This window comes from Dermacentor andersoni, chromosome 10 (genome assembly GCF_023375885.2).
Source record: "Dermacentor andersoni chromosome 10, qqDerAnde1_hic_scaffold, whole genome shotgun sequence".
NCBI classification, from domain to species: Eukaryota; Metazoa; Arthropoda; class Arachnida; order Ixodida; family Ixodidae; genus Dermacentor; species Dermacentor andersoni.
Genome location: NC_092823.1, coordinates 97,912,167 through 97,984,255, shown reverse-complemented (window position 1 = coordinate 97,984,255; position 72,089 = coordinate 97,912,167). Strand labels below are relative to the sequence as shown.

The window sequence follows — 72,089 nt, the reverse complement described above, 5'->3', positions numbered from 1 at the left end:
GAGCGGCATCTCTTCTTGTGGCAACGCACACCCTTCGTAAAAGTTCGCTGACTGAAATCTCACACTTTTGCTGTGATTGGAAGGAGCGCAGGAGAGAAAGAAAGACCACAGGACATTTACTTGCATAAAACGGAGCTCGCGTCAAGAGCGATTCTGGGGAATGCAGAAAAGAAAAGGTTGCCCGACAGATTTGTCCTTCTCAAATCACGATATTCATAAGCATTCAGAAAGAACTTTAAGAAATACTCGCTGAGCTCAGTAATTCCAGTGCCTTTGACGCCTTTCTTTCTTTCTGCGTATTAACATGCCGTGGGCGGGGATAGCAATCTTGCACTTCATGTCGATATATGTGAGCGCACAGAATCCCAAAAGGACACATAGTGTAAGAGCAGAATTGCTGTACGACGAATTATCACCGCAATGAGACTTCCGTTGGTTGCCATCGCCCTTTTTCTGACCGAATCCCATGCAGGCAAGGTTTATGATATTTTTTCTGCGAAATCAAAGCATTACGTGTTTCCGTGAAGAAATGCGCAAACTACGGAATTCAGACGTAATTGCTAGTTCTAAGAAGACGTCCGACTACAACGCGCAGCTAGAACGAACGTCCTTTTTAGCTATCTCTTAATTCTTGAATACGCACCAACTAGCCCAGATTTCTACCCTAATTGTATTAACTCGTTCGTGATTAGAGAAAATTCCCACAGAATTTAACCTTATTGGTCGCATAAAAAGTTACGGCACCCTCATTCTTGTCTTTCGAGCATTTAGACCATTGCACTGAAGACATCTATTATAATGTGTCTATTGGATTCGTGACTTGGAAGGACAATCTTTCAGGACGCGGGCATAAGAGCTAAAAGGACATCTTGTATCCATGTCTTCGGCACACCGAAGCCTTCAAGTCATCAGTCCTTGCCAGCCTGCTCAGCGTCCTCATTTTTAACAACCGAACTGCATTTCCATTATGCGTCCTGCTATATGCCATAAGCTTTGTTTTGTCAATTATGCTGCCCTATTCTTTAGACTCGAGGGATGTAATACCTGGCATAGGGTTGTGATCATCTGAAGTGATTGTGCCAATTTGCATTGTGAGAGAGATTGCTGTTTACGTAGTATTTTTCTCACCAGCGGCTAAGTACGGCACCTGTTTGAACGTCAAGCTTTTACTCCGAGAGGCCGTTGGCATCGTGCTTCCCTGAGGAAAAGCTTCGGACCGGGGCTTCCGCGATCAAGCCGATTTTAAACGAATGCCTTTCGTTGCCGCTTTCGACCGTTTTTGTGGTTGGCGGCAGTCGGTGGTGGTCGATGGTAGGACATGGGTGCAAAGGCACCGAGAAACAGCGCATGTTTTCGCACACGCAATTTGCGGTGAGGGGGAGGGGAGAGAGGGGAAGGCGGGATTATTGCTCATTGGCAACTTGGTTTGTTTGTTATTTCTGTGTGTTCACTTGCATTGACAGTCATCGTCGATGGTTTCTACAATTTCTTTTCTTTGCCTACGAATGTAAGTCTAAAGTTTGGACTGCAGTCCGGATTGAGAAATTAGTACGAACTTAGTATTACACTCGCCGACTTTAGTTTGTGTGCCTGAATTAGGAAGAAACTGAGTCTCTCTTTTTCTGTTTCGGCGAGCCTTTGGCTCGCATACTTTTGCTCACAGGTATACACTAAGTCTCTTTAGGATATGACAAAACGTGTGAAGGCGAAGGCCTGCGCGCTCAAGATACATTCGTTAAATTACTGACATTCTCATTCGAATGCGTTATTAATTCTTACTACTTGTTTTATCCCACCAAAAGTCGTTAGTTCGAGTACCTTGGTTGACACTACCTTAATTACTTGCGTTTTAATTGACTTTGCGCTGATTAACAACAAAAATTTTGGGTTCGAGTGCCTTAATGAACTCTATATTAAATGCATGTGCCCTAATTAACTTAACTTTAACGCCAAAACTCGCGGGTTCGACTTCCACATATGATCGAGGGTTGGACTCCCACCTGAGGTAGTGGGTTCCAGTGCTTGAATTTACTCTATCTTAATTTGCCTGTTCTGGCACAGCGAGCGACATGGGAGCCAGCTGTGGAAGAAGACGACGATGAATGCGCGAACAGGGCCTCGAGCGCGTCCCCGCGGGAGGCGAGCTCACATGACTTTCTGTACCGCACGCCACGTTTTCTAGGCCACCGTCTGATGAGACATTTAAGGCCTTCGAGAGAAAAAACTTTGATTGAAGTACTCAAATTTATAGACGGGTATCAAATTATTTGCACAAGTCGGATTGGGTTACCGAGTGATAAGTTTTAACGCTATTTTGGCGTAATAGGGGAGATAATCGTTAAATATGACATTTAGAGCTATATTCAAATACGTTAGGTTATTAATAGTACAAGACAGTCTTGCTTATCACAGAGAAATAGCTATAATAAACGAACAACAATATCGGTGTGACTAGCGCCTACCAATTGGAAGTGAAAATTGCGGTTGGAATCTGAGATCGAAATTTCAGAAAGAGAAAATGGACAGAACGACCATGTGGACGGCGTGACTTTTCATTTTCTTTCCATTTTTGTTTGCAACGTGAGCATTTACACATGGCAGTGCAAATGCACAGTGCGGCTAGAACTCAAAGCCATGACCGAGCCGACCACCGTCGTATGTAGAAGCTATAGGAGAAGCCCGAGCTTTCGGAAATGGAGCATTCAGAAACCCATTCCCCTGGATAGACAATCGACAGAAAAAAACAAGAGATCTTTCAGTAAATTCAAGTTCTGATTGGTAAGGTGATGTAAGGGGCACAATGTCACTCCAGAAGCACGCAAGTAACGTTGGATCGACAAGACGCGGTGTTGGCGATCTTACAAGCTTATATTCGTACTGTGGTTTCGGGAAGTTGGGGATGCCGGAAGTCAGATGATGATGACACAGCTTGTTTGGCACAGTTGTTAGTCTGTGTTCTCGGTCTAGCTGTGAAACTATTGGGCCAAATCGACGAAATGGAAACCACACAGCCGTTAAAAGACGCTGAGATAGAGAGAGTCGTTCATCTATTTTACATAAATTCCGCTGGCACAGCAGCCAAAATTAGCGGCCTCATCGTAATTTGCAACGGGGTTCTACGACTTCGCAGGATGATCAAATTAAGGACCTAGGAAATGGCGTATGCGTTGGTGAAAAAACGCGTTTAAGCAACGGCTCCCGAGGCAGTCAGTGAAACAATGCATAGTGTTAAAGTTTCCACTTTTCCAGTCCCTCACTACCACAACAACTCATAGAAAATTTTTAGTAACTTCAATAGGCTTGAAATAGAGGCCAGAAACAACTCTTCAAACGAAAATCTGAGCAGTTTCTTCTTGCGTTGACTTTCGCGAGTGTGTTCGGCGAGTGGCTTGAAGTGTTCTTTTTTTTCAGTCAGGTGGTGCAGCGCTCGGTCACTAACAGCCAATCGCCGCAAGAATGTCGGCGGGTTGCTAATACAACGACGGACATAACGGTATACTCGTTTCGTGTTCTACTTTTTTAGAACCCTGGCAACCCGTCACATGAAACATTTATCTTCTTCACGCTGCACGCATAGCGCTTACCAAATTTCTATATGTGATACCGATGCAGAAAGATTCTGGCCTACGAACGTCATACTTCCATTGAACTGTTAATAGTAGGTCATAGTTTGTGTGTGGTGCAAGAGTTTTCATCAGATTCGATGTACTTGTAGGAATCACGTGTGTGATTGCCTCATCTACGTGCGTATATCGTTTTGTTGAATTCATTCTTTATTTGATGACATTGAATTGGCAACTTTCGTGGCCGGCTTTAGACGACATCACGCGATTGCTCTCCATGCTCTACTGAACAACAAAAAAAGAAAAACCTTTCATCCTCGAGAACAGGGCTTCTACTACGGGGTCCGTATATAGATCGTTGGTTCGACACTAGATTTGAGAAATCAGGTCGATTTTCTTTTTATTTCCAGTCAACTGCGTGATCATTAGCGGCGATTGGTTGATGCCGAAATTGAATGAGGACAGTAACACTGAGTTTGCCTCCCTCACCCTTATTTCTGACTTCATGGTCTGTGAGTTCTAATGAAAGTCTGCGAACGAAGCCGATCAGCTGGTCGTCCGGGGGGGGGGGGGGGGCAACGCAGTTCTTGAGTGACGGCTCGCCGAAGTGCTCGGATTTTGCAATTTCAAAGTTTGTGAGAGGAGTATATGTGACGAGTGGTCACCGACAATTTAACGAAGAGGAAGTTATGACATCCGCGTGCTCCGCACACTCAAAACAGAGCGCCACGCGGGAGAAATGCCGGACATCTCGGGGGCAGAGTAATGGCTCGTGGTGGCCGGCGTTCGTCCGAGCAATAATCTTAACAAGCATGTGGAACTCAGTGAGCCTCACTCCTCACAAGTAGAATATACTGTGCACGCCTGATCACAAAGGGAATGACCCCGCGTCGCCCGCGTCTAAGGAGATTTAGTTCACGCATTGTAAAACTTCCGTTTGAGTCCACGACTCATTGCCGAAACAAGAGACAGTGGCGAACCGGGGAAGGAAGTAAACCAAAATGACCAGTGGGAAACGACAAACCGCTCCGAGTAAACCGTAGTCGTTTTTTGCATAATGCCAACAACCATCTGCGACATTTGGATTCCGCCACCATCATGACGGACAAACATGTGAGCGAGTGCAGGGCGCACGTGGAAAGTTCTGCAGGTCGCGCGCGTTCTCTGCTCCAGGTCTTATTGAGTTTGCTGTAGTGTTCTAGCTTACACATAGCGTGTTCGCCACTTAATATGGCTGTGTGATTACGAGCGCGGTTCCTCGCAACGATAAACATGAAACGTCTTTGAATGCTACCGCGCTTGCACCACGAAGGTGTGGTTGCCTACTACAAAGCAAAAGAGGAGACGGGGACATGCCTTGGCTGCCGAAGCTATCAGGTTTGTCGAGTCCTGGATAATTTCAGATACCGTCAGAGCAAACTATACACTAAAAAGAGGCAAGCAAATGGTGGGGCAGGCGCTCGGCTACTAAACTCGCCCGAGTACGTCTATACCTCAAGATGGCCACCGAAAACCAGCGTTGGCTGATTGCGGCACAGGGTTGTCGATTTTGTGCATTGCAAGTCTCCTATTGGAAACGAATTCCCCCGCTGTGGCTTCTTCCTAATAAGATGGCACAAATATTATATGCGTCTTGTACTCTGCAATCGCAATATGCGACTGGACCAAGTAAACGAAAAAATTGGTTTTTCAATATAGGAGTTTCTTGATAATTTATGTAAATTACGTGAAGTCCACCAGCACTCAAAAGATGTGTTGGCGAAACAATAGCATCTACAATCTATTGCACTGTCTTCGAACATTTCTTTATGGCTTCGCTGAAGGAACCGATTCTGTAGATGGCGTAATCTTCATATTTGTCACGCTCCGAGTCTAATGTCGATGCAGAAATACAGAAGTTTTCTTTTGATCACTCGAGCAGCTGACATAGCAGGTAGTTTAATCTATGTATTTGCTCTTTGAGCTATTGCAGGTACTAATTCTGAACACTTTAACAGCAGATATAGTGAATGTCATTGTCATTTTTCTCATTGCCCTTTCAGATATCCTCGTGTACCCAAGACTGCTCGAAAGTAGGGCTGCAAATGCCGATTTACTGCTGCACGTTCGGGCTGGCCTGACGCTGAATCTTCGCAAAAGTTCAATACTCGCAAGAGACTTCACCATTGCATCGGCCAGAGCCCCGGTTTCAGAAAATATGGTCGTAAGTTTCGCAGCTCTGAATGGCTAGGACATTCCACCATCATTACTTATGCATTGTCGTTATGGTCTCCCCAACCTGAGCAAAGGTTGAAACAATTTTCGCACTAATCCGTAGTGTGAATCAACTCTTATAAAAGCAAAACTTGTAATACACCCTAAAGTAGCTCGAATCTCCAGAGGAAATCTGTAAGAGTTCTTTTTCTGAAGGAAAGCTGCGTCCCTTAAGGACAATCCATCCACGACAGCGAGTACCACATTGATACTACTAATGTCTGGGGCCGTAGCGTCGGTTCTGCTGTCGTGGGAACGTTTTATTCCGATGAGAAGCTTTCCCTCGTAAAAGCCAGAATGCGAGAGATAGATAGAAGGCAGGGGTGCTAACCAGAAAAGTCTCTGGTTGCCTATTACACTTTAGAAGAGCAAAACAAAACACGCTAATACAACGTAATTTCGTAATGTAAATGACGCGAAGCTTGTTTGAATTCACGAGGTATCAGCAGTAGCTATTGACAAGAGCGCAGCGTCGCTGTCTGTACCCGTTAGCTGTCTGCGTCGCAGGGACGAATATGTTATGAAGAGAGGTACATAGCGCAGGAAAGAACAACATATATTTAAAAGAAAAAATCGGCAGAAACCATCTCACGATGACTGTCGACGGTAACCCGTTTGCCATTGGATCAATATGGCGACGAAACGGGTTACCGCCGCCGAAACGAGTTATGTATGAATCGTGTACTACAGCGGGACTCCTCTTTCGCGCATCCCTAAGGACACTCGGCGCCATCTACCGTGGCCGCCGCGTAGCCTGCAGGTGGCCGCCGAAATGTATGGCGCGCCGGTGCGTGAGAACGCTTAGAAACGCGTTCTCGCCACCTACTGGCATTGCCATGAAGTCCGCCCGTATCCTCCGACACGAGAAGCGTGGCGCACCGATGGCTGCGAACACTCCGAATTGTTCCCTCACTTGCCACACTCTCAGTGGCATATGCTCCGGGACCCAAGTGGGCGAGAGGTTCTCTGGAAGGCGGCCCGTACCCAGAGCATTTGCGCTGAATAGGGTGGTCTCTGTCCTTGAGGAAACCTTGTGACGGGGATTCGATTCCGCTCAGCGTCGAAGAAAATTTATGGAGCTTTTCCGTCATTGCAGAGTGGCACATTCCCATTGCCATGGACCTGCTTAACCAAGCTGGTGTCAAAGACTTTCAGTGAAGAGCGCCACACACTTAGTGACACATTCCCAACAAATAGACTTGGCATCAAAGAGGTTCATTGAAGACCAGCGCAGCCCGAGAGGCACATGCGCAGTGCTCCCGTTTGGCGTGAAAATGTTTCAATGAACCGCGGTAGCTACCCAGTCCCGCATCTGCAGTGACCCTTGTAGGCGTGAAAGAGGTTGTTTGAAAAGCGGCACATATATACGCGAGGTCACATACCCATTGACCCAAGTTGGTCCAACGGTTGGTTTCGAACCCTGTTCCCGCTGCAAGGCCTTCCGACGCACTACCTATTCGATAATGGACTACCCAGTGACCCAGGTATAGGCGGGAAAGCGGTTACATACACAGATACATACATACAAACACACAACACCCTCGGAATGTGCATGAAGTACCCTAAAACGGCTAATGCCTTGAAACTCCTCGCAAAGTTTGAAGGGCCCTTCGTCATAACCGATCCCATCGGTGGCAACACTTCGCATGTAGGCCTCCCTGATGACGAGGAGGACCACGAGAGACCGCAAAATAGCGATTTCGAAGTTCACGCATCGTGATTTAACAAAGGAATTCGTCGTGCGTAAGAAGAAGTAGAGGCCCATTGAGAGAGGGCAGCAGGCATCGCGAGAGCCTCCTCCTTTTCACTTCTGGATATGAGCACAGCCTTTACGAGTGGACGAGCAACTATCATTTCGCGGTGGTTTATGCAGCCTCGTTAAGTGTACGCCCATAGGGAACTTGTCAATTTTCCCTTCCCTAAAACCGCTTTTGTTAGCAGTGTAGCTCATTCCGTACTTATCCCTTAGCTCTACATCTTCACCATATCACGTTACATCTAGAACAACGTGGAAAAATGATTACGCAGATGAAACGCGTATCCTGGCGTAAGTATGAAGCGAAGCTCTTATCATGTAGTTAATAAACTGCTATAATTTGTCCATTTTATGCCGGCGCTTTTGGCGCGAAAGAAACTAACCCGTTCGATTGTGCCTTCGCCGACCCGTGATCGCAATGTTAAACATGTGGCGATCATCTCAAAAATGCTGGGGGCTGTTGGCACAGTACAAGTATACGTGTGATTGTGGCGTAATGGTTACAGCATCGGGCCCCTGTGTTGGGCGACCGAGGTTCAGATCCAATGATCGCGCACGTAATTTAGTTTTTGTTCATGCGCCGACTATTTGACAAGGCCGCAACAGCAGGCCACGGTCATGGAAATCACAAAGAAAGCGCGTGGCATGAACAACGTGGTGTTCGCAGTGCAGAGGTGACAACAAAGTGCTCGTTCACTGGAGAACGACGTGGGGGCAAACGTGCCTGTGGTTCTCTGGACCCGACGTCAAGCGAGAACCGGCTGGCCTTGAACACCGACCAGCACAGATTACCTGCACGTTACACGAGTGCTTCAATGCTTCGGCAAAACCCCTGCCCGGCGAACATCGCGTTGTTTGGGCGTGATTCTAGATATATTGTGACAAACCTATTGTTTTCATCTCGTCTCGAATTGCTCTTCAGCTCAACGGATCCGAACTCGAGGAGCACTTGTACCACGACAGCGAGCGCCGTTCTTCCCTTCTAGTCATGCGACGGAAAAACGGCGTAGAGGTGGTGAGTGGTGACTCTTCGTAATAGGTGTTGAATATTGTTAACTTGCTCAAAAGAACGTTGTGGAACGTGGTCAAGTGACCTTTTCTGTTGTGCAAACGATGACACTTATCAGGCGATTTTAACGGCGAATACCATCTGGCGACCCTACCCACTTATCAAGAACGAGTTCATTCCAGTTGATTATGGTATGGGCTCAACTTAATTTTCACCCTCGAAATATCATGGGCGCTTCGCTCATTCGCTTTATATGGCACTGCAGACAATTGGATTGTTCTTTCAGAAATTCGTTATCAAGACTCGAGTGCACAGTGGTGATCCAAGCACTCGCATGGATAGTTTCTGCTGGTCACACTGTGCGTGGTTACGGCTCGAGACGTCACGATAAAGTGAGCTGCACTGCTGCAAAACACCCGCAAAGCTGTTCTCGATCAATATTCGAATGCTTTACTCGGGAAAATTATCGGTGACGTCGTTCATTTTATTATAGGCGATCGTTTTGTTCACGGTTAAGAGGAAGGTTTAGGGTCAGGGGCTACTATCTAAATACATGCGATACGAACAATCGTTTTCTCGGCATCCACTGCACCAAATTTTATGAAGTTTATCCAATTTAAAAAGGAAAGCTCAAGTCTAGTGACTGTCGGTAGCGAATTTCCGCTTTAGGCCGTCAATGTTCAATCAAAATTGTTGACAATCGCAAAATTTCAGTAGACGAAAATATCACGTTTGAATCTCTGTAACTCAGCGATGAAAAAAAACGATACAAGAAATCTGTGAATTGCATCTAATAGCACATCTAAAGCGGACAAAATTGCAATATTACACATGATTCTCAAATTTCCTACTACAACGTGAGTCAAGCTTTTGCAAAACCCTTGTTAATTAATTATTGGGTTTTACGTGCCAAAACCACTTTCTGATTATGAGGCACGCCGTAGTGGAGGACTCCGGAAATTTCGACCACCTGGGGTTCTTTAACGTGCACCTAAATCTAAGTACACGGGTGTTTTCGCACTTCGCCCCCATCGAAATGCGGCCGCCGTGGCCGGGATTCGATCCCGCGACCTCGTGCTCAGCAGCCCAACACCATAGCCACTGAGCAACCACGGCGGGTGCCAAAACCCTTGTAAACAATGTAAATATTCACATAAGATGTAAAGTGATATATCTAATGTGTAGGCTTTGAGTGCTGCAACGGATGCAGTTTACAAAACTACGATTTCTGTTCTTGGCGTAGAGGTACAAATTTGGAAAATTCCTGCATCTATTTTTTGAGACTTACAAACTTTTGAAAAATTATTTTAAGGAAGTAAAATTTTATATATTCTGTATATAGAATTCTCTATTATAGAATATAAATTTTATTTATGTTTTTGGTTCGAGAATTTCTGCATCTTTCTGCGAAGTAAACTATTTTGCTCTTGGAAGGTGGCCACGGCAAAATCTAAAACTGCTTTTCTTGTGTGTTGCGAAAATACCCGAAGTCGTGCTTAAATGATTTGCAACAGCATCTGGTGAAAGCAGGGATTACATAGACTTGGAATTTTGCTTTTGCCAATTCGTCTTTGTTCTGTGCTTCAAAATTATTAACTTCGTCTAACGACAGAGGCTATGAATTCTATCGCATTATTTAAGAGTTGTAGCAGTGCGGCTTTTTGAACGCCTGACAAATAAGAAAAGAAGTGAGTGACTTGTAAAGGTCTGATGCGTCTGTTTGTGTTTGTAACGGAGTTGTAGTCACAATTGTTCCTTGTATTACAGCGAGGAATCTTGAACGGTCAACTAAGGATTCGCCCAGCTGTCTTTTCCCAACGTTCGGATGAAGGTCTCATTCCGCACGAAGTATTTATGATCGAAGAAAGACCACAGATGCCCTCGGAAACAGGTAAGCACGAAATATCACTGACAGCTATGCGATATTTTTTCGCACAAAAGAGCGCAGACTGTAGACTCTGCCGGAGGCCTTTACAACTTTTCAGCGCTTCCACGAAAGCTGGCAAATTTGAGGCTATACTACATTTTCCTACAAGCTTCAAGTAAAAAAGAAGCACGAAAAGAAGGTTAGCGCGAAATTACAATACGAGTGCACACTTCAATTCCTAACCGGCTGTTCGGCTCCCTTTGTAGATAGCTCTGTTGTTTCATATTACCATTCGATTCTTAAGTAATCCTGCAGAGGGTCATGTGCAGCGCCTAAGTACTAATCGACTCAGGTCCATTTCACTGACTTCAGTCAAGGGGCGACTCACTTAAGGAAAATTTTAAAAGGGTGTTGCACCCTCGTAGAACTGACAGTTCTATTATAGCGAATAGCATTCTGTCCCTACTTCAGACGTTTGGGCCTATCTATCTATCTATCTATCTATCTATCTATCTATCTATCTATCTATCTATCTATCTATCTATCTATCTATCTATCTATCTATCTATCTATCTATCTATCTATCTATCTATCTATCTATCTATCTTGTTCGCCATTGTATCGCAATTATATTGCCCCCCATTCGTGATTATGCCACCGTTGTCATTCCATCATCATCATTGCGCCGTCTTCACACGGCGTCCGTTGTCATCCCTGTATCATGCATCATACGTATCATGCATCCGTTGTTATACCATCGTCATGCCGTCTTGGTCGTGCCATTCACGTGAGTTGCGCTTCTTCATTTCGTTGAATTCATACTATTAAAGGGATACAGAATAAAAATCGAAGAATATAGAGAAAGCCCCACAATTGCATTCCTAAGACACGATTGCTATAGTATATAGTCATTATTCGGGTTACTTTTGAGCGGATGGCTTTATTTTTGACTCTCCATGAGCGGCCACCGCGTCACTCGCAAAGCGCTCCCGACAAGCCGGCGGATCTGACGTCACACCTACCCTCAGCAGCCGCGGAGCGAGCTGGCCGGCTGCGCAGTTTTGTTTTCTTCGCGCTGCGCAGTGCAAAATGCAAAGTTCTAGTGAGAGCGATAGCATGAGCGGAACTTATGGCTCCGACTTGGATGAGCGGCCTACTGAAAGACCACGAACGATAAAGGCGTATGCCTACGATCCGTCCCCGTCGTCAAGCGAAATTGACGACGACCCGCCGCAGCAGTCCCCCTCCGCGGTGCCGAGAGAGTCTGGACCAGCAAAGTAGTGTTTACACTGTGCATTCCATGTACACGCGTTCGCCTCGAGAGATCAGGGGCGGCATCATAGGTGGAAACCAGATATAAACGCGGTTCCTGCGGCTCGGATCGCAAGCTCGCACCTGTCACGAATGAATTAGCGAGACGAGAGGCACACGCCTCATTGACAGTGTTGCATCCGTGGCGGTGCGCCCAGCGTGATTCACTCACGCAAACTCTTTGCCATGTTTGGCTTCAACAGAGCGAGGATGCTTATGCCTCAGGCTATGCAATGTCAGGCGACGTAAGGAACTTACTCTGCGTTCTGCGCAAAGCGGCTTGCTCCGCCCGCTTGGATGGGTAGCTGCTAGCGCGTAAAACATGAAAGCCACCAATGCACAATACAGGTGCCGTGAGTACACATTGTACAAAAAAAAAATAATAACGTAGAAATCGTTGAAGATATTGACGCGTGTAGACCTCCCTGTACCTACGCCATCGGAGCAGGTGTGGCCGGCGGCGTGAGCATACAGTCGGCTGCCGACTCTCGCGCGGCAGATGCTTGATGCGCGCAAGTAGCCGTTTTGAGAATAGATGCGATGAAGCAACGGTTGAGGATTGAAGCCAGGCATGTGCAGTGACTGAAATGCGCCTCTAAGCAGGGAACGTCTTGTTATTCACGGAGTGAACGAGTACATGCGCAGCGGTTCCAGCGTCCCGTTGTTTCAACCCAGCCGAGCACTCCTTCCCTCGGTGCACACGAGATGGCGCCACCAGTCTAATGTCGGCGAATTTTTTTTCGTCAGCCGTCGCTTCAGACGATGCGGATTTCGATTCATGCTGGCAGAAGTGGCCAAACATCTGGCTCCGAACGTCGTACAAACGACAAATTATGGTCAAACGGCACCTGTGCGCAAAACTACAGCGTGAGCAAGTACGAGAGAAAAAGACTACCGCTGCCTGCCGTGTTCACATGCGCACAGCAGACCCTCGGCATTTTGCGGCGTTGACACGACTGCTCCACACATCAAACCACAAATCCACGAGATGAAAGACGAGGTTTTCGAACAGCTCACACGAGGAAGCGGTACGAATAGGACGGTCGAACAAAGAAAGCGCGTTGCTGCAAACGTCAACTCGCCCCTTCGCGCGCTCAGTGTGGACGATCCCTCGCAATGGGCCTCGAGGTGGGTAAGCGTGACGTGATATCCGGTTTTGCCAGAGCTTTCGGAGGAGGCCGGTAGGTGCTGTGATTTGAGAAATATTCACTAAAATAATTACTTTTCGCTCACTTCTCCTCAGAAAGAGTGTTGTTTTGGCCGCTCTCGGTGCGACAGCTATCACTCGAGACAGAAATCTCGGCGACAATTTTTTTATTCACTATCCCTTTAACACGTGTACTTGTTTATCCTTCTCGGGTGACCGCTTTTCACCGGCTAACAAATGTTCAACGTTATCGTTCAGCGCAGGACGCATCTTCATGTGTCGGAAGTTTCTCGAATGTTATCCATGGTTCTAGCCGTTGCCTGCTGTCACCGAACCTTGCGTAATCTGATTCTGAAAGGTTCTAGCGAGTACGCTAGAACCTTCGACGACTCCTGTAGAAAAGCCGACGAGCTTGACCCGTTGATATGATTTTCGACGGTCGCCAACAATGGTGGTCGCTATGGTTGTGCTTGAGTGTCACTAGTTTTGAAAGGCACAAGTTAATCCAATAAGGCTCTGCATTTGTAACTGACAGTTTTGACAATGTGTCGCTCTTCACTGTCACTACCACGTGACATCATCGTCGTCGTGCCATCATCGTCATTCAGTCGTCGTCATCTCATCGCCCTGATGTCGTCGTCGCCACGCTGTCGTCCTTATACCACAACTATATTTTACGAATCGACATCGCATGTCGTCATGCCGTCATCGTTATACGCCTTTGTCGTTCTATCGATATTATTCCTTCTTGGACATTTTATCATCATTGCGAAAGCCTCACACACTCGATCTCATGCCTCCATGCTTATGGGCGACCTTGGTAAGTGAGTGCTGTGGCAAAGTGGGACATATCGAAGCATGTGGCACATATCCGAAGCTACGAAAGTCTCAGAATTGTCAGTACGAGTGTCAAATAAACGTGGCTGCAGGAATATGGTCTGTCGCTACATCTCTCGGCTGCTATTCGCATTACCATCGACAGTCATCGTGAGACGAATTTGCTGTAATTGTTTATTTCACGCAATACTTGCAAATTTTTACATCGTTGTGATGGAGTTATGAAGACACTTCACAGTAACACCTATAGTTATTGGCCTCGGCGACTGTAACCAGCCGATTATAAAATAGGCGTACGCTCTGTTCAAAGCCGGTTTCATACCTTCAGTTCCATCTAGCACGGAGACTACAGGCTGTCCAAGAAGCTAATCAATTGGTGTGCCGACGGCAGTCCTTGGTGAAGTTTCTGATAGGAGCCTCAAGGAAAGACGGTCGCGCCTGTGGCACCTAACTTGTGTTAGCGCTGTTTCAAGCACATAATTCCATCCTCAACGCTATTTGGTTATTGGTGTTAACCTTTTGCCGAAGCGCGGTAGCTGAAGCCATCGGCAGCAACGCCTGTATAACGACAACTTATGAACAAACATTTTTCTGGAACCGGTCTGGAACAACATTACGAGGCCGATTTCCCAAAGTCTTTCGTTCGTAAGGGTTGTTTACCCTTACGTGACCGCCTTCGCTAATAAGTTCAGCGTCAGGATTGGCTAAAATTTTCTCTTGAAGCGAACTCCAGTGCAAATGACTTTGTGTATATACGAGTCGTGTTTCACGACGGAAAAGTGGAGCAATAGGAAGAATACGTGCCCCGAGAAATGCTACACTAGAGGGTGACCCCCCCCCCCCCCCCCCCACGAAAAAAGACCCGTTGTTTTCACGCCTCTCATAGGCGCATTTCCGTGTTCCGCCACTAGGCGTAGTTAGCTATAGCCCTCTGGTATCAGTGCCTTGAGCGAAGCCATCACGGAAGCAAGCGATTATGTGCGTCACTTTGTTTTTAATAAGTTAAACACCACACGCCTGCGAAGCCATCGTGTGTGATCAATATTTTTCATTAAAAATAATTTTCGCGGAATCTCATGGAATGCTTCAAGAAGCCTTCCAGAAAGAGCCATTGAACCATACACAAGTCGACGACTGGTATTGCCAATTTAGTGATGGCTGAATGAGCGTTGAAGATGAACCCCGTTGGGGTCACCCTCCAACCACTGGTATAGACGAAAATTACGATTTGATTCATGAAACAGTCAACGAATATCACCGAATCATAATCGACATGTTATTAGAGGACGCTGGCGTTCGTTGTAGTGCACGTCAAGGAAATTTTGCTGAGGATTTGCAGATGAGGAGAAAAAATATTTTGAAGGGGCCGCGTTTCGTTGATGCATTGGCCGTAGAAGTAGCTTCGCAGGTGGCCATCGACAGCGTCGCTAGTAAAAAATTCCTTGATGCATCGAACAGTGCAAAAAAAAAAAAACGAATCGACAAGTGCATTGCAGCTCAAGGAGATTACAATGAAGTCGACTAAATTGTGTTTCCCTTGAAAGTGAATAGAAAAGCTTATTTCGGAAAGGCTCGGTTATTTTTTGTTCCCGCAACCCGCCTTGATACGCTTCGTTTGCATCACGCACCGTAATATAATTGACAAAATTAGAAATAACACCTTTACACCCAAAAAGGGGTGTAATGGAATGCATCATGTAACCGCACTGAAAAACAAGGGACAAGGAAGGAACACAGAAGACAGGCGCGGTGTAAGGACGTGAGTTATAGATTGCTTTACTCCCTAATTCACTTTTAAGGATGTAAGCCATTTAACAAAACAGCCACAGTACGTGGCCAGGGACCAGCACGATTCTGTCGAACAACACATAGTCCAACAACAGTGACATTGAAGAGCTAAACATTGGCAAAACGGCGAGTTACGAATCTACACGCGTATTCATGCAACCTTTTACACTAAGATTTCTCGTAAAAAAATATTCCGGCCAATACTCATACAGGACACATAATTATGGAAGTGGAATGGCAAATAGCACTTACATACAAAACAATTCTCGTATTCGGCCTCTAGCTGGGGCTGAATTGAGAAAACTCGCACCCAGAAAGCCAAGCAGCACTAAAGTCGCAATGGTTGCACCAAGCGCAGTGGTCGGTCATCGAATCTAATCTCCCGTTTTCAGTTTGTCCGCTATCTGCACTTGTATCACCGTACATTACGGAGTAATCTCCTGGGCTTGCGTGTGTTTCGATAATCTGCAACTCCGTTCACGATATACACGCAACCTATGAATGAACGAGTCCCTTGTTCGTCCCAGTCAGTCATATCGAATCTGTTTGGTCAATTAGGTGAACTAGGTAAATTCGTCAAACCTGTTTTCAGGCGCCTCTATTGCTATAGAATTGTTGACAAGAGTCAGGAAATTTCGAGCTCTGTAGGCACGTCATGCACCGAGAAACAACTTTCTAACAACGGTAGCCTAGTGAAAATGAACACCGGCAAAAAAGGTAAAGCAACCACGCGGGGAAACATTACCTCCACGACTGCGGATGGTGGCATTTTACGATACCGGGACCTTACGCTCAACTTAAATTTGAAGCATACGGCATTTCAATTTCTGAACACAGCTTGCGTCCTCGTCAAACACCAGTGCTTGCTGTACTGATGACATCATTTGGAAAAGAGAAACAAAAGCGATATGCGACATACTAGAAGCAGGATTTTTGCTACATTCAGTTTGCCCTACACATAGTGGTCGACCTCCAGTTTGCAGATGTGTTGAGCCGAGTTAGGCTTGGAAGCAGCGAGGGTGTAGGCAGGAATAGATTAAAAAAAAGGTTGAACTATGGGGTGTTACGGCCAAAACCACGATCTCATTATCAGGAATGCCGTAGTGGAGAACTCTGGATTAACCTTGAGCACCTGAAAGTCTGTAACGTATACCTGAATCTAAGTACATGAGCGTTCTTGCATTTTGCCCCCATCAAAATGCCACCGCAACTCTACGAATCGAACCGGAGATCTCAAGCTCCGCACAGTAATGACAATGCCATCGGGTTACCCTGGCAGGTACAGGAAAATAATGAGGCTACGAAATCCGAGACCAAATCGCAGGCATCTGCTTTCTGCCCATTCTTAGGGTGACCTCTGCCCTCTCCTGTTGGCCAAGCGACATCTGTGGTTAAACGCACTCGCAATATTTTGCATATTGCCTGTTGTGTCATCGAAACTCTGATGTCTGAAGTCAAGGCTTGGCAGCGGTATAGATACCGAAATATTATGCAGCAAGAAATTGCCAGAAAAAGAGGGAAATGTGTGCTGGGGCGTTTAGCTGGATGAGCTGATTCGGCGTGGCGAAAAAACTTCAATGCCCAAATGGTCTAAACACGAGAGGAAAAACAAAAGCACAACGACTGAGTGGGAACAGAGCTTCTGAAAGTCGTCTTTGTTTGCGATTATTTTTTTTATTTCCACGATGAAGCTTTACAAGAGATAAGCTCATTTACCGCATTTTCCCCAGAATGCGGGACTGCGTTTAAACTTGTTTAATACCCCAGTACTGTTTGAGGCAACAACCCAGTTACATTTATTTTCTCATAAAGGCCGTATTACGTTTTTTTTTCCGATGGCTGCGTGCACTTTCCTACTGTGACTTCATTATGTCGTGTGCTGTGAGTGTCAGCACCCTGAAAGAACTTGCCAGAAATTTTAATTCATCAGCCATGCGTTACGTATTTCTAGATTATTGCACAGTGACAAGGCACATATAACAGTTTCTTATGTTTTGCTTCGTCTTTTTTTTTCTTATGCAGCTGGCAACACCGAAAAGGAAAACTACTTAGTGAATAACGCAATAACTGTCGGCAAGTATATTATCGTTGTCGTTTCCAAATGTCACTTAGAATGTGTTGAGCTGCCAGTTGTTTCTTAATGCTCTTCCTAGTACGAACTACTTGCAGCTGCCTCGCTTCAATTTTACGTATCGTACGGATGCGCGTGTTTTTCGCTGCACGTATTTAAAAATGCATTTAGAGCTTATCACTGTTTTTTCATGCAAAAATCTTCCCAGACACTTTGCAATTTATGGTCGGGATCACCCACTCTTGAAAAACGGCCGTGGCTTAGCTTGGTTAAGCCTGGTGATTGCGAAGCAATAGTGTGTTATTCTCGGATCAGCTGGTAGTATGGCTGGTGGTAGTCTTGGGTTGTGGTAGTGTTACGGCTTACAGTGAATCATCTAAGCACCAGCACGTCCAGGTGCATCTCGGACTTGAGCACGCCGTTGGTGAACGCCCGTATCGAGCTGAAGGACGAGAGGTCCAAGTAGCGCATGACGACGTTCTCGATGCTCGACACCCGCCGAACGTCGGCGGCTGCGAGGAGGCCGTTGCTGATGTCGCGACACGCGAGGATGACTCGGGCGCCGCGCCGCGCCCCTGGTGAGAGGAGCGGGAGATAGGCCGCCCTTGGTGGTTACCGCCTCGCCTCGCGACGGCGTGAGATGGGGCCCCGTTTTTACACAGCTGGTGTGACGTCACTCTAGGTCACGTGGTGTGACGTCACGCAGGAGGTCCCGCTAAAGGTCAATGGTGCCTACCACCGCCTCGCCACGGAACGGGCTGAAGTGCGACATAAAGTAGTATTGCTTCGCAATAAAAACATGTAAGCGCACTCAACCCAAGTTGACATCTACATAAGGCGAAACATTCATGGTTTGGTATGAAATGGCTTTTGTGAATTGTATAGTTGTTCTACAGCCGTATGGTTACCACTCTTGCGACGTGTTGCGCACTGATTAAACCAAGAGAGCGTAGACCAAGACAAATTCATATTACTTATGTGTTACGTTACCTAAAAATATTGTCGTGCCATGAATTTTACATATCGTATTAAACTTACGTCTTCACAGACAAGTAACGCCACACATTAATTCGAATGTTTATCCACATAAAATATGGAAGTAAAGGAGGCGCCATAATTGAAGCACTAAGAAATGGCTGGTCCGATGGATCACATAGATGACATCTGCTGCTGAAGTGCCAGCAAGTGCCGGTATTAGAACATACTGTCTCTCTACTGCGACAGCAACTGAGAGCTCGTAGAAGGGTTGCTGTGTCCGTTAGTACGATCGTTTCTTTTCATTGAGCAATGAACATAGGCGTCTCGTGAAAAAGAAACGTATTGAAATCGAGAGAACGACGGAATCGCCAGTGATAGTAATCACCAAGTGTGTACTGCAACAAGACCACCATGCCGTCGGCATATTTTTTTCACTGAACGCAGCTATTCATTTCTCGTGGTCGTTTATATTTACAGGATGTTCATCGCCTTTGAGGCTTCTTCCCGATTTTCTTCATTTTTTTATTTCTGAAAGCCACTTCTACTCTCGCAAGAATTTACATTTAGAGCTTATCACTGTTTTTTCATGTAAAAATCTTCCCAGACACTTTGCAATTTATGGCCTGGATCACTCACTCTTAAAAAACTTGTAAGCACACTCAACCCAAGTTGACATCTACGTAATGCGAAACATTCATGGTTTGGTATGAAATGGCTTTTGTGGATAGTATAGGTGTTGTGCAGCCGTATGGTTACTACTTTTGCGACGTGTTGCACACTGATAAAAAGAAGACAGCGTAGAGCGAGACAAATTCATATTACTTATGTGCTACGTTACCTTAAATCTTGTCTTACCATGAATTTTACATATCTTATTAAATTTACGTCCTCACAGACATGCAACGCCAACACATTAATAGCGGAATTCGCCCTACACCTATTACTTTCCCATGTTTATTTACATGAAATATGAAAGTAAAAGAGGCACCACATTTGAAGCAGTAAGAAATAGCTTGTCCGGTGGATCACCTAAGTGACATCTGCAGCTGAAGTGCCAGCAAGTGCAGGTTTTACAACACACTGTCTCTCTACTGCGACAGCAGCTGAGAGCTCGTGAAAGCGTTGCTGTGTCCGTCAGCAGGATCGTTTCTTTCCTTTGAACGGTGAACATAAGCGTCACGTGAATTAAGAAAGGTATTCAAATCGAGAGAACGACGAAATCGCTAGTGATTATAATCACCAAGTGTGTACTGGAACAAGAGCACCATGCCGCCGGCATATTTTTCTCTGAACGCAGTTACGCATTTCTCGCGGTCGTTTAAATTTACGGGATGTCAACGGCATTTGAGTTTCTTTCCTGATTTTCTTGATTTTTTTATTTCTGAAAGCCACTTTTACTCTCGCAAGCTTCCTCGAGACATTTATTTATTCTTTTCTTTTTCGGGTAACCCCCCGAGGAGGAGGGCTTTCTTGTGTCTTGAGCAACAACTCTGGCTGATAACCCATAATTCACTAGCTTCACTGCTTCGGTCTGGCAGGAGATGTCTCAAGAGCATTCAAGAATTATTTTCGCGGAATGCTCGATCAGAAAGCGACGTGCTATCTGCGAACAGTTGCTGAAAAGTTTAATGTCTCCTAGTTAATACGCACATGAAGTGACGTATGAAAACGAGGACAGAGCCCACTTAGTCATCGTAATGTTTCTTGAAACTGACATTCTAAATGCAAATTCCGCGAAGACATGGAAATGCCACCGGTAGTTGTACGTATGGCCTTACTCCGTTACATGTGTCCGATTATATGCGCGACGTGCTTGCTTCGTATTTTTTCGTCTTTCTTGAAAGTGCCGCAACGTCATTCACTTCTGCCTGACACGACACATTCTTGCACACGTGTCCAAAAGTGAGCCTTACTTCGTGCTTCTCTACTTGCTATACTTTGTGCCGCACTCTGATGAGCGAAAGTGACCAGAAACTGTGCCGCGTAAGGAAAGAGGTTGGAGCGCGCAACAACGATTTCAAAAAACGGTTTTACCTGTTTCATAAGCCCTGCATTGACAACACATCGCTGTGGCTTAGTTCTACTGGAGAATGCATCTGTTGGTCTGACCTTGAAATAGCAAATCCACGATACGGGCTGGTTCCGGACGCTGCAAATAGTTGAGTACGTGGCTTGTATGTTTGACGTGCGCAGCAGATAATCAGTCCAGAAAAGGGTTGAGCTGCACCTGCGCACTGCAGCTAGAAATACCGCGAGCTGTACTGACCCTTATAGCAAAGAAAGTTTCTTTATCACGCGCACTCGAAAGCTTGAGCACTCGGCTATAACATTGCACGTGTGTACATTTCCTCGAGGTGGTGCATGCTACCACCCGGATAACTGAGCACCGTGTCATATTGTGGTACAGACCACTGTGAGATCGTCTCGTTTTAGTAGACACTTGCGCCTTATGTGTACCGGGTGATACGTTTCCTATGTCGTGATATTTTTGTGCAGCATAAATGCGGCGCTTATTCAAATTTCGTGTGCTCTGTATTCAACACAGTGCGACCCTAACGCTTTAATAATAAACTACGTGCAGAGCGGGCAGTTTTGAACAGTACTCAGGCTTGTTTTTTTCTGATATTTTTTTTTGTTGCACGAACTTTTGCAGAACCACCACAGAAGAGCAATGTTACTGACAGATTCGTCGTCGAAGTCTGCTTTGTAGTAGACGTCGAATACGAAAGGGCATTCGATGAAACTCGAGATCTCGTTATCTACCTAAGCACGTTGCTAAATGCGGTAAGTTGTGTACAACGCATTCCGTAATTTTTTTTTCGCATTTCGCAGCTGAGAGATTACTGTTTCTGCTTCCCTTGATCATAGTCCCAGTCCTGCTGCAGCCACACAATTGCTTAATATCGCTCAGCCCATTACAGCCAGTCTCGGTATAGGCACATGTATTGTTGTTGGACGAGCATTTGCACGCTCAGAGGCACGCATTGCAACACTAAAGTGGCTCAGCTGTACGATGAAACCTGTTTACAAAAGTACAGTTTAGCATGCAATTTCGAGATCACTCAAAGCTGGCTCCTTCGCACCTTCATTTAGTAGCGCAAAGCCTATCATTTCATGTACCATTTTAGTAAGTGGCCTCCTATGACGCTCAGCAAGATTCTTGACTTTAAAAAATAAAGAAGGAATACACTCGCTACCCCATTTACGTTTGTTCGTGCGGCTTTTTCCGCTTTAAAACCGCATCCGGTCTTGTGCTACAGCACGAGGCAGCACAGCGCGAAGTCATGCATGTTCAACCTTATGACCTGCTCACTGCGAAACCGAGTTTCAAAGCAATCAAATGACAGGTTCGAATATAACATGCAAGTTCCCTATGTGAATCCACAGAAAAGTTTTATAATTAACCTTACTAAAACCTTGCTCCACCTAGCCATATATTTATCTCTGTGAGGCACATCGTGCATTATGCATAATTTGATTATATGCTTAGTAATAATGATGTGTGCGATGAATGCATTGGTAACGAATAACCGCAGCCAGTTGGGCGAGTCGGTAAGATTGCAACCTTGCACACATAGGGAAGAAAAAAAAAACTGAACGCAAAGGCAGCAGGGCAAAGTATGAGCGCTGGTGTCTTGTTCTCCGTCTCTTTTATTCGCACGTTAAGTGAAGGTGCAATTAAAAGAATTACCCAATGCCTCGCATATGTTAATTGATTATATTTTTGTAACTGAAATCGCGAGCGTCAGAAACCTTCTTCTTTGGCTCTAAGAAATAACTAACGCCATTTCCCAGCTCTGTTATTTGGTATTTATGAATGTAAAATTGTTCGCCATTCGAAATAAAGTTAGCGCAAAAGGTTATTTTTTTTAAATTCTCTGCGCATAGCAAGTTGTAATTGACAAATATGTCCAGAGAATCGCATGAATAACAAACTTAAGTTGTTTGCTCTGCGAAATTCTAGTATTTTTTAAGTGTGTACCGCAAATATTGTGTCTTGTGCATAAGCCGAATCGAATTTGCCCATAGCATAGTGTTGTTGCACGTTAATAACAATGCGTGGCAAAGCTGTACGACAGGCTGACGATACTGGGCGACCTATAGATAGGGCGACCTATCTATAACTTCGTTTCAGAATTTCAAAGGACGGTATTTTACAAAAGCTTGGGCAAGCGTTTCATAGCGAGAAATGTAGGAATATACGTTAGTTTTGCACCACATTTTTTTTGCGTTAGCATGTAAAACTCTTTCCGTTTTCGCCGAAATGTAAAACACCAAAATTTCACCTCATATATAATTTTATAACGCGCTTGTATAACAGCTGCACTTGTAGCAGCATGGTAACAGCAACACGATCTGAACTGTGCCCTTTTAGACGCTGCGACAGAGCGGCGGGAATTACTGACGTCAGGTTCACGCGTTTTGCGAATGCGCGCTAATGACGATGTTTTGTTTTCTTCCTGTCTTTTTTCTTGCACAAAGGTTGCCCTTTGGTTCGCTGGAATGACTGATCCAGTTGTACGATTCCAGCTTAACGCAGTTATCAAAACCGAGGTGAGCTATTTTCAAAGAGAAACCAGAACCAGAACCAAAACAGAACCAGAAACCAGTTTAAAAAGGCTGTATTAAGTAAACTTCCAACGGTTTGGGATGCTTTACCGATACTTCAACACGCGTAGCATCTATGTGCTTCTTCTCGGCACCAGCCTGCATTTTACCGGAATGTACGGCTCGGGTAAACGCGCAGACAGGCTGACGCTGGCCGTACACTTCAGGCTCGGCGAATTGCGAAGGCCTTTAACTTTACGCGGTGATACTTCTTGTACTATACTTTTATGCACCCGCCGTCTCACATGACTTAGGACTCTAACAGTGGACGAGCTCTTGCTATACTTTTTTCTGTTAGTCCTCGGTTTAAGGTCAGTTGACCCCACCCGTAGCTCTTACTTCCCTGCACGGAACAACGGGGGATAAATAATTCTGTCGTATTTCTAAACCTTTCCGGGTCCATCGTGATCCTCGTGCGTCATTCGATGAACTTATGAATTTACGCACGTAAAACGATAGCCGATTCGGAACCATAACATCTGGAACATACTATCTCCACACGTCATACTGAACGTGTACATTACTCGGACGCACGCATGTAAAACGATAGGTGAAACAATTATAAGCGTTTACAAGAAGGGCTGACGACGATGGCATGGCGAGATTCAGCTCACAGTGCTGAAATTATGATGATTGATCGACCACGAAGGCATCATGTCCATAAGCAAATACCTAGTGGCCCAAGCTGCAAGACAACTTGGTCCACTGGGTAGGCGTAGGAGGCTATGTAGCTAGATAGGCTGTAAACACTACTAGTAGGCAAAGAGTGCTAATCGCATTATAAAATTTTCTGAGGCTTCGACTTTGAAGTCGCTGTCACTTATATCTAAAGCCCTAGAAAATGTTCCTAGATGATTATAATTAAAAAAGTAAATACTAGCGCCGCTGGATAAGCCACACTAAAGCGATAGCGATGACACACGTATCGTGTACTGATATCAGGACAGGCGCCCCAAGTGACCCTTCAATTGCACGGCATGACCCCGTTGCTGGCCCGGTTAACCTGGCGAGGCACCGACGCCAAACTGGAAGAAAGACGCATATGAAGCTTCGCTTGAAAGTTCAATATAGACATCACGCCGCACATGGCGCGGCAACGTGTGGAACCACGATTGGAAGACTGTCCACGAAGCGTTCCAAACTTATCTTCGTTCACATTTCTGCGCGTGATTCTTCATGTTTGCAATGTGGTGTACGTCATTCTTTTGTAGGACGAAGCCAGCGCTGGAAGAAATATCTGCGGAAACGCATTCCGTGAGCTTCGAGAACAGAACATCTGTGCTGTGGATATCGGCGATGTACTGAATAAGACGGCAGATTTGATAAAGTCATGCCAGTTCATAAATTGTGACCTTGCGGTGCGCCTTACCAGGTATGTAAATTCAATTGAAAAAATTTGCGAGGGTCCTCTCCTCGTTGTTTCCGGAAAGCATACATAAGTGATCGTGTTCCCTGCTCAAGCCTGTCACCAGCTTCGTTATTTTTTTCTTTCTAGCTGTTGATTTCTACTCCTTCATTAGTAACTTGAATTTACAGGCTTTAATTTAGTATTTCTCACACTTAGGAGCCCGCAGGGCAGCGTGCATGCTGTAGAAGGCGATGTCATGTTTTGTCACTGTGCACAAGTTTTCCTGTTTCTTTCATCCGTTAACGCGAACGGCCTGCCCAGTGCCTGGAAAAAACATCGTTCGGTTACGGGTTTACAATTCCTGAATAAGTTGTATGAGTCTGTAATGAAATAATTTTGCTTAACCTTAATTGAAAATCGTAAGAAATTTAAGAAAAACAACATCTGAAAATCAAATAAAATAAACGACATATTTATCGCTACTAAAAGAATACAGGATAAAAGTGAACGTGTGAATGTCTTTCGTCCCGTAAAAAGCATGTTTAGATCATTCAAAACATCGCATGCCATTAACAAGCAGAAGTAAATGCGTGTCGTAACTAGCTAGCACCTACGTAGCTGCGTAATGAAAATGTCAACATAAAGATGTCAGTGCCCTTCAACTCTATGAAGAAGGATGACCAGCGAAGCTGTGTATGTAGACCCCTTAATGACGAACTGCACCTCCGCCACGGTACGGCCCGGCATTGCACTATCTTCGGGATCGGCCCACGTATGGGGAGTGCTTAACGCCTGCTTCACCTCCGTCGCCGGTCGGGCCGGTATCGCACTATCTTTGGGATCAGCCGACGTATGGGGAGTACTTAACGCCTGCTTCACCACCGCCGCGGGTCGGGCCGGTATTTCGCTATCTTCGGGATCGGTCCACGTATGGGAAGTGCTTAACGCCTGCTTCACCTCGGCCGTGGATCGGGCCGGCATCGCGCAATCTTCGGGATCGGCCCCCGTATGGGGACTGCTTAACGCCTGCCTCATCTCCACCGCGGGTCGGGCCGTCATTGCACTATCTTTGGGATCGGCCCACGTATGGGGAATGCTTAACGCCTGTTTCACATCCACCGCGGGTCGGGCCGGTATGGCACAATCTTTGGGATTGGCCCACGTATGGCGAGTGCTTAACGCCTGCTTCTCCTCCACCGTGGGTCGGCATGGCATTGCACTATCTTTGGGATCGGCCCACGTATTGAGAGTTTTTAAGAAGGAAGACATTGATAGAAAGACGAAGTGTCTTTCAGGCAGAACGCCGGCTCTTCCAGCTCTACTCATTTTGTGAATTTCTTAGACTTTGCTAGTGGACTGCTATTTCCTCCTTAACTGCGATGAAGATGGAGCCTCACGCGCGTCCGCCGGGCTCGGCAGTGCCCGCGGCGGCTGCCTCCAGGAAGCGCAACGGCACCGAGAGCGACACTGACAGCGACGACACCATGCAGTACTATGTCAGCAGTGAAGATTCTTGCGACGACGCCTTCGAGCTGGTGCGGAGTCGTAAAGCAAAGCGACGATTTCTCAGCGCATCATCGAATTCGAGTGAGTCCACCGTGAGATCTTCGCGGGATACCGAGGAGCTCACCATCCTGTTCTCGCCAGTTCTCGCCACTGACAACCTGAGACGCCTCAACAGGCAAGCCGTGTCTTCTCATCTAGAGGCGCTGGTTCCAAACGAAATCAAAGACATCAGGGTGAACACCCGTAAGAACGTGCTAGCTATTGACGTAGAACACGCGGCTGCGTTGGATTCCTTGCGCAAGGTCACGGAACTTGGCGGGATGAAAGTCCGCCCTTATATTCCGCTCGGCAAACAAGTCCGTACTGGCGTAATTTACGATGTTGACGAGACCATCGTCGACTCCGATCTGTCAATCTTAATCAAGCCAGCTACGGAAAACACCATCATCACAAACGCGTTTCGTCTCGGCACGTCACGGTGTGTGAAGATCATATTTAAGGGCGAATCCATCCCATCGCACGTAAAAGTGGGCCACTTCCGACACGCAGTTCGCCCCTTTATACCAAAACCGCTGCAGTGCTGGAAGTGCAAGAAGCTTGGCCATGTGAGTAGTGTCTGCAATAACACTACCGTCTGTTCTCGCTGCACTGGGCCCCACACCACAAACACGTGCGAGGCCAGTGTGCTGAAGTGCACAAACTGCAGCGGCCCTCACGATGCATCTTCGAAGGAATGCCCTTTGATTCGAAAGGAAATGCAAATATTGAAGAAAATGGTTAGAGACCACTCGTCTCACCGAGAAGCAGCAGCATCTATTAAGCGACGACGATCACGTCGCCGACGTCGATCAAGAGCCTCCAAAGCCTCTGCAGAACGCCACACACGTGTATTACCACCTACTCTTCCGCCCAGGCCAAACGCAGTCAGCTCAAAGGGCAAGGGTGCATCGAACAGCACGACTGCTGACGCGTGGCCTGCACTCCCGAAGCTACATGCCCCTACTGAGCGAAATGATACTTCTACAGTAGGGGACACTTCGTCTGTTCCTGATAAATTGGCGGACCAAGATCAACAAATTGTTGTTATGATCAGCTCTCTGGTGAGTGCTATTCGTGTTCTACTGGACAAGCTACAGACACCAACAGCTCGAAGTGCATTGCAAGTGCTGGATGCCATCAGTCCGGTTCTGGCGAGCCTTCAGAAGTCCAGTGCTTGAGAACTTCTACAGCAGAACCATGGCTCATCGACAACAACAAAGATCGTTCCGGGATGATGTGAGAAGTGCCTCCATATTCCAATGGAATGCGAGAGGCCTGAGGTCTCGTATTTCGGATTTCCGACAGTTCGTATTTGCAAACCATTTTCCTATACTGGTCATCTGTGAACCGAACTTATCAGCCTCCATAAGACTATCGGGATATGAATCTTTTCTTTCAAACACGTGTGTCCGTAGTAGTAAGGTTCTGGTTTACATTCGCAAGGACCTTACGTATTTTTCCCAACACGTAGCGCCACACGACGGTAACCAATACGTCTGTGTTACTGTGAAAAAGAAGAAGCTGTCTTTTGCTCTTATTGGCGTCTACCTATCCCCAACAAGTCAGTTTGATAGAAAAAGACTGGAAGATATTATGGCTGATACTCCCGGTCCTTGGATAATAACAGGGGACTTCAACGCTCACCACCATATATGGGGAAGCTCCAGGATAAATTCGAGGGGCAGGTCACTAGTATCCTTTGCATCAGGCCACAACCTGTGTCTTCTAAATGACGGAAGCCCCACATTTCTGCGGGGAACTACATACAGTAGCTGCCTTGACTTGACTTTGGTGTCACGTTGCCTGACTTTGAGCGTGCAGTGGTTCACTGATATTGAAACCCATGGAAGTGATCATATTCCGACCTATGTGAGAATCGATGGACTAGACGCCGCATTACCGGTAGTCTCTCGCCAAATCGACTGGTCAGTCTTTCAAAATCGCGTAGAAGACACATGCAAGACACATATTGCACGCAGATTAGAAGACATAATTGCAGACGCTATGCAAGATTGTACACGCTGCTTCACACATCCATCAAAGCGTACAGAGAATCACATTGAATTGGAAAGGCTTCGTGCACTACGTCGCCGAGCTGAAAGGAGGTACAGGCGCACGAAGTCAATTCTTGACCTCAGAGAAGCTCGGCGCATGCAAAAGAAGATAAAGCGGCGAATGGATAAGCTAGCGGATCAAAAATGGAAATGTTTTTGCGACTCACTAGACCCCCGCAAGCCATTGTCCTGTGTGTGGCGTACCCTACGGGGTCTTTGCTCAAGTCCCCAGCAACGACACCCATTCAACGCCCTTGCTCTCTATCAAAACCGCCGCGAGATAGACGTCGCAGAGGAATTTTGTGCGAATGTCGCCGGCGGCACAGTTTTAGTCCCTGACATGGCTCTAGGCAACATCCCCAGCCCACGAGATGCAAGTATGGACGCTCCATTCTCTATGGAAGAGTTAGAAGCTGCTATGGCGCTATGTGGGTGTTCGTCTTCACCAGGACCCGATGGCATTACATATACTGCTTTGCGCCACCTAGGCAGAGAAGCACGAAGAGAACTCCTCAGCCTTTTTAATAGTTCATGGCAAGATGGTGTCGTCCCACAGGAATGGAAACGCAGCCGCCTGGTACCGCTTCTAAAAGCAGGAAAGTCACCGCTCGAACTGGCATCCTATCGGCCTATAGCTCTTGCCAGCTGCGTCGGGAAGCTCATGGAACGTATGATCCTTATGCGTCTCGAATGGTACCTTGAACACCATAAAATTTACCCTGACTCTATGGCGGGATTTCGACGCGGTCGTTCATCGATTGACAGTGTCATCGATCTAGTATCATCTGTGGAACAACAAAAATCTCGGAAGCGATTATCAGTAGCGCTCTTTCTTGACGTGAAAGGCGCTTACGACAACGTTTCCCATCAAACCATTCTAGACGCACTTCTGACAATTGAACTAGGAGGGCGAGTATATCGATGGGTCAGTAATTACTTGACACAAAGGTCCTTGTTCGTACGAACGGAAGATGGTCCGACTACCGACCACTACACATGCCGAGGCGTTCCCCAAGGCGGTGTTCTAAGCCCTATTCTTTTCAACCTCGCGCTTCTTGGGCTGGCCGAATCCCTACCGGAAACAGTGAGTGTTTCAATCTACGCCGACGACATCTGCATCTGGACATCAGCGGTCACTCGCCTGCAGGTTCGCGCACGGCTACAGAAAGCAGCAACACAGGCATCTGACTACCTTCACACACAAGGCCTTACCATCTCAACAGAAAAATGTGCATTAGTCGCTTTTACGCGAAAAACGATGACTCCTTATCCAGTATGCATCAATGGTCAGCCTATCTCCTACAAGAGAAATCACCGGTTTTTGGGCGTCATTGTAGACCGGGACCTCACTTGGAGCCCTCATGTTGCCCACTTAAAGAAGAAGCTCACATCTATTGTTCACGTCTTCAAGTTCATCGCCGGCAAAACATGGGGATCGTCAGTGGGCTCCATGCTACAGTTATATCGAGCACTGTTCATCGGATTCCTACGCTATAGCTCCCCCGTGCTTGCTAAAACATGCAAGTCAAATCTTCGAGAACTTCAGAGCGTGCAGGCGCAGGCACTACGTGTTTGCCTAGGCCTTCCGCGCAGCGCCTCGACAGCTGGAACCATTATATTGGCTCAAGACCATCCGATCACGACTTACATTAGCACCGAAACGCTTAGAGCCCATGTTCGTCATGTTTCACGGATGCAGTCAAGCTCTCTTGCGTGCCTGCCAGAACGACGACCACAGGCGTCCTTCTCCAACAAGGTCAACATCCATCGTGCCTCCTTACCATCGGGTTTCACACCCTATGCACGTTCAACCTCAGCTTTGTGGTGTTTAAAACAGCCTCAAGTGCGTCTTACGATTCCAGGGATAAGAAAGAAGACCGACCTGCCTACCTTGGCCTTGAAGCAAGCAGCTCTGGATTGTTTGCACACTTTCTACTTTGATCGAGTACATATATATACGGATGGCTCTTCCACTCAGACCAGCTCCACCAGCGCAGTGGTTATACCATCCCGTTCATTAAGCATCCAATACAAGATTTCTCACTTGACAGCATCGACTAGTTCGGAGCTTGTTGCCCTCCGAGGTGCCGTTAATTATATTAATAACCAACCGGCTAATCGGTGGGCTATATTCTGCGATTCGAAGGCGGCCTTACAATGTCTTCTGGCATCTCTTCGTCGCGGGTCATGTGAACAACTCGTGTCGGAGATACGAGAAATGCACTATCACATGATCGCGAAAGGACACGACGTCGTGTTTCAGTGGCTGCCTGGTCATTGCGGTATCTCCGGCAACGACCTCGCTGACGAAGCTGCTAGAAAAGCTCACGAGGGAGCAACCCTTGTTTCAATACCTTTATCGCGGGCCGACGCAGCCCAACACTTAGGCAAGCTAGCGCACTCTTTGACATTGGAGAAGTGGCACACACCTGAATTCACTCACCATCGCTTGCATTCCCTCGATCCCTCTATGCAACTGCGGCTGTTACCAGGTCTTCCGCGAAATGAGGAAACAGTGCTGTGCCGCTTACGTTTGGGCGTCGCATTCACAAATGCTTATGCATTTCTGATTGGAATGGCTGATAGCGCCGAGTGCAATGCCTGCGGTGTCGAGGAAACCATAGAACACCTACTGTGCTACTGCCCATCTTATGAAAATGAAAGGCAAGACCTCTGCACAGCTCTCAATCAGCTAGATGGAAAGCCGTTCACCTTGAACAAGATCTTGGGATCATGGCCTCGCATATCACAGCTACAAAAGGCCACAAAAGCGCTGCTGCGATATTTGAAAGCGACCGGATTGAGTCAGCGTCTATGATCCGGACTGATTGACCGACTGATATCTCCAGTGGACTTTCTCTTTTTTTTTTAAATCTTTCCGGCCCCCTTTCCCTTTCCCCAGTGTAGGGTAGCCAACCGGGCTCAGTCCTGGTTAACCTCCCTACCTTTCATTTATCATTTTCTCTCTCTCTCTCTCTTTAACGTCAGCTTCACCTCTACCGCGGGTCGGGGCGTTATGGCCCTATCTCTGGGATCGGTCCATATATCGGAAGTGCTTAACGCCTGCTTCACTTCTGCGGAGGATCTGCCCAGCATTCCACAATCTTCGGGATCGCCCCATGTATGGGGAGTGCTTAACGCCTGCTTCACCTACGCCGCGGGTCGGGCCGGTATTTCACTATCTTCGCGATCTGTTAACGTATAGGGGGTGCTTAACGCCTGCTTCAACTCCGCCGCGGGTCGGCCCGGCATTGTACGATCTTCCGGGATCCGCCTACGTATGAAGCGTGCTTAACGCCTGCTTCACCTCCTCCGTGGGTCGGCCCGGCATTCCACAATCTTCGGGATCGCCCCATGTATGGAGACTGCTTAACGTCTGCTTTACCTCTGCCGAGGATCGGCCCGGCATTCCACAATCTTCGGGATCGTCCCACGCATGGGGAGTGGTTAACGCCTGCTTCACCTCTGTCGCGGGTCGGCCCGGACTTGCACTATCTCTGAGATTGGCCCACGTATCGTGAGTTTTTTGCTTACTTCAAAGACACGAAAATTGTCTTGGACAATAAAGGTATACAGCTTCACTGTAAAACCCCGCCTAGATGGCGGTCAGAAGTCCTTGGGACCTGGCGGCAGCCTCGGCCTGCTGGACGGACAAAAGTTGGCCTTCGGAAACCGAGCTGAGCAGCACGGTCCCCCACTGCTGCCCATCTTTATTTTCTTGGTTCTGTCGGGGCGAGCGAAGGCAGGCCCAGATAGTGTGATCCAGGTCCGTTTTTTCTTGACAAAATTTGCATTTGGACGAATATTGTGTAATCCAATACTGCCGGAGAAAAAATTTTAATCTGCTAACGTGGAGCGCCTGTAGAGGTTAAAAAAAGATGTTTGCATCATTGCGGGAGCACTCCGTACAACTTTTTGCTTGAATGTGCAGATGCCTTTAAAACCAGCGAGCGGTGACATAAAATATTCACACTTTCTAGCGAAGACCTGGCGGAGAAATTGAATGACACGTTCATCGACAGGACAATTCATGGTAGGTGGTGCTGTTTCTATGATGCCAGACTAACAATAGCTGCTGCACCAGTCCTCTAACTTTCCGCTTATCGTGTTCTTGTAAGCACGAGGTCTCGGGTTAGATTCAAAGAAGCGGTGGCCACATATTGACAAGACAAAAAAATCTAGCAAATACCACTAACTGCAATTTGAGTGCACAGTGACAGGTACGTATATATAGAACGCACCGTATGCAGGTGTTCAAGAAATGCAGAAACGGCAAAAATTATCCCCATTGAAAAAGACCCGTATGCGCAGTTTCATAATTACATATAATCAGGCGGATGGATGTGGGAGCAGACGAGTTTACATAAGCGTCCTGCATGATGTCACCATAAAAAGTTCTTAATTCCATGGAGGAAGCTGTCGTTCCTTATATCTGGTCTAAATCAATATAAATCTTTTTTTATTAATGTAATATCGCGCTTTTTTGCTTGCACTTAGCGTGATATCACTGTTGCGAGACTTTGTGTAATTACTTGAAGTTTAAGCCATTTCTGCTGAGAAGTTACCGCCTTTGTCTGTGTGCGTGTGTCCGTGCTTGTGCTTGTGTCATTTCCTTGTTGCACTTTCTTCTTTAATCTTCCTGACTTCTGAGGTTCTCTCTTCCTACTATTTTGTAAATGTACGCCTCCCATACCCTTCTCAGTAACCGTTCCTTTTTATGTTTTACAGTGATAGGTGCTTTGGGCTCACTTTCCATAGTCGTTTTGATCATCATCATCATCAGCCTAGTTACGCCCACTGCAGGGCAAAGGCCTCTCCCATACTTCTCCAACTACCTTGGTCATGTACTAATTGTGGCCATGTTGTCCCTGCAAACGTCTTAATGTCATCCGCCCACCTAACTCTCTGCCGCCCCCTGCTACGCTTCCCTTCCCTTGGAATCCAGTCCGTAACTCTTAGTGACCATCGGTTATCTTCCCTCCTCATTACATGTCCGGCCCATGCCCATTTCTTTTTCTTGATTTCAACTAAGATGTCGTTTACCCGCGTTTGTTGCCTCACCCAATCTGCTCTTTTCTTATCTCTTAACGTTACACCCATCATTCTTCTTTGCATAGCTCGTTGCGTCGTCCTCAATTTCAGCAGAACCCTTTTCGTAAGCCTCCAGGTTTCTGCCCCATATGTGAGTACTGGTAACACACAGCTGTTGTACACTTTCCTTTTGAGGGATAGTGGCAACCTGCTGTTCATGATTTGAGAATGCCTGCCAAACGCACCCCAACCCATTCTTATTCTTCTGGTTATTTCAGTCTCATGATCCGGATCCGTGGTCACTACCTGCCCTAAGTAGATGTATTCCCTTACCACTTCCAGTGCTTCGCTACCTATCATAAACTGCTGTTCTCTTCCGAGACTGTTAAACAATACTTTAGTTTTCTGCAGATTAATTTTCAGACCCACCCTTCTGCTTTGCCTCTCCAGGTCAGTGAGCATGCATTGCAACTGGTCTCCTGAGTTACTAAGCAAGGCAATATCATCAGCGAATCGCAAGTTGCTAAGGTATTCTCCATCAACTTTTATCCTCAATTCTTCCCACTCCAGGTCTCTGAATACCTCCTGTAAACATGCTGTGAATAGCATTGGAGATATCGTATCTCCCTGTCTGACGCCTTTCTTTATTGGGATTTTGTTGCTTTCTTTGTGGAGGACTACGGTGGCTGTGGAACCGCTATAGATATCTTCCAGTATTTTTACATATGGCTCATCTACACCCTGATTCCGTAATGCCTCCATGACTGCTGAGGTTTCGACTGAATCAAACGCTTTCTCGTAATCAATGAAAGCTATATATAAGGGTTGGTTATATTCTGCACATTTCTCTATCACTTGATTGATAGTGTGAATATGGTCTATTGTTGAGTAGCCTTTACGGAATCCTGCCTGGTCCTTTGGTTGACAGAAGTCTAAGGTGTTCCCGATTCTATTTGCGATTACCTTAGTAAATACTTTGTAGGCAACGGACAGTAAGCTGATCGGTCTATAATTTTTCAAGTCTTTGGCGTCCCCTTTCTGATGGATTAGTATTATGTTAGCGTTCTTCCAAGATTCCGGTACGCTCGAGGTTATGAGGCATTGCGTATACAGGGTGGCCAGTTTCTCTAGAACAGTCTGACCACCATCCTTCAACAAATCTGCTGTTACCTGATCCTCCCCAGCTGCCTTCCCCCTTTGCATAGCTCCTAAGGCTTTCTTTACTTCTTCTGGCGTTACCTGTGGGATTTCGAATTCCTCTAGGCTATTCTCTCTTGATATCCACCCATTATTCCGATGTCCGTCCCCGAAATGTGGAACCTACGCTAAAGCGAAGCTTTCTTTGCATCTTCCGCGAATTCCTCTCTGCTGATGGCTGCTGTCTCGCCGTGAAGCTCTTGCTGTATACGTGGATTACACTGAAAGTAATGTCATCGTCACACCGCCGTCATCCTGCAGTTGTCAGCCATGCTGGCTGGTCGCTACGGCGTTGCACATTTGGCCGGCGCTGGACACAGTGCAAATGAACGTAGGTCATAATGCGCACAAAAGTGGCAGGAGTGGCACCGTACATACACAATACAAGTGCAAATTAAGGCAGTCCAAGCTACGGGACGTAATGCAAAAAAAAAAAAGAAAAACAGTGAGTACAGTTAGAATGATGATGATGACAAAATGTATTTATTAAGGGATGGCGCGAAGGCCTGTAATGGGGAATAGGAAGAGTTAGAATAAAGCTGTTCCGTGACGGCAAGTGATGCATGCGAGCGCGGAGATGAGCTCTACAACAACGACACGGCGTCGCTGTGATACAATTGTCGACATTTAGTCGTGGTTATTTCATCGGCTTCATGCCAGCGTGATCATTTATTCGTTCTCGTGTCATCGTCATCCTTCCACTGTTTTCAATGTGTCGTTGTCACTGCGCTGTCATTTCGTCGTTGGCACGCCGCCATCTTCAAGCCATCGTAGTCTGCGTCCTAATCAGTCCATCGCCATCATGCTATCGCCATCATGTCATTGCCGTCATCGCCCTCATGCCGTTAGGTGGTGGCCATCATCTTGTCGTAGTGATTCCACTGTCGTAAACATGTGGTCATCACACCGCCATCGTCTTACAGTCGTCATCATACCATTGTCTATTATCACGCTGTGATCGTCATTCAAGCTCCGTCAATCTCTTCGTCGCACCAGCATCGTCATAACGTCATCGTCAGGTTATAGGCATCACTTCAGCATCGAGATCAAGCTGTCTTCACGCCGTCATCGTTACATTATCTTCATACCATGGTCACCAAGCAATTCCTATTATACCATCGCCATCATACCATCGTCGTCGTCCCATATTCGGCATGCCGACTTCGTCACAGCATCATCGTCGTACCACAGTTTTTACTCCTGCGCCGTCACCCTGGCATCGTCATACCATCGTCGCCTCTCGCGCGTCATCTCATGGTCCTCATGCATTCTCGTCATCGTGCCGTGGTGGCAGTTCTAGCGTGGTCCTCTTGTTGTAGGGATTCCAGTGTCGTTGTCGTGGCGTCTTCGCCATCATTTCATCCCGCTGTTCCGTCGTCATCATACCGTCATCTTCATGCCGTCAAGATCGCTCCATCATCGTCATTCCTTTTTCGTGGAACATGTCATGTGTGGCATCGATTGCAACGAGTTTTTGCTGAACGAGAAAGTCCTCAATGATCGCTAAACAGCAACAACGTTCTTCACAAACCCCAGTGAATGTTATGCTTAGACCGATTCTCACAACGCATGTAGGCCGCAGATTTTGTTTTTCTCCAGAATTTCATGCAGAAAAGGGTCGCAGTGCGCCGCCAAGTATTCAAACCCTCGACTGACGATTCACAATCGAAGACGCTACTTCTCAGCAACTCCACAGATGCTGCGGCAAGGAAAACTGGGCCTCGAGAATATTGCACCTGGCCTCTCGAGTGCTCGTTAAAACGATCAGTAGGCGCCACGTTGTCCAGCTTATCCATAAACGAACTACGGAGTGATACAAACGAAGCCCGTAACAAGAAGCGAAAGGCTGAATAGCAAAAAGGGCGAAGAGAGTCACTTCATTTTGCTTCTTCCCGCCAGGTGGAGCGCAACCTATACAAACGAAGACGAATTGGACTAGACGCATCACTGATTACATTTCTTTTATTTTTTCATGCCAAGAATGTGCCCGCGCTATTCTGCAAATGATCACGCTGTTCGATACAGCTCGAAATATTGCAACGTCTAATACGCCTACACCTGACCCAGGTATCGCATCATTGCTTTCTGCTATGGCCGAATAGAACTTATTTTCATACTCCTGACACTCCTTACCCCTAGTAGGCTTTCGAGCCATCCTGTCGAATAAGCCCTTTATTCACTCAGCCATTGACCTATGGGAATCGCGGATACTGCAGAACCTGTCGTTTCGTTGCCGTTACTTTTGCCTAATCAATTACCGGTCCACGCACATTTGCGACAACTGATTTATTGCCAGCATGCTCTCGCGTCATTTCATGTTACTGTCCAATACTCATTCAAGATTTTAGTTTTCGCAAAAAAAAATCAAGTGGCAAGATCCCGAGTATAATGGACAACCGGTCTCAGTCCTGGTTAACCTCCCTACCTTTCCTTTATCATTTGCTCTCTCTCTCTCTCTCTCTCCGCGCATTCAATGGCGGAAATATCGGCTACGTAAATTTTTAGCCTGTTATTTTTCTCAGGTCCAAAGTGAGCATGGCAAGCCCTTCAGAAAAGTTCACCGCGAAAGAGCATTAGGTCTATAATCGAGTTCTTGTTTCCCCAAGAAAAGGTGCGAAGCAGATGGATGGTGAAATGTCACAAACTTTAGGCAACATTGGCCATTCATATGCTACCGTTAGATGTTGGGTTGCCACTTTTCAAGCTTGCCAATCCGACGTTTGAAGTCAGAAGCACCACAAGAAGACGTGTTTCTGTCCTGCTCCTGCAAATGCAAAAGCCATTCATGACGTGACTACGAAGGGCTGCCGAATAGCAGCCAGAAGTATTGTTAAATATGTGGGAATGTCACGTGAGAAAGTTGCTACTATTATCCTAAATAACTTGCAGACGAGAAATATAACAAAGTGGATCGCAATACTTTTGACAACTAAGCAAAAGAGGAAACTATGACGGCCGTTTTAAGAAATTTTGAAGAAAAAATTTGCTAACTGGCAGTTAACTGCTAACTGGCAGTGAGACACGAAATTACTGTTATGATCCTGAGACTTAAGAATAGCCAGAGAAATAAACGCTCACTAATTCACTAATAAAGAAGTTCCGTGTGCAGAGGTCACCGCAAAAGCCTATCGCAGTAGTCTTTTGGGATAAGAAAGGAGCTCTACTGGTGGACTACCTCCAAGATGGTTCACCCCTTTATGCAGAATGTTTCTGTGCGTTCTTGACGAGGTTGAGTCAAACCGTCAAGAAAAAACACCGTGGGAAGACCTCCAAAGTTATCTTGTCACGCACTGCGGGTGAAACAGCGGCAAACATCAGTTCCTTGGGCTTTCAAGTGATGGCCCATCCAACGTATATGCACCCGACCTTGAACCTTCCAAGTATAATCTTTTCCCGAACCCCAAAAAGTGCCTGAAAGCACAACGATTTCAGAGTGTTTTGCAAACAACTAATGCGCCAATGAATGGTTTCACCATCAGGCGGAAGAACGTCTTGCAGGGATTTAAGAAGCTGAACGTCTCATGTCACAAGTGCACGAACTTCCCAGAGGATTACGCAAGACAATGTGGCAATAGCGACTCCGTAGGTATTTTTCTTTCTCCGTAAGTCTCAATACTTCTCAGCACTGCCTCGTATGTACAGTATTTTATGCATATATCATTCCACTTTAAGAGGAAGCTTTAACTTGGCTGCTCCTTTCTAAAGACGTGGGACGAGAGATAGAGCGAGCATAAACTTACATTCTGAGCAAGCGGAGTCAGCGCTACAGTTGGGAGGCCTCCATTTATTCTTGGTAGCCGCGTTCCATGGTCGTCTACCATGCCCGTTCGATCAGGCTGCGCTGTCTCTTCGGATCGGGGTCTGATAGCCTGGCCTCCCACTGTCCCTCGGTGAGTGTTTGGGTGTCTACGGTGCCATGTTTTCCGCACATAACCATGCCATATGGCATAGGGTGTCCGAGATCTCACAGTACTGCATAAGTAGAACGTTGACCGGGTGAGAGTCGGTACAATGGGATGCCGTGAACGTAGCCGTTGGTGTACCCTCTCTTGAGGGTTACTGCCTCTTCCTTAGTTAGGCTGGCGTGAGGTGGCGGGTTATTTCTCTCTAGCTTGTAGTGTTGCAGAATATCGGTGTTCTTTTCGGGTACTTCCTCCATTTTCTTTGGCGCGTCCTGTAAAAAAGCCCGAGGTGAACGTGATATCGCGTGGAGGCGTCGGCTGCCTCATTCCCTCCTGTTTATACCTGCTTTTTATAAAAATTCTTGAAGTTCGCAAAATTTAAGAAAGCTCACTCACCAAGTTTACAACTTTGTCTCTCTGCATTAAGAAACAACAGCACATTATTGTAAACTGCACTTATTAATATATTTACAGCGCTCGGAAATTGATGTATATTACATAGGCCTAAAGTACATGTTTAATTTGTGTATATTGCTTTTTGTGCACCTTCGAACACATACGAACGTTGTCACGTAAGCTGACGGGTCAGGTATCAAATATGTCCGCTTTAGATGTTGTTACAGGTGCCGTTTACAGAAAGGCGATACCTGTTTTTGGCGTAGAGTTCGACTTTGTCAATTTCATGCTTCAATATTTCCTAATCTTACTGAATTTCAGCAATCTTTGCAAAACCTGTTGCTTTCTACATTTTGTAGAATGCCACATTAGTAGACTACGACACTATCACGTAATTTTAACAAATGTCCCTCTAGCTGGTTCAGAAGTTCCTTAATAAAAATATTTCCTTGTCTTACGTGCATATGAAAAGGAAAATTGAAGTTTTCCCTTACCTCGAGCTTCCTTACAATTTCAATTTCTAATTTCTGGTCACTTGCTAAGTCAAAAGTTTATTGAAGTTTCGGAATGCATACGGGGGGTTGCGAAATGTCAATTAACTTTGGACTATAAAGAGGAATGACCAGGAACCTTCTTGTTTTTTTTCTAATCGCAAGCATGTTTGGCGACTATGATTGTGCGGTCTGATAAACTACGTATCCTCCGAAAAGCTCACTCACAGTGATTTCGCAGGTATCGCTTTCGTTGCTGGCGTTTGCACGGACAATAATGTTGCAGTGGCAGAAGACGATCCACACAAGTTCAACGGAGTATCTGCGGTGGCTCATGAGATCGCACATGCGTATGTTGGTTCCCAATACGAATCTAAAATGCATGGGTCGTCATCGTCCCCACTTACATGAGCGGGATTAATGCAGCACTGAAGAAATCTTTTCCGCGCTAGAGTGTACACAGCGAAACACTATCCCATTGTCGATTTCCGCCATACTTATGCTCCGAGCCAGTCAGAAAGGGCATAGCCAGTTTCTGAGCCTATGAAAGTTGACAGTGTGGCGGAATGTGCCAGTGTCCAGAACAGCACTCTTGCTCTGGCGCAATGCGAAGTTTTATTATTATCATTATTATTTTCGTCTAAGCCTTAGTTAGTGCAAACATAAGGATTCCTCGAACTCTGTACCTATAGGGGGAGCGAAGGTGGCTTGCTGCCCAGGCTAAAACTGGCCGAGATGGCGTAGCAATGAGCGGAACCTTAGGAAGTTGTTATGGCGTCAGGGCGCCGACAGAATGCTGCATATGACGAGGGTGCCTCCACTGCGGTGTCAAGAGGCAGAGGCTGACGATGCATTCGGATGGCTGGTTCCGAGAGCTCTGTCACCGCGTTCTAAGTTCGGCTGGTCTAAACTGAGCACTTCGAACACACTCACCCCCTCGTTCTTTCAGAGCGGCAGAGACCCTGTTTAGGGTTAACTGAGAGCACTCGGAGGCACCCTCACGTTCGACCTGAGAACGCAACCGAGACCTGGTGGAGTTGCGGTCGCATAGCTGCTGCAGGTTCTGTTGGAGCGGGGTCAGCAAATGCAGTGAAGCAGGTGCAGTGGCGGTCGCATGGTCTTGATTGTCAGCCATGTTTATTTTCAATGAGAACGGTTTACGTGTTCCTGTTTCCGGCCAGTGATTAATCTAACGAGTAACTGTGATTTCGTCTCGGGCACGTTTTCTCTGCCTATGATCAAACCGGGCTCTGAATCATGGCAGTCCGAGTCCGACACCACTGAGAATTAACTAGCCGAATTTACTATAGCTGAGAACGCCCGTAGCAAGAAGCACAGATGCATACCAGCATGAACATAAAGAACGGGCCGAACCTGCCGAAACCACCCCAGCTATTTCACGGAAATATAGCTTGAGCAGCCTCAACAACCCTTTCTTTTAAGTAGTACTGCTGTGTAGTGCTTGTTTATGCATATGCATTCGCGGTCTTCTAGGCGTTGAACGTGCACATGTTTTGACCTTTTCTTTTCAGGCTTGGGGCGAGTCACGATGGCGAGCCAGCACCGTTCAAGATCGAAGGTTATCCCGAAGGGCTTAACTGTTCGGGGGAAGATGGATATTTAATGAGCTATTCGGGAACAGGCAAGAACATGTATTCGCTTTCAAACTGCACTGAGGCCCAAATCCGTTTCGTTGTGAGGTATATAAAGCCTTGTTATTTCAATTGTTGCCCAGCACAGAACTCTACATTCTAGTTCCCATGTATTAAGGCTTGTTCTTGAAATCAGTTTCGTGCGTTGTGGCATGGCGTGTTTCTCGTCGGGTTATTCCATGTGCGCCTGTGCGTGTGTGCGAAAGACAGAGGGAGAGTAGTGTGCAAAGGAAAACTATTTTGTTTACTTCTTGCGCGTCGCTACCATAAATCTGTTCACTTATGGTCCCGACAGAATTGACTGATAACTCGCATAAATGTTACAGGAGAACTTTGTTTTGTGGGCAATGTGGAGTGATGTGTTTGCGTTCTTCCACAGGTCTCTGCCAGAGCCTTGCATCGAAGTTCGTACGGAAGCAAACTACTCGAACCGCTTTTACCCCGGGCAAAACATGACGTTCGAACGATTTTGTCAGACAATGCATCCAGAGCATGCTGATGTGCAGGTCTCGGACGTGAGTAGTCATTCCAGTGCCTTATAGCACAAGTGTGGGATTATTTTATTACGTACGTGTAAGACCTGCAGTGAAAACTGCCAAACAGCTAATTGGAGCGAAGTTGTGTTAGTTCAGCTGAAATATGATTTTCCTTTTTCATAAATTTCACGTTCAGAATATAGTAGAAATAGAACGGCGCTTTGGGCAAGGTGGTCTTGAGTTATGGGGTAACTTCAGCGAGAAGCACTGAAGTGCGCTAAGACAAACGTGAGGTTAACGGAAAGAACACTGTGCCTGTTCTTTCTTTCCGCTAACCCCACGTTTCTCTTTTTTCGCATTTCGGTGCTTTCTGCTGCAGCCATGCTATGAATATAGCGAAAAGTCATCGTCCTTATTAAAAGCTAATTAAAAAACTCGCTTCTAAATTAATAGCAGCCACGGTTTGTTTCTACAAGTTGTTATTGTTAACGTGCGCCCAAAGCTTGGCGAACGAGGGCTCTTATCTTATTTTTTTCTTCCTTTGGGTTTGACTCCTTTCGAAATGTGTCTGCCACGGCAGGGAATAAAAGCAACCGCACGAATCCATTTAACTCCTTTCACTGCATAATGACAAAGCAATGTCGGAAGCATTGTCTCATTGCTGTAGTATGCGAAGTTATTCAACAACATTGCGAAAGCAATAATGCGGTCAAAAGTAATGAATGACGCATGTCCTCACGTGGCGATCTCCCATGGTTATTGATTTCGATGCCAATGTATTGCCCACCTCACTGCGAACGATTTCTACTCTATTGCTATGCAGAATTATACATGTGCTATGCAGATTGTCATTGTGAAACACAATCCGGATGTTTGACGGCAAACTCTCGATTACGCCAACTTCTCTCATGACATTGCGAAAAGAGAGGGCCTACCACAGAGGGAAAGGAACGAGTTCGGAGACAGTAACGGTTGTGGGTCATAAATTTCATTTTATTCATAATAATAAAATTTACTAGGAGCTTTATCCACTCTGCGATATGTCTGTGTGTATCTAACCATTTTCACATACCCAGTGACTCATGTTGTCCATTAGCTTAGAACAATATGTATATTCTGCCTGCTGTCTTGCCAAGCAGAGAAGGGTCAAGGGGTATGCGGCGGAATATACAACCTGGTGGTAGCTACTGTATGGCCCAGTAGACCCGTTGGGTCACCTCGTGCTCGTCTACTGGGCATGTGCCCGAACATACAGCTCCGGCACTGCATGTACGATATTGGTGTGTGCGCATTCTTGACCAATCCTCCGAAATGATTATGCCAAAGGGGCACGAGAGGTATCCAACTTTAAATTTGCATGCAGGTTAAAGATATTCACAGTTTCGCCATAATGACGAAGCAACGAATCCGATAGCAGCACCATGCTAGAATAATACACGAAGTGTGAGACTAGTAGCTGTAATGGGAGTATGAATTGTAGTGAATGCGAGCTAAGTAAAAACGAGCTGCTGTGCTATGGATCCTCTGTTTGAATCGTTCCATCGGACAGTTTCGTTTATGTTTGTTATATAGGGCGAACGTCTTTCTCGGCGACTTTGACCACTTCACCGTTCGGGGTATGTTTCAAACCTCTTTCCCGGGCAGACCCCTGAGGTAGTGCACAGCCGCGCCAATGACATTACATGATTTTCAGGTTTGAGATGTGTTATCGTATCTGACCTTTAGTATGTGGGTCTGAGGAGATTTAAGATATAGGGCATGCGCTACCGGTGTTTTGCTTCGTGACATTTGTTTGTGGGCTGCCATTCTGAAACTTTCGAGGAATGATTTTGTCATGAATGTGAGACCTGGTGTGAGCAACTGTAGCGATAGAATAGTGTGGCACTACAGTAACCCACACATATACCGCATGTCACATACCATAACATGGCATGTACATCATACACATACCGAAATATGTACAGAATCTTGATGCGACGGCGGCGCCGACGGCAAAACTTCACTTGGGGTGTGCATATAATCGCTATCGCAATAAAAGGGATTGCGTGCCCTCCATAATCGACACCTCCGTGTCGAGAACGGCGGCCGGTGGCACTAATAGTTGCATCCATGACACTAGGGATACTAGGGACTTTCAACTAAGGTACAGTCATGACATCGACACATACTGTAAAGTGGTATCATTTGACACTGTGGTCGATAGGCAGATTGCGACTTCCTACGACTGCGATGGCAACACAGTGTGTCGTTGCATTGCCCTAAGGCTGAGCGCATTGTTGTTGACATTCATTGTTAGATGGGTTCTGCGGGAAGTTGTTCATAGCCTCGCGGAATATTTTGGGCAACCAGATATCTAGGGAAGCGGATGAGTCAGAAAAACCATAGGCAGTGGGTTGCCGAATAAGATCTGCCAACACACTTCTATGTTCAGGGTAATTCTCAGTTATACGTTGTTCTTTTTCCCGGCCAAGAGGGCAGCCAAAGCCTCAGGGTTCCTGGACTAAAGTGCGTTGCCACTTTAGGGTGATAACGGGCCTCGCTCAGGACACTGTTTCGAATAATGAACGTTTCTTTCCATCTCTCTTTTCCCGCGCGACCACGTGTCTTACGTCGGTAGCCAGTACGCGCGCAACACGCATTGCGGTAAAGCTAGTATTCGTATCGATCTTCCTTTCGTTGAAACAATATGCTGTGACGTTCAAGTAACAGACACACCATTCAATCCAGTATGACAATGGCTGGTGGAGGGCTGGAGGGAAAAGAAGCCATGGTAGCACAATGAAATGCGGTTCATAATCACGCTCTATAGTGTGTTTGGGGAATGGTATACATAAGTTGATGTTGCATTTGATTGTGTTAGTTTCCATAGTACAGGAAACATGATGCTAGTATTCGGATTCGTACATGCCTGCTGCCGCATTTCTCGGACGATCTGGGGCTGCTTTTCTTCCACCTCAGAGAGCATGGGCTTTGAAAACAGGTATCAGACTCCTGATCACATTAACAATATTACCCGAACCTGTTCTGAGCTCCAGATTATCGTCATTTCATGGGTTGGGGCAAGGGCCTCTAAATGTGCGATACATAACTCCATAAACTCCGTAACTCCCCAAAATAGCTCCATAAAGTCATATTTGGTTTGCATCGAAAGTTAAGAAATAGCATCCTTCGGAACTGTAGTTCAACCTGAGAAGTACTGCTAAACGAACCGAGTGTGCTACGGTTGCGGTTTACGAGAACCATGAAGCGCAGTGCGCAAAACGGAACTCGCCAATTCCACGCGCTCCGCGATTCGCGACCCGGGTTTACGAACGCCAGCAAGTAGCGAATGCCGAACAGTGTTAGCAAATTCTGTGGTCTCGAAGATTCGCGTACGCCTCGATTCTCATGACTCCGGCTTCCTGCCTATCTGTGGATAGGCTCAGAAAAGTGTTACCAGACGTCCATAACTTCAGTGTCACAAATATGTGCCAGTAGAAGGCAAACCACCTCCTTACGTATTATCCTCGCTCATTCGGAGAAAGGGGGCCGCAAGTGCCGGTTAAGGCTCACGGGCAAGTCCCGCCAGCCGCGAGCACCTTAACCGATCAAGTGATCAACCCACAGTGCTCTTTCCTTCAAGCCTAATTTCCCGGAAGAAGTGGTGCCGCCGCAATATCTGCCGTATGTTTATTGCGTATACAGATGCTGTCGTCTTTATTTCAAGACATCGCAGGATCAGGTGCGCAATGAAATATCAAGTGCGAGGTCAAAAAGCTGAACGAAGTAGCAAAACCGCAAAGTAATGAGGAGTAACACCTACGCAGAAGTATAGCTAGGTAGCAAGGTCTGACTACGGGCTAGTTGGAATTCCATGGTATAACTCGTCACTTACAGCGCAAACATAGACGGAGGACAAAAAGGACGACGTAGACAGCGCTTGTCTACGTCGTCCTTTTTGTCCTCCGTCTATGTTTGCGCTGTAAGTGACGAGTTATAGCTAGGTAGGACTATTATTATGAAAGTATAGGTTTACAAAATATCAAGCACGGGGCTAAGCCTGACGTCATCGAGATGTACGTCTTTAGAGCTGGTGTTCGTCATTCATAGATCTGACCTACTGGAGAACGTTGAAATTCCCAATGTCACCGATAGTCTGAACTGGCACACAAAGTGACATTTACTGAGCAGTGCCTTGTGGCGTTAGAACGACGACGTATGCTTAGCAACGCTTCTGACAACATCATGGTCGCTCGTGCGACTAGGATTGGTAAGGTTTGCGAAAGAGTGAATGGTGTCGGGTTGCAGCTGCTTAGTGAAGCCCCTGGCTGCGAAGTCTGTGGGATGAGTGAGTGAGTGAGTGAATAAACTTTTATTTGGTCCACCAAAACGCGATAAAACGCGCACCCAGCTAATCCCACGACGGGACTGACAGATCAAGTTTGCTGGCCCGATCGCGGGCGCGCTGGACGGCCAGGATTTCGCCCTCAAAGACGGGACTTCGCAGGAGCGCGTCCCATTTTTCCTTGGGGAATTTCGGGCCCAGCGTGCTCGTTTTTTACAGCGAAGTTGTATATGGCTAGCCGATTCCTCCGTCCATCCGTTCGTCTGTCGGTTGTTTGTGCGCCGAAAACTTCTCCGGCGCAACCCCATGCGCATGCGCGAAACAATAAGAAAGATAGGCGGGCGATTAGCCAGCACCACCTAGATAGCACAAGGCCTGTTACTCTGAACCATGACCGTCACGCTACCTGGTACGAAATTTCCATTGGCAAGGCTGGTGTGATGAAAGCGGTGATATCAAAATCACTGTTTCCTACTTGGGGGCATCCGCATTAGATTTTATGGTAGTCGGGCCAGGTAACATGACGTCATGGATTGGAGTGAAAAGGCCTTGTGCTATCTATGTGGTGTTGGATTAGAAGCTCCAATAGTGACGTCGTTGCTCTCTAGTGCAGCCGAGCGAGCGCGTAGCAGTTTCTCCCCGGCTTCGAAATGGGAAGGCCAGGCGTAATACGTACTCCTGAGGTGCAGGCAGCTTTCGATCAGCGACGCCGCGAGCCGAATCGGCGACCAGCTCGTCTAGGCTGGGCTAACGCTGCAGCCCGGGCACAAGAACAGGCTCGTGCATGCAGCCGAGCGCAAGCAGCAACTGCGTTCCGAGGATCCGGCAGCCTACCAAGCCGTCATTTATTCAATCGTCGGGATTAATCGAGTGATAAACACCGGGGCCGCACGTTTCAGCTTCCCTGGTTAACCGTCTCTACGGGGTGCTCGGTCGGTGATTTCTTTTTGAAACTGTACCACCTACCACGCTTCATCTCTCCCCACAATCCCATTTCGCATGAGGGTGGCTTGAGCGATATTCATTACGCCTATAGCACGCTATTTCACATTGTCATTATTTATTTTTCGCCTCAAATAGGGTGACGTCCAGAGTTATGAAGAGTGCCAAATACACTGTTGCTGGAAGTTTGACCTCGGGAGTTTCGAAAAACGAAGTGGAGTTGATGGTGATTTAGACGCCTACGATTCCGACTATGAAGATCCCCTGGAGTGCCATATACACAACATGCTGGAAGCAATGCCGTGTGCAACTGGCAAGGTTGGCCTCATTTGATTTTCACCGCATGCGTTTACTCAGAGACAATAGCACAGCTTTCTTTTTATTTGGTGTTCTGTTGTTGGTAGTCAGCATAGAAATGTAGCTCCCATAATTTCCCAAGAAACTAAAGGGACCATTCCTTTTGCAGTTCCCATCTGTGTGCCTTTCGCACTGCCGTAGATTGTGTGACGAGCCACTTTGTGCGATACTACTGACCGAGACGTTACACAAATCACGCATGCCGTTCGCGAAACTGCGAGAACATTTTCAAAAATTATGTGCGGGAGTTTCGGAAATCAGTCTATATTAAGAGAGAAGCTCAAGATTCAAGAAGCCAATTAAAAATGTATCTGGATTGCTACGTTATATGTAACAAGCACAAACGTCGAACGCCTAACCTCCTGGGATGTTTGGTGGTTCGTTTTCTTTTCTCCTATGCTTTAATCCGCTCCGGCAAATGATCTCCGACTGTCTTTTCCTTAGATTCAATACTGCTTGCACGATCAAGTGTCGCAAATCCAGAAAGATAGGACCCGCAGACACGCGCAATTTTTCCCTTCGACACAATTACTCGGCACAGCACAACTACGAGTCATCCCCTACGCAATGGGTTTAGAAAATCCCATCCTCCTTCAGAACTCCCCTTAACCCAGCTCCAGACACTCCTTGTAAACGTTGGAAGAACAATCTCGGTCATGAAACGCAGGGTGTGAGATTTTTAATTTGTCTATAAAACTGCAAGCTGGTAAGTATGGCATATATTTTTGCACTTTGACGTGCGGCAGCTTACAAAGGCGTCTTCCTTTACCGGTGCTGACCAGATAATACTTTCCATTCACACCCAACTATCTGCTGGCACAGGTTCTAAACAATTATGCTTATAGTCGGATTAGTGGGTTGTTGGATTCTTTATCGCATTCAATTAAGAAGACACACAAATAGAAGTCATAGACAACGTAAACCAATAGGTCAAAGGAGTAGGGTCAAGCAAACATGTTTAGTCCGGCGGTTCTGGTGTCTTTGTATTGTAACACTCTATCCACACCTTCTTGCGCCAGTTGTTCGTGTAATGAGTCCAAAAAAATTAAATTATGGGGTTTGACGTGCCAAAATCACTTTCTATTTATGAGGCACGTCGTAGTGGAGTACTCCGGAAAGTTCATCCAACTGGGGTTCTTTAACATGCACTTAACTCTTAGTACACGGGTGTTTTCGCATTTCGCCCCTATCGAAATTTGGCCGCCGTCGCCGGGATTCACAGCAGATACATATATTTTAATCAGAACAAGCACTTTCTAGGTTTAAAAACACGTGTCCCTGTGAACATCGAAACCACGCTGAACAGCTTAGTTTTACAGCCTAAGCTTTTATGAGCTCAACTTCTTAGCCATTTCGGTGGGCGATGTTGTCCACCGCCACAGCCTGTGTCCGTCGTGGTTATTATCAGGAATGAGAATAAAACATAGGCAGTTCTCACTGGGATTGAAACCGGGCCCTCTGCGCGGGAGTCAGCTACTCTACCACCGCACCACGCCAGGGCTTGCTAGTTGCTCCAGGAACGTGCTCTATAAAGGGGTCCTAGCGCGGGAGGAGTCACGGGATGTGAGATGCGAACCACGTAGCGTCGATGCGTGCAAACATTGCATTGCAGTTGCGTTGTATGCCACCATCTGTCACGACACGTAGCAGTTGCATCGTATCGTGCCAGGTGTCAAGCGATGTGACATGTGCGCCGAGTAGTCTCGACACTTGTGTTTACTCTTCGGTACACGTTGTGACGCCTCCTCTCAAAATACGAACCGCTGTTGAAAATGCGAATCATAGAGCTATATGCGCGGCTGCATCCATGCAATGTAGGGCTGTGCAGAGAGCAGCACGAGCCGCAGCTAGCCGTCGACGCCGTGCAGAGTTCATTTCGTTCTAGGGAAAACGATGCAAAAAGACTGTCTCCTATGGAGCCGCTCGTACAGCGTATACGCTGTGACTCTGCTACGTGTGCCGCACAGGCGTGTCACTTTTTTTTTGCTACCTCTTGTGGAGAGGCTATATAGTCTAGCTATGGTCAATCAGTAAAGCTCGGTAGTCCGCCGCAGGCCACCTACAGGCACACTGCCATGCTAAGGCTATTGATATACGTGCGCACGTATTCAAGGGTTAACGTACCGAAGAAAGGCATAAAGAACGAGCTGGGTAGCATCGCCACAGCAACGTTTCGGAAAGGATGTTCATATGTCATAGTCGTCGTACACATGACCTTTTTTTCCCTTTCTCTTACAGACGTGCTGGCGAGGTGTTTGTGGAGAACACAACTGGACAGAGATATACAACAGTTCGCATACTTCTCGCACATTCCAGACTCTTTAATTTCTATGACGTTATGAATAGGACAAGTTGATGTACACATGGGCGACGTAAGATCGAGTAACTTAACTCTGCTTTTGCGAATAGAAGCCGCAATGAATCAAGTGCCGCAGCAAGTTGAGTGCCCTACAAGAAAAAATGTCAGAAATCTTCAGCGGAACAATAAACACAATATCACCTATTTATTGAGTTGCCTCGATAAATAAATGTCTTTATTTGGTTATGCTCTTGTCGACAACTTGACCACTGCGGTACCACTCCAAGAAAACGTTGCATGTGGGAAAGTGACGCACTACCGTACATAAAGCACCTAGTACTGTGCCGCTTTTTATTAATCATATGAACATTTCAGGCCCATTTTGGCCGTCGTCGTGATGTTTCGTACAAAGACTAGCGTCGCCGCACGCCGTATGCTGTATGTGCTAGTAAAGGCATGCGATGGTGAGCCCACGATGCCGGCACAATCACGCGCGCTCAAGGGAAGAAAGCGGGGAGGAAGCGCACCGTCTTCCGTCGCGAGCACAGAACGGGGGCAGGGGAGAGGGGGGGGGGGGGCGAGTTGGACAGGAAGTGCGCAGTGGCGCGGGCTTTATTTTGACGGCGCTCTGCTTCGGGGCATTGTCTAGGTGGGGCGACTGCTCGTAGCTTTGCCTGTGCTATGTTCTCGTGGATCAGTTAGCGTTGAAGCGAAATACTACACGAAGGTCAGTTCGCTCGCTGCTGCTGCCACGCTTTCTCACGCCAGCGTTCTGACAGCGAGTGTCCGCAATCATCGAGTGTGATATGTGCATGTTCGCCTGTGCGCGCTCACGTCATGCTCGTCAATTTAGTAAGTAAGCGAGTGGCTACAAATTTGTACGGTCGATAAGCCTACTATCCTTACTTTGCATGGCTGTTTGCTATTGCAATTGATGCCTTTCGGGCGACACTGTGACTTTTCTATTGTATGAAGCGAAGCCATTTTGATTGTGAACTTTGTGAATGTGCCGTTTCACGGCAGCGCAGCTCTTGGTGCCAGCAAGTTAAATAACGTGTGGACGTGCGAAAGTAGGCTGACTGAACGTCTCGATATCAGTTGAAGTTTATTGTCGAAGTGTTAGCCTTCTGAAATGGCAAATACGTAAAGTTCGACGGCCGTTTCCAAGGCTTGACAGTAGTGTAGCGAAAAACGCTGTTTACCATTTAATTTTCATTTCACATTTGGCGCGGAACCCCTGTCTCCCAAACTTTTGCGGCTGACTGTGTCTGCACTTGCATTATGGTGCGCCAGCTGTAATGTCTTTGAGCGTGTTCTTGCAAAACAAATCGCCATTTGCAATGCCGGTGTCTTCGTCGAATTGGTAACAGCTTTTGGCATTGTTATGCGCACATGTCTTTAGTATAGCGCTGTACTTTTCCTGAAGCCATTCATGCGCTGCGTATAACATCGTCACGAAATTTCCATGCTGCCACCGCTTAAACGCGTCATGTACGCCCCTCATCGCTCTTCCCTGTGGTCACGCCGCGCCATCTGGAGATGCTGCCGCGAAGTTAACGCGTGGCGCGTACTTAAATATACATTCAGGCAGGGTTGTCGGAATACGTATGACACAGGTTCCATTGCGCGAAGTAAAAAAGAAAACTTACATTTTTTTGTCTTTGAAGTACCGGCAGATACACTATAGCGCATACATCAAGTGACAAAACTTGGCATCAGAGCTTTGTGGAGAGGAACACATAGACAGTGGCATGCATGCCCAGTGACCAGAGTCCTGACTGGAATAGGTTTCCGCTTCGGGTTTCTTTATATTTACCGATTTGGTTCGGATTCAGCTTCGGAGCAAAGATATGACGGTTCGAACAGGTTTAAATCGGTTCGTATGGGTACACAGCGCTTCGCAAATAAGGAGAAATGAACCTTCTTTTTGAGAACGACGTTTTCTAGAGAACAGACTGGTGGGCTAGTTGGTGTTGCATAACTTGATACAAATCGAAAAAAAAAACATACACGAGGTCTAGTGAAGGAAACGAAGGCACAGCGCTGTGTCTTCGTTTCCTTCTTTTGTCCTCGTTTTTTTTGCTCTTTGCGTCAAGTTAGATGTTTTCAATCCTCACGCGCGAACTAATTTGAGAACGAAAGACAGTTTATTCATACTTTTACGTCGTGTGAACTTATGTACAAGGCCTGTCTCAAAAGTTCATGCAGTGCATGAGACAGCAGAAAGGTTGAAGACCAAGATAGAAAGCGAAAAGATTCTGTTGACGGCAGCAACGGCAGTAAGAAAGAGCGAGATTGAAGCTTCCTCTTCACAATCACCCTTCCTCTCTTTCTGCCACTGCTGCCATCAACTGTATTCTTTTCTTTCCTGTTTTGATCTCCCACTCTTTTGCTGAGTCATGCACTGCATGAACTTTTGAAACAGGCCTCGTACATTCGTCCACGTCACGTAAAAGTGGAAAGAAACTGTCCAGCAGATGAGGCAGGAAACCAACCACAAATCAAAAAAGCAAACAAGCAGTGTAGTCCCTCCATAAGGGCGGAACCGGGTCATGATTTTGATTACAAAGCTAGGACTTCCGAAAAAAAAAAAATAAGTGTGCAGAATATTTAGCTAAAATACTTATTCTTTGCACTAAACCCCATTACGTGTTTTCGTTATTAGTAAGATTACGATGCGTTCTGAAAGGTACCTTAAAAATATATATGAGGAAGGACGTCCGAGGACGTGGTTTGCTTGAGACAACATGTAGCCATGAGATCAGACGTTGGCTTCAATGGAAATATGGCTTGGCCCAGGTTGCCCATGTTATTGCCTGCAGAGACATCTGAGGAGTGCGGGCACCAAATTCTGCGGTGACGATATACAGCATCTAGAGGACTACGAAAACGACTGACATATGCACGATCGTGTCCTCAATAACGAAATATCGCGGAATTTGTCGTTCGAATATTCTGTAGACCTTTAGCGCTCGATGTTTCAGAGGTCACGTGAACCATCAAAGCGTTGACGCCAGCAACCGCGTGCGTCGTCTGCTCGATTTCACACGTGCGCCCACGTCAGTCGACGCCGGTGCCAAGGCGGATTTGCCGGTGCCAGCAGAAGGACGCGCACTTGCCTCTCCCGGCCGTGTTTCGGCAAACGCACGTGCAGCGGCCCCGATCCTGCGTCATCAGCAGCGCATCTGACGTCACGCTATCTTGCTCTCAACAATGACATTTTCCCGATGGCTGTCGCGACGAGTCCCAAGAAGGGAGTCACGTTTTAATTCTAGGCTTTGAAATTGAAGTAAATTACGTTGTAGCCATCTGCTGTGAGCCACACTCCGTCAAAGCGTTCCCCGGAAGCATGCAAAGATTACGCTGCATAAGAAAAATTAGGTCTCTAAATTTGGTGTCTGTACTCCTTTGAAGTACTTGAGCAGATGAACGAGGTCAGTTTGCAACAGTCCATGCAGCGTATCGGCAAACAAACGGGAGAGTGTGCAGCGGCGCCGCGCTGCCCTCTCAAAATAACCTGGTTCACCTCTAGTATGGGCCAGACTGATGTGGGACGATGGACAATTTTATGCGCGCACTTTTTCTTGACCCCACTTTCGGTCTGTGTCGGAATATAGATCAACGAACAGACGGAACAAAATATGAATACTGAATTTCTTGTGAAAGTCGGGCGAGAATGGTTCAGAAATCTATCAAAGCTTGCAAAACGTCCATGTTCGTCAGACTTCGACTGAAATTTTAGAATTTAAAAAAAGGTTCCCGCCAACGTAGTGCCGAAACTGCCTACTCCTAAGCAAAAGTTTCGCTGAAAAGAATGCTGCATTGATCGGAAAGCTTCAGACCTCTCGGATAAATTCTTGCAGAAGGGCGTCCCCGGTGGCGGAACCTAAAGTTAGGAATACAACGTCGAGCTTAAGTCGCCCAGCAAGGAGTGGGGAATAAAGATGAGCCAAAAGAAAATATATCCGTTGGCCATTAAGCACTTATGAGTTGTGAATGTGAAAGCATCAATGCCTAATCGGACGCCGCTTAAAGGCTCTTCAAGTTATAAAATCGTGAGCGAGCGAGCGCCTTGAGACGCTTGGCACGTTTCGATTTGGCCTTATCGAGGCGCGGTTAGACTGCATGCGGGAGCTTGCGCGTTTACTGAATGCGCGGACAGCCAAGATAACGCAGGATTTCCAGGTCGAGAGCGAAGGTGACGCTGGTATTTAGGCACCATAGGAATACAGCGTTTAGAGGCGAAACGTGCGAAAGTAGTGAATTTGCGGCGTTAGAAATAAAATCAATTCGCGTTTGCATACATGGCGTAAGAAATGCCAGACTCATTCCATACACTACTATAAAATAGGAAGAAACCATCTGATTTCCAAGTATTCCACAACTTCCGGGGAGGGGGGGGGGGAGGGTCACATGCTTGTCCCCGTAAGATTCAGTACACGCGAAACTAAATGCATCACCATGGCCGAGCTGCTTTGTCGCCAACTGAGTCACGACGCGAGGCGCGGAAATCGTGCCTCAAGAGTGCCTCATAAAGCAACGAAAATATTTACAATTATGTTGGGGTTGAGAGAAAGCGTGACGAACTTGTCCCAGTAAGATACAGAACAAGCGAAACTAAATGCATTACCATGGCCGAGCTGCTTTTCCGCTGCGTCACAACCACCAGGCGCGGCGAGTGTGCCCGAAAAAGTACTGAAATAAGAGAGAGAAATAAGTGACGATAATGTTGGGACCCATAGAAAGCGCCGCAAACAGGTCGCACAACGATTCAGTATACGCCAAACTAACTCACCACAACAGCCGAGCTGTTTCTTTTTCTAAGTGCGTCACAGTGAAACGTGCCGTGCCGTAAGCCTAAATTGCTTGAAATGCCGCACAGAGTGTCAAACAATATATCTCACCTTGCCGTATCCCAATTCTGCAGTGGTGCCGTGTCGAAGTGCAGAAGTAATGCAAGAACAGGTCGAGAGCTCAAGAAACCAGGCTACATCCAAAAAAGACAGAGGCATCTCCGAACAGGCGAAAGCTCATATGCGCCGCCGGCCTCGCTCGCTTCGGTGGCATGTCTGACGCATGACGCATGCATCTGGCGCGTCTGGCTTGTCATTGGCTTGTCACTGGGTAACGCAAGAAAAATGTTGATAGCCGCTTTATCTTACGCTAAGGCGGATGAAGACGAAAGCCTGCGAATTGGCGAGACAGCGATTCGTTCCTGAATTATTTTTCGGTCGCCTAGACATTGCCAATAGTTCTGCACTTTAACGAAGTGCATGTCGTGTAGATATCATGTTTCGTCGTCAGATGGATGCAAATCTTCTGACCACACTCCGTTACTTGATCTCTACGGTAGTAATTTTGGATTGAGGGACATTGCAATGGCCTTGTGAACAGTCAATTAGCATCCGACAAACTTTATATCTTTTACGGAATTTTCATTGCGGAATGCCAACTCTATGCACTTTCCTCGAATTGTTGACGTGAGCTCTTTTTGGCGTGGCAAGGTGCGGACCTACAACGATTTCCACGCGCTTACGAAATGCTGCATTTTTTTGAACGTTTTGGTTGAAATCACAGACCATAATCATTCGGTGCCGACGCACGTTGGGCTGGATGTCCCGAAGATGAAGTTGCCTGCTGCTGCTTCTGAGAAATTCGGTGGCAAGTAAGCACGGACGATATTCAAACCCGTTGACAATCGCACTGCACACATTACGCCATTGTTGAATCGACCGTCCAGATCCACTAGTGTTGCTTGTACTGCGTCGTTAACGTAGATGGCTACGCCTGCGGCAATGTTGTCAGGACGTCATGCAACAGACGAGAAGTGACATCCAGACAACTCTCTGGGATATTCTGGTTCCATCCACGTTTCTGTCGAGCACAGATGGTGTGCTTTCATTAAGTTGATGTGATGCGTAATGTTTTGTGCATGTTTTGGCAGAGATCGCACGTTGACGCATGCCACTACCACGGCTGTTGACTTGCTATTTCACTATATGTCTTGGTAATGGTATGCAGACAGTGTTCTGTCACCCTTTCAATGCTCTGTCGAGATTTTTCTTGCCATAGTAGAATTGGGACTCACCGCCCTTGTTTTATCAAGTGGAGGCCAGAGAGGTTCATTACTCTGCTTAGTGCCACGTAGACCAACTTGTGTGGATATGTTTTGGCATACTGAACTACAGCTCTGCCGTAAGTCCCACCTTCTGCTTTGTGGATCGTGATTACACTTGCTTGTACAACTGGGAATTGATTTCGTTTTATATGCATGCGAGAAATCCCTTTGCCCTTAAGTTGACACGACAGCTTCACGATGTAAACTGGAATAAAACTTGAAGGTATTGCCGGTTCTTTGATTCGACATTGACTTCCTTTAGCTCTCGCCAAGATGAAGATGCCAGGTAGATACTCCTACCACAGTCTGAGAACTTCTGAGTTTGCGTTCAGTTGTATGTAATAAAGTTTTTGTACAAATCGATTCACTAACCCGTCAGTGACATCAATGCTGCGAACCACTGTGTATGGAGTGCCAATGCACAACACGAGCTTGTGCGGCAATGATCCAGTCTCAGCTTTCTAAAGGTTCTGTAATTTTGACTTTCGGAAGTTACATACCGAGGCGCTATGATAACCAATAATTGAACCTTGTGCTTGCCAGACCAATTACCTTTCTCCATAGCGATGCACTACCTTGTCGTTGTAGCTGTCTGTATCCTGGTTACAGTAGTACAACCGGAATCCATCCGCATACAACATTTCGGTATCTTCGGTACTGACAAATCTGCTTTCAATCAGAGCAACCTTCGTGTCCTCCGACGGTGCCCCCTCTACAATTTTGGTCAGTAAGAACGAGAACTTGCTGTCACTCTGCTTTAGAACTTGCGTTATACAATAGTATGACTGTGCCATGTCATGCGTTGCACATTGAAGAACGTGTTTAGAATTGTCAATCTTTTGTACACCTCAGTTGCTCTGACTAGTGACAACTGTCTCAAATCGCCACATAGCACATCAAATCCACCGACGGGCTCACTAAACCTTCGAGAAATGTTTCGTAATCTGTGATCGATGAAAAGTAGCAGTCTGCGGTCATCAAGCCCACTTTGTCAATGATGATGCATGGTATGTTGCGGAATGCATTCCGTAACGTGTTGAGGTCCCTGCTGCTGAGATATCAATCACGATGCCTGCTTGAGACAGTTAACTTGAATGCAGAGTGAATTGCGACACCATCCAATGCAACTGCTGCTTTTCTAGTAGTTGCACACGCTATGTATGTAAGCGTTGACGTGTTGATGAGCATCACCGACATTGCAGTATTTGTTGTACATGATCAATCTCAATACAAACGTTGACATTTTGATCAGCATCACCTACGTTACATCATTTGTTGTAAATGATCAATCTCAAGACAAGCGTTCTGCCACAACCTGCTGCTCCCGTTAAGACTTGCAGTGGTTCGAAATATGTAGTTTTAAGTCGATGCTCGATTTTCCACAGGGTATCAAACTGGCGAAAATTTGTGAGGCGCACTTTCTCCAGAACCCAATCGATGAGGAAGACCGCTTGGACCGCTTGGCAACGTTAGGCAACTAGTACGACCTGCTGTTGTTCGGATTCGATATTGCGGAGAATATCTCAGTTATCGGTAGTATTAACCATGCTCACGATAGGTGAGTGTGACATCTGCCTTTCACGCTGAGAAGCGTCGCCTATTCTCGGCGTTCTCTATCTTCATTGACCATCCGTTCACACACATTTGACAGATCGCTAATAATTACTCATGCATGCATATGGTTTTGCGCATCAATATTTAGGTTTTCGTCAAAGATGTCGAGACATTTGTTGCAGTCCAGAATGTCCACTTCTCTGTAGAAGAGGAGTGCATGTTCCCGTTTAAAGTTTACCTAATGGGATTCTAGGTAAGCATGATACCGTAGAGTGGCTCGTTGTTGTCTTCAGGTATCGTTTGGTGGGAGACACTTGGTCATATACCAGGCAAAGGACATTGATTTCAAATCTTCACATCTGTCTTCATATCACTTGATAGCCGACTTTTTCCAGGCGTTGGTACTGGACTCGCCCAGTCCTTCTTTGTCCATTGCTTCATTTCTCTTTTCGACACGAATCCTGTGTTCTGGCTATGACATATTGACACTTCTCCCTCCTTCCCCTTCGGTGATATCCAAAATTACAGTAGTTCCAATTCCTAAGAACATGTATCCTGAGTACAACAATGAAAAGCGCTAAGCACGCGCACAAGACAGTCAGTCCAGGTACTGGAATAACCATAGGCACCATACATACTACACGGACGCAGCTGCGTATGTAGAGGCGGCCGGGTGGAGCTACCAAAAGAGGTATAACCTGGCAGTCGTGAACGTCATCTGCCAGCAGCAAACGACCGCGTCGGTCTCGGCGGGATCTCTCACCTCGACCGAAATGTTAGCAGTGGAGAGCGCAGTCGTTCACGCAAAGCGTTCGCAAGGAGATTCGGTTGTGCTCCCGGACTCCCTTGAGACATGTCCGAGGTAGCTATATCAAATCCCCGGCGCGGCGGCCGCATAACAATAGGGGGGGAGGGAGGGGGGCGAAATGCAAGAACACACACGTGTACGGCGCGTTCAGTGCCCGATAAAGAAACGCTGGTGGTCAAAATTAACCCGGAGTCTCCCACTAGGGCGTGCCGCACACTCTTATCAAACGCAAGAATTTAATTTAATCACTGCTGCATGAGCGCAACAGCATGGCGGAATAATAGCAGAGGAAGCTACAGCACAGTGTGGCGCCATATTTATGCCTGTTTTCGTCGTCCAAACTCTTTTCAATGTTTCACAGTAAATGATACATTTTACTCCTGTTACTACTCCAACTACAACTGCTGCTACTGTCACTACTGCTACTACTACTGTTACTACTACTAAGTGCTACTACAACTGTTACTGCTACTAACTGCTACTACTATTACTAATACAGCTGCTAGTGCTAGAGTTATCCCAATTACCACTACAACAGCTACGAGGAGGGACTATTGTGGTTGCCACGGCCCCTACCACTGTTGCCACCGCTGCTACTGCCACTGCTACTACTACGGCTGCTGGAGCTGTTATCGTTACTACAGCTGCTAGTAAATGTAGAAGCACGTGTGCTAGAAATACGACGGCTAGAAGTGCTTTTAGTATTCGGACTATACCACCTCGTCATTACTACTGGAGGCATTTCTAATGCTGCAACCAGGCACGTATCCAGGGGGAGGGGGTCAGGGGGGGGTGCCCGGGCCCGCCCCGGAACTTAGTGGCATACCCCCCCTCCCCCCCCCATCCGCTCCACCACCCCTCACACACATTCCTAAATCACCGCCAAACCATTCATGAGACTTGACATCTATTCGCCGGTCAAGATGTTGCTGCCTTTTACTCTCTTTTTGGATGGCGGAAGTTATCGGCACCTCCTGGGGTGTGAAGGCCAGTTTTCTCATCGATTCAGTGCCCGCGCGATTAATTTGAGATTCGTTAAGTTGTCACCATCAATTTTTTTCTTTTATTTCTTTTATCATTATTATTATTTTTTTTTATTTATTTATATAATTTTTCTATATTTCCTTTCTCTTTTCCCCCCTTTAACGTATGTCACCATCTATTGCAACAGTCGCGCGCATCGCTGTTGCATCTTTAGTTCAGCCCCCTTGGTTTAGACTCATCCAGTGACCAGGAAGGGGATTCAGATTGTAGTCAGTTGGTTCGTTTGCTCGTGGGACGAGTTGCGGCTGGAGACAGAAAGCTTTGGTTTAGCGTTTGCAACCAAACGTAAACGCATTACGTAAGTAAAGAAAGTGCGTTGTCATCACTGCGCATTCTCTTATTGGGTTTCTGCAGTGTACGTGCGCTATGATATTGTACTGTTCAGCGCCGTGCCTACTCTGCTTGAAGTAACGAGTCTGTGACGAGCGTGAGGCCGAATTCTTGTGAGTTGTTCCATAAGTCCTTTCCTTTTGCTCTGGTATATAAATATCCCCACGTGGTGTCTGGGGAATTAGTCTGCTCCTATAGCTATCGGAGTTTCTCCAGCAAGTTTGAGTGTTTTCTGGAATAGGTTCTTCAATTTGTGTTTATGTAGTGTGGGTTACTATAAATGTTGAGAATAATGAACTACGTCCTGTCTTCTTTTGCGGAATGAGTTCCAATAGAATATGGTCAATGTGCGTTTTGCCTGTGTTGTGTTGCACGCACGTTATGTTTCTTTGTACCAGCGTGGTTAACGCCCTGGTATCCCCTTCGAAACAGCCGAAAGATCTATATCCTGCTAGCCTTGCGATCCCGTGTGTTTACTGCAGAATAATGACGTCCTAATATCCTTGTCTTTTAAATACTGCTGCTAAACTGACTTTTTGTTTTTTTAACTTCTACAATTTCACTGTAATACCCTGAACCCCCTTTTTACCGCACCTCATTTCGGGAAGTTGGAGAGAAGCTGGTCTTATATAATTATGTGGTTATAAAGTGGGTAAGGATTGTGGTAGTTCTGATGCAACGGAGGGGAGTCCATTCCCTGGTGTTTGGTTTGCCTCTAGGATGTCTAATCTACTCATAATTTCTGCTATTGCCTTAGCCATTTGGTTCATCATTCCGTCCTGTTTTTAATTTGGCTTTTGTATCTCTACTAGGGTCTTTTGAATATCGGCTAATGCTTTATCTACCACTGTGTTATTGTGTTTATCACTTTTAGCTTGGGACTTGCGTTTGAGTGGAGGGGGGTGATCCCCTTCGTCTATTGTATTGTCCGGGATTTCAGATGGCTCTTTCATGCTCGCGTGTAGAGCGGGAGTTACCTGATTTATTTGGTTTTTTTTCTTCCTTGAGAATTTTTATTTCATCGCTCATACGTGCTAGCAGAATCCTCAACTGTGCGTTGTCGTGTTTTAGATGCTTTATCTCGGTATTAATTGCCTCCCCGCCAGCTCCCGGGCGCAAGCCATCGACCACGTCTCCCCAACTCACCGTGGTTGTGTGGTTTGCTGAAAAGGATGGCCTAGTTCTGGAGCGGGATTTGGATACGGGTCGTGTCCCCGCTGTCCTAGAGCCGGACCGGGATAAGGATCTGGTGGTGGATGGAGACTTTGTTCTCAATCTGGAGCGTTGTTCTCTCGCGTTTGGGAGGCCTGGCGTTACACGAGACTCTGCCCTGTCTTCTCCTGAAGTAGAGTCTTCATGTCCTCCTTGTTTTCATTGCAGTCTGTACCATTGTTTCTGTTTAACGATGAAGAACTTCTTGAATTTGGGTGTGCACGTCTTGTCTGTGGTCGGGTGGTCCTTACCGGAAAACTGACATTTAGGTGAATGAGTGAGTGAGTGAGTGAGTGAGAAAAGTTTATTTCGAATCAGAACGATTGGAATCCGGCGAATTAGTGGGCTGGGGCACCCGCCGAGGTTACGGCCAAGAGTTCTTGCCTCGCGGAGGCTTTCTTGGCCAGCTGGACTGCCCAGAGTTGGTCTTTTAGGTTTGAGCTGAGCAGCGCGGCCTACCATCGCGTGCGGAGGCTGTCGATGGAGGCTTCGCTCGCATTGCCCTGTATTAGTTGCTGGCATTACCACAGCATGTGTTGCAGCGTGGCTCTGGTGCCACACACTTTTCATCTATCCATTCTTTATCTGACCGGGATAAGCGTTTGGTGTTCCACATCCCGCACAAATCTTGTTGTCGGAGTTGGGACATGCATCTCCTCTGTGTCGAAACCTGTTGCATTGGTGAGAGAAATCCAATTGTTTCCTGTACAGGGAGCATGGGAGTAGCGCTGCCCTGTATTGGACGAACGTGGGCACTTTGTGTCCTTCAAGGAGCACAATCAGTGTGGTACTAATACTGAGTCTCTTTGTTGCTACCGCCGTTTGGTTTTTCTCGTAACCACCACTGCTGTGACGTCTCTTGGGTCCTCGCCGAGTGGGGTTCCCCTGATTACTCCTCCGGCCGTCATGTAAGGCGCTTTCTTGCAAGCATTGGTCTCATAAACGTGTCTTGAATCATGATACGTGCTACTTCCTGATATTTGTTTGCACGCTCTTGACCCGATGTACTGACGATCAGGATATTTCGATAATGTTTGGGGCAGACAATGCCCTCCTCCCTTTCGTCTCGATGGATGCCTGCCACGTCTTGTACCGCCGCTGTGAGGTGAACTTTACCGTGCCAGGATATTTTGAGTCCTCCATGTGGTCTGATCACAATCTTGTAATCCCCTCTTGGCAAATCTGGCATTCTGCTTGCCTTGCGTATTTGATCTAGCCTGCCTTTCCGCGGGTTATCGTTGGGCTTGTCGAGCCGCGTCGACGACAAGGTGCTCTCGCGATGTGAGGAGGTTTGCCGATCTAATCTGTACCTGACCTTTTCCCATCATATGCTTATATCCATTTCTTCTAGGGATATGCTGCGCCCCTCTGCGGTGACTACCATTATTGGGAAAATGATCGGCAATTGTTGAGGAAGCCGGCTCGGACGCGTGGCCTCGCGGCTCTCCCGCGACGAGGTTCGGCCAAAATATTGGCATAGAGGCTTGAAAAATGGGAATCCCAGCTGGTTTTTGTTATCCACTTGTTCTTGGGAACAGGCTGAGTCCATCGGTGTGCAATAGCGGGTGGCCTTTCGGCGATTTGCGCTACAAAAATATTCGTGGAATACAGAGCCGACGTGATGTGCATCCCCTCCCTCCGGCTTCTTCTTCCTATCAGAACAATAGGGAATAACAAAGATTTTGAGGAGCAGCTTGGCAAGGGCACAAAGCCATAGTAAGATCTAACGATGCCGGGACTTGGAGCGTGTGCATTTCATATTTTGATGTAGATAGAATACGACTGTGTCTGCAAGAGTATGCGGGTACAAAGCTTTATCGAATGTTAAAGATAAAGATGGGCAAAGATGGGCCGCGCGACAGCCTTAGCGAACTTCATCCTCCGCAGTGGTCGCGCCGGAAGAATTCCATGGTATCCTGGCAAGGATTCCCCCTCGTCTGTGTTTCTCTTATTTGCCACAGTGACAGACAAAACGGACGCAAACCAGAAAAACGCAGGCGGGAACGTGACGTTGACCTTGGCCGTCGCTGCTCGCTGCTGCACTCTGGTCACCACCTTAACTCTTTGGTGAAGTGGTTTCCAACCCCATTATTCTTTAGCTAAAACTGAATTCTGAGAAGAGGAGTCGAGCCTGTTTTCGCTGCTCATCTTCGGTTTACGTCGAAAAACATTACCCACAGCGACAAGGCTGTGACAAATAGTGCGTCTGTGTCTCTTCACTGCAGACCATAACTGACACTTCCTACTGCGACCCAAAGGTAGCTCAAGGGCATAAATGCTTGTCCAGTCGCCTATTAATACTGACTGGTGTGTTTCCAACGTGAAAAACTAATACTTTTCTTAAAACATCCACGTTTTATGTGAGAAGCATGACCTCCACGTACGTGAACAATGTGACCACTACGCTCAGTGTTGAGTTTGGTAAAATCAGCTGTTCTTTGGATATGTGCAAAGAGATCCACGTCCACGTGGATCTCTTTGTCTCTTTGTCCACGTGGCTCCACGGTAATGAACTAGAGTTAAACACTAAAAAAAAACTAAGTACATGATATTCCGCGCTCGTAACAAGTGTATAAAACAAGAAATACTTATACAATTTCGCGATGAATCTAGCGAACGTGTAGCAACACATACATTTCTTGGTGTCATATTTCACGAGCATCTTGACTGGTCACCTCACATTGAAAATGTTCGCACTGGTATATCTAGGTCCATGGGTATCACGTATAAAATAAAAAACCTTTTGCCTATCTGGCTAAAGAAACAACTATACTACACACTGGTACATTCGCGTTTCCACTATTGTCTTCTTGTCTGGGGCATAGCACTTAAAACAAGCATAGAAAACATATTTTTATTACAAAAGAAATTTTTGCACCTAATAGATAATGAACCATTCCTTAGCCACACTGCCCCATTGTTTAGAAAACATCACCTGTTTACACTGTGGAATGTTATAAACAAAAAGATAGCGTTAGCTAGTTACCTACAAATGCATTCCGATCCTACGGCTTTTTTTTTCATCAGTACCTAACGAAAACACACCTACAACAACCGGCACATATGTTACAATAAGGAAAAAATACGCACGAACTACGGCACCCAGCAACTTAGCTACAGAATTTCTAGTTTTTTAAACGATCACCATCCTGCTGTAGCCATTATCCAGGAAAGTAAATTATTCAAAGCTTTCAAAAATAACATCACTATGTATCTATTGCCACTGCAGGCAGGACCGCTTCTTTTTTTTCTGTTGTTTCTTAGAGCATTTTCCCAATTGTACATAAATGTTCAATATGAAATAACTCCCTTTTTGATGTTAACCAACCACTCTGAATTTCCATCTGGTTTAGTGTTTATTTTATGTGCTGAATGTCTTGTGCTCTCGAATGGGAGCAAGAAGTGCGCAGACTCCTTGTCAGGCATCCACTTGCCTTTTCGTCTGCGCCTCTGTCAAACGGCCTCTGCCAAACCAGTTCGAACATTTTCGAAAGTTGGCGCCCGGAACATAACTGAACCAGCTTGATACACTTTCGCCGGAATCTGACTTGACATCCCGCATTAATATTTTGCTCAATTGTTTCCCGAATAACTTTGACAAGGATTCAAGACAATGTGAGATGTATCGTTCGAGGGGACTGAGCACGGTCGTCCTTTCCACAAGACATTTTCTCGTTTTCCAGATGACATCTTTGCGTCCGATGTTCTGGGCACTTCAAACTACGTCAAGCGAAATATCTGCACAATATGTACACTCCTCACTCCTTTGGAATACGCAGTAAGCGTCATGAACCATAGGTCAGCCTATGTCAACTTTGTTCTGGATTTATCAGCCTCCAGCTGCCTGGAAATTAGGCGAAATGTATGGAACGATGCCTCGGCAGATATTTCTATACAATGGAGAGCCTGAGCGGTATCTCTTCTTGTGGCAACGCACACCCTTCAAAAAAGTTAGCTGACTCAAATCTCACACTTGTGCTGTGATCGGAAGAAGCACAGGAGAGAAAGAAAGACCACGGGACATTTAGTTGCATAAAACAGAGCTCGCCTCAAGAGAGGTTCTGAGAATGTAGAAAAGAAAAGGTTGCCCGAGAGCTTTGTCCTTCTCAAATCACAATATCCGTAAGTATTCAGAAAGAACTTTAATCAATACTCACGGCGCTCACTAACGCCAGTGCCTGCGATGCCTTTCTTTCTTTTTGCGTATTAAAATGCTGTGGGCGGGGACTGCAATGTTGCACTTCATGTCGATATATATCAGCTCACAGAATCTCAAAAGGACACACAGTGTAAGAGCAGAATTTCTGTACGACGAATTATCACCACGATGAGGCTTCCGTTGGTTGTCATCTCCATTTTTCTGACTGAATCCCATGCAGGCAAGGCTTATAATATTTTTCTGCGAAATCAAAATATTACATGCTTCCTCGAAGAAATGTACAATGTGAGGAATTCAGACATAATTTCTAGCGCTAAGCAGACATTAGACTAGAACGCGCAGCTAGAAGGAACGTCCTTTTAGCTATCTCCTAATTCTAGAATACGCACCATCTGGCCGAGATTTCTACCCTAATTGCATTAAGAGGAAGCTTTAGCTCGGGTGCTCCTATCTAAATACATGTAAAAGGGGAATTCGTTTTTCTCGGCAACCACTGCACCAAATTTGACCGGGTTTGCTGCATTTAAAAGCAAAGCTTAAAATCTAGTGACTGTTGGTTTCGAATTTTCGATTTAGGTCGTCAAATTTTTATAAAAATTTGGCGAAAATCGCAAATTTTCAGAAAACGAAACTATCAAGTTTACAACTCCGAAACTCAGCAACAAAAAACGATATCGCAATTCTGTGAATTGTACCTGATAGCACATCTAAAGCGGACAAAATTGATATGTTACACATGAACCTCAAAAAATGGAGTAATGTGTAATTACAACTTTTGCAGAACCTTCGTAAACAACGTAACAAAATCACGTAAGATGTAAACTGACGTGTCAAATTTGTCCGCTTTGAATGGTCTAATGGATGCCGTTTACAGAATCGCGATATCTGTTCTTGATGCAGAGCTATTAGCTTGTAAACTTCGTGCTTCTATTTTTTTCAAACGTCTGAATTTTTGAAAATCCTTTTAACAAAATTCAAGCCCTAAATCAAAATTCCGCTTCCAACAGTGACTAGAATTTAACTTTCTCTCTCGAATGCAACAAATTTCATTAAAATTGGTCCAGGGGTTATCTCAGAAAAACGTTTTTGCGTTTTTACATGTATTTGAATAGGCCGCGTCGGAGTTGGGCCTGAGCTAAAGCTTCCTCTTAACCCGTTTGGGATTTGAGAGAATTTCCACATAATTTAAGCTTATTGGTCACATAACAAAGTTACGGCTCCAGATTCTTGTCTTTCGAGTAATTGCACTGAAGGCATTTATTATAATGTATCTATTGGATTCGTGACTTGGAAAGACAGTCTTTCAGGACATGGGCATAAGAAGTGCTTCGGCGTGTCTGCGACACGCCGAAGCTTTCAAGTGATCAGTCCTTGCCAGCCTGCTCAGCTGCCCCATTTTTAACAACCGAACTGCACTTCCATTATGCCATCCTGTTATATACCATATGCTTTGGTTTGCCAATTATGGTGTCGTATACTTTATAGTCGAGGGATGCAATATCTGGCATAGGGCTGTGATCATCTGAAGTGATTGTACCAATCTGCATTGTGAGAGAGATTGCCGTTATCGTAGTATTTTTTCTCACCTGCTGCTAAGTACGACACTTGCTTGAACATATAGCTTTTACTCCTAGAGCCCGTACAGCGCGCTCCCCAGAGGAAAAGCATCGCTCCAGGGGCTCCGCGATCAAGCCTATATTAAAACGAATGCCTTTCTTTGCCGCTTTCGCCTGTTTTTGTGGTTGGCGGCAGTCGGTGGTGGTCGATGGTCGGACATGCATGCAAAGGCACCGAGAAAATCCCAAGTGAGTCGCGGAGAGCGAGGGGGAGGAGAGGCGGGATTATCGCTTGATTCCTTTGTTCTTTCTGGCTATTCGCTTGCCTTGACAGTCGGTCTTGATGGCTTCTGCAATTTTTTTTCTCTACCTACGAATGTAACTCTAATGGTGGGACTGTAGTCCTGATTTGCAAACTAATACGAAGTTTTAGTACCCTCGCCGATTTTAGTTTTTGTGCCTGAATTGAGAAGAAACTCAGACTCTATTTTACTGTTTCGGCAAGCATTTTGGTTCGTATACCTTTGCTCACGGGTATACACTAAGAAAAAAAGAGAGTCTCTTTAGTATACGCCAAAGCGGGTGAAGGCCGAAAGCCTGTGTGCTCAAGATACCTTTTTTAAATTACTGACATTCTCATTCCAATGCGTTGTTACTTCTTATCACTTGTTTTCTCCAACCAAAAGTCGTGGGTTCGAGTGCCTTAATTGACACTGCCTTAATTACCTGCGTCTTAAATAACTTTGCCGTGATTAACACTAAAGATCGTGGGTTCGAGTGCTTTATTTACTCTATAATAATTAAATGCGTCTTAATTAACTTCGCTCTAACGCCAAAAGTCCTGAGTTCGCCTTCCACATATACTTGAGGGTTCGATTCCGACCTGAGGTAAGGGGTTCCAGTGCCTGAATTGACTCTATTCTAATTTGCCTTCTTTTGGCACCTTGAGCGGCATCGGAGCCAACTGTGGCAGAAGACGATGACGAACGCGAAAGCACTAGCATGATCGCGAGAGGCAATATGGGAATGGTGTCATTGGAGCCAGCTGTAGCAGACGACGAAAGCGAGAGAAGTGGCACGAGTTCGAGAGACATCATAGGAACGCTGATACAATGAACGGCATCGGAGTCAGCTATGGCAGAAGAATACGATGAACGTGAGAGCAGTGGCACGAGCGCTAGCGGTAGTATGGAAACGCTGGCGCGGTGAGCGGCATCGGATCTAGCTCTCGAAATAGAGTGACTACGAACGCGACAGCAACGGTACGAGCGCGAAGTGCAGTATGATAACGCTGGCACGATGACTGATTGATTGAAACTTTTATTAGAAAGGATGGCCCGTGACCTAAGATAGGGGTAAGAGATCAGGTGAAAGGAAGGATGCCTGCCTGCTTCGCTAAGGACAGCAAAGCGCTAATTCTTCTCGTGGTCCTTCTGGGTGCAACCCAGTCTTCGTAAGATGCCACCATTAGAGGTCGGGTGTGCTTGTCCCTGTGGGTGGCTGTGGCAGGACAGGACTAGATCAGATGTTTGAGATCGACGTTGATCGCAGGGCAGTTGGGGCATTCCACTTGTGTTCCTCTCCACTTGCTCAGAACATCCGGTGTAATAGATGCCTTAGCTCTTGCTTAGGGGATGAGAACCTGGGCTATTCTGGGAAGGCGAGTGGGAATGGGAGGAAGGATGCTAGGAATGGATTCCCGTAGTAGAGCCTTCCTGTCGTGTTTGAACTGGGCAATATGATGATCTGGTACAACGACGGGTGACGGAGAGTTATAGGTGTGGTCCAGCAGGGACAGGCTCACTTCATCGCTTCGATGGCGGTCTTCTCTAATTTTCTCGCCTGCAGCCTCATGGGCCGCCTTGTTCCCCGCTCCCCTTATGTAGTGACCCGGTGTCCAGTGTACGAAAATGCGTGCATGCCTATTGTCCCGCAGGTGGCGGCAGGCTTGTTTTATGAGGTGCGCTATGGTAGTCGTGTAGGATCGGGAGTTCAGTTGCTAGATGGCCTCTTGACTGTCGGTGTAGATGTGAACCGTGTCTTCTGTGCGCGCCTCACAGAGTTGAATGGGTTTTTCGATGACCAGTAGCTCAAGATTGGTAGCTGTCCAGTAAGCATAGCCACTGTGGGTCACGGCGTGTTCTTGCCCGTTTTCTCTGTAAAAAGCGGTAGCGGCATACATTTTGCCTGAATGATCATCGTATTGAAGGCAGCATCAGTATATATTTTTGTTCCTTCATGCTTTTGTTGCGCGTCTAGTTATCTTTGTTGTTGGTGTGCCCTGCCTTCACCTTTGGCGTTCGTGGGCAGTAGTCTGGGTGCCATAACCCCTATTTCATCCCAGGGTGGAAGGAGGCGATCCAGCTCTGGCAGGTGCAGGTTGGTGCCATACAGTGTAGATTGCAGTCGCTGACCCTTCCACGTGTTCTTGAGCCTCGTTTCATGGTTATCCTTGTGGGTTTTAACCAATGCTTCCACCGTCGTGAGGCCGGAATATCTGTTCAGGTCTTCTGTTTTTGCGTGTATTGGTAGGCCGGTGATTGCCCTCATAGCCACGTTGCATAGCTTGTCAAGTTGCTTGTGGTTTGCAGCCGTCAGGTCGTAATGTGGGGCTCCGTACCTTATCTTGGTGATGAGAACAGCTACCGTAAGCCGTCGCGCAACCTCTGTTCCTGCCCCTCCGCTGTGGTGGGTTAACCTCCTGATAAGGTGCACCAATGGTTTCCATTGCTGCTTCAAATGTTGCAGCCATGTGCTTGCCGTGCCATCCTTGTTGATTGGGATGCCCAATATACTGAGGTCTTCCCCTTCCGGTTGGCGAATTTGGTGGCCGTCGAAGTAAAGGGTTACGTGGGACCTTCCATGTTTGTCATGTATCATGATGTAGTGCGTCTTCTCCAGCGAGGGCCTCATGCCTGTTGGCTTCAGCTCCTGATCAATTATGTCCAGTGCATGTTGTAGCGTTGTTACTTGTTCAGCTGAACTGAGCCTGTAGGTCATCCATAGGGTTATATCATCAACAACCATTGTAAACCAAAGGTTTTCAACTGCGTCTAACTTCCACGCCATCTTGAATTGTAAACTTCGTGAAAGCATTCTTAAAAGACAGGACACATGAATTTCAGCTATCTCCCGGTCATTTAGTCAGGCACTTCACTAACTCTGTAGGAGTCCCACAGGGGTCGGTCATCTCCCCTACACTCTTTAATGTCGTCATGGCACGATGAGTGGCATCGGATCCAGCTCTTTTTTTCACATCACATGTCGCTGCGCTCGGTTACTAACAGCGAATCCCCGAAAGAATGTCAGCGGGTTGTTCATACAACGACATAACGGTGTACTCGTTTCGTCTTCTACTGTTTAAAAACCCTGGAAATTCTTCATATGAAATATTTATCTTCACGCTGCCCACATAGTGCTTTCTATGTGGTCCTGGTGCAGGAAGCTTCTGCCCTACGAACGTCATAGTTCCATGTAACTGTTTATAGTAGGTGTATAGCTTGTGTGTGATGCAAGAGATTTCATCAGATTCGATGTATTTGTTGAAATCACATGTGTGCCTGTCTCGTCTATGTGCGTACAGCGTGTTCTTGAATTCATTTCGTTATTTGATAATATGAAATTGGCAACTTTCGTGGCCGGCTTTACCAGACATCACACGATAGCTTTCCATACCCTACTGAAAAAGAAAAACAACCTTTCATCCTTGTGAACAGAGCACCTACGTCGAAGTCCGTCGATCTTTGGTTCGACGCTCTATTTGTGAAATCATGCAGAATTTTTTCCCAGTCCATTGCATGAGGGTTAGTGGCGATTGGTTGATGCCGAACTGGAATGAGGACACTAAATCTCAGTCTGATTTTCCTCACGTTGTTTCTAACTTCATGGTCTGTGAGTTCTAATGAAAGTCGGCGAACGAAGCCGATCGGCTGGTCATTTGGGGTGGGGGAACGAAGTTCTTGAGTGACGGCTCGCCGAAGTGCTCGGATTTCGCAATTACAAGTTTGCAAGAGGAGGATATGTGACGAGCCGTCATTGACGATTTGATGAAGATGAAGTTGAGACCTCTGCAGGCTCAAACCATAGCGACAGGCGAGAGAAGTGCCGGGCATATCGGTGGCAGTGTAATGGCTCGTGGTCGCCACCGTTCGTCCGAACACTGATCTTAATAAACATATGGAACTCAGTTCGTCTTACTCGTTCTCACAGGCAAAATATACTGTGCACGCCGGATCACAATGGAAATGACCCCGCGTCGCACGCGTATAAGGAGATTTAGTTCACGAATTCTAAAACTTCCGGTTCAGTCCACCACTGATTGGCGAAGCAAGAGGAAGTGGTGAACCACGGAAGAAAATAAACCAAAATGACCAGTGGGAAGCGACAGACGTCTCCGAGTCAACCGTAGACGTTTTTTTGCATGATGCCCACAACCATCTGCGACACTTGGCTTCCGCCACCATCATTACGGACTAACATGTGAGCGAGTGCAGGGCGCACGTGGAAAGTTCTGCAGGTCGCGCGCGCTCTCTGCTACCAGTCTCCTTTAGTTTGCTATAGCGTTCTAGCTTACACATAGCGTGTTCGCCGCATAAAATGGCTGTGATTACGAGCGTGGTTCCCCGCAACGATAAACATGGAACGTCTTTGAATGCTCCTGCGCTTGCACCACGAAGGTGTGGTTGCCTCCTACAAAGCAAAAGCGGATATAGGGACATGCCTTGGCTGCCGAAGCTATCACATTTGTCGAGTCCTGGATAATTTCAGATCCCGTCAGAGCAAACTATACACTAAAAAGAGGCAAGCAAATGGTGGGGCAGGCGCTAGGCTACTAAACTCGCCCGAATACGTCTATACCTCACGATGGCGACCGAAAACCAGCGTTGGCTGATTGCGGTACTGGGTTGTCGATATTGTGCATTGGAAGTCTCCTGTTGGAAACGGATTCTTCCGCTGTGGCTCCTTCCTAATAAGACGGTACAAACATTATATACGTCTTGTACTCTGCAATCGCAACACGCGACTGGACCAAGTAAACGAAAAAAAGTGTGTTTTTTTCTATATAGGAGTTTCTTGATAATTTGTGTAAATTATGTGATGTGCACCGGCGGTAACAACACCTGTTGGCGAAATAATAGCATGTATATTTCTATTGCGCTGTCTTCGAACATTTCTTCATGGCTTTGCTGAAGGAACCGATTCTGCTGATGGCATCGCCTTTGTCTTTTTCACGCTATGAGTCTAATGTCGATGTAGAACTACAGAAATATTATTTTGATCGCTCGAGTAGCTGACATAGCAGGTAGTTTAATCTATGTATTTGCCCTTCGAGCCGTTCTAGGCACTAATGCTGAACGCCTTAACAGCAGACGTAGTGAAGGTCATTGTAATTTTTCTCATTGCCCTTTCAGATAACCTCGTGTACCCAAGACTACTCGAAAGCAGGGCTGCAAATGCCGATTTACTGCTGCACGTTCGCGCTGGCCTGACGCTAAATCTTCGTAAAAGTTCAATACTCGCAAGAGATTTTACCATTGCATCAGCTAGTGTCCTGGATTCAGAAAAAGTGGTCGTAAGTTTCACAACTGTAATGGCTCGGACATTCTACCATTATTACATTTGATGTGTCCTTACAGTCTCACCAACCTGAGCAAAGGTTGAAATAATTGTTCCGCTCAATCGTAGTGTGAATCAACTCTACTGAAAGGAACAGTTGCAATACACCGGAAAGTAGCTCGAAGCTTCACAGGAAATCCGTACGACTTTTTTTTCTGGCATGAAGCTTCGTAGCTTTATGAAAATCCATCTAAGAATGCGAGTACCCCCTGCAACTACTGTTTGGGGCCGTAGTGTCGGTTCTGCTGTCGTGGGAATGTTTTATTCCGATGCGAAGCTTTCCCTCGTAAAAGCCCGAATGCGAAAGAACGAAAAAATGCAGCGTTGCTAACCGGAAAAGTCTCGTTGGCTATTACACTTTGAAAGAACAAAACAAACGCGTTAATACAACGCAATTCCCGAATACAAATGACGCGAAGCTTGTTTGAATTCACGAAGTAGCAGCAGTAGCTAGTGACAGGAGCGCAGCCTCGTTGTCGGTACCCGTCAG

The 72,089-nt window shown here is 46.5% G+C and overlaps 1 protein-coding gene and 1 long non-coding RNA gene across 2 annotated transcripts; one reads left to right on the top strand and one right to left on the bottom strand.

The window, feature by feature from the left end:
- The first annotated feature begins 24,404 nt into the window (after nt 1-24,404).
- LOC129387906 (uncharacterized) lies at nt 24,405-49,406 on the top strand. The gene is made up of 7 exons (XM_055077635.2): nt 24,405-24,560; nt 32,116-32,168; nt 39,394-39,502; nt 40,685-40,852; nt 41,184-41,319; nt 46,685-46,864; nt 49,142-49,406. The coding sequence occupies exons 4-7, from the start codon at nt 40,776-40,778 to the stop codon at nt 49,226-49,228; spliced, it is 480 nt and encodes a 159-aa protein (XP_054933610.1). The 5' UTR covers nt 24,405-24,560; nt 32,116-32,168; nt 39,394-39,502; nt 40,685-40,775; the 3' UTR covers nt 49,229-49,406.
- On the bottom strand, nt 38,043-54,292 carry LOC140213709 (uncharacterized). Its single transcript, XR_011890599.1, has 3 exons — nt 54,107-54,292; nt 53,833-53,897; nt 38,043-38,537 (listed from the first exon to the last, which is right to left on the bottom strand). It is a non-coding gene; the product is annotated as an uncharacterized lncRNA (long non-coding RNA).
- Between the last annotated feature and the right edge of the window lie 17,797 nt (nt 54,293-72,089).

What these genes read in the sequence shown, in the direction of transcription:
- LOC129387906 (XM_055077635.2), top strand. Translation starts at nt 40,776, where the DNA reads ATGAGCTATTCGGGAACAGGCAAGAACATGTATTCGCTTTCAAACTGC. An exon ending in CTGATGTGCAGGTCTCGGAC is followed by an intron (nt 41,320 to 46,684) that starts GTGAGTAGTCAT and finishes CGCCTCAAATAG; the next exon opens with GGTGACGTCCAGAGTTATGA. An exon ending in TGCCGTGTGCAACTGGCAAG is followed by an intron (nt 46,865 to 49,141) that starts GTTGGCCTCATT and finishes TTTCTCTTACAG; the next exon opens with ACGTGCTGGCGAGGTGTTTG.